The 60630-nt window shown below is 40.1% G+C and overlaps 2 protein-coding genes across 4 annotated transcripts; both read right to left on the bottom strand.

Moving 5' to 3' along the window:
- Positions 1-14088: 14088 nt before the first annotated feature.
- On the bottom strand, positions 14089-39901 carry KNG1 (kininogen 1). 3 transcript variants are annotated; one of them, XM_045539873.1, is made up of 11 exons: positions 39441-39901; positions 36743-36853; positions 34783-34867; positions 29395-29567; positions 28180-28287; positions 23572-23656; positions 22517-22689; positions 18156-18263; positions 17947-18033; positions 16484-16561; positions 14089-14332 (listed from the first exon to the last, which is right to left on the bottom strand). In XM_045539873.1, the coding sequence occupies exons 1-11, from the start codon at positions 39633-39635 to the stop codon at positions 14252-14254; spliced, it is 1284 nt and encodes a 427-aa protein (XP_045395829.1). In that variant the 5' UTR covers positions 39636-39901; the 3' UTR covers positions 14089-14251. The 3 variants fall into 3 exon arrangements, with proteins under 3 accessions (XP_045395829.1, XP_045395830.1, XP_045395832.1); XM_045539876.1 differs by lacking the exon at positions 14089-14332 and adding an exon at positions 14415-16149 and having other exon boundaries at positions 16318-16561; XM_045539874.1 differs by lacking the exon at positions 16484-16561.
- A 7292-nt stretch (positions 39902-47193) lies between these two features.
- Positions 47194-57379, bottom strand: HRG (histidine rich glycoprotein). Its single transcript, XM_045539872.1, is given in 8 exon segments — positions 47194-47666; positions 47668-47972; positions 49052-49153; positions 50926-51006; positions 52569-52735; positions 53893-53983; positions 54843-54959; positions 57154-57379. Coding segments are annotated over 8 exon segments (1407 nt in total). The 5' UTR covers positions 57337-57379; the 3' UTR covers positions 47194-47305.
- Between the last annotated feature and the right edge of the window lie 3251 nt (positions 57380-60630).

Genomic DNA, 60630 nt, shown 5'->3' with positions numbered 1-60630 from the left:
TCTCTATTTGATCTCTCGCCAGCTATATTTGTAGACAGTGCGGAGTCTTTGAGGGATAGATGCTGAACAAGTCATTCAGAAATGATGAGAGAAAAGCAGAGACACAGGAAAATAACAAAAGAAAACAAAAGTAGTTGCTCAACAGGGTACAGATTGAGGTATAATTACTAAATTTTCCTTTGGGGCACCTATTTTCCAACTTTGGCTGCCTTCTTTGCAGTGATCCTGGTTCTTAGAGGTAAAAAGCATGGAGGGGGTTGACTGTACAGAGACCAAATGATTTATCTCAAGACTTGCTGAAAGGCTCTGCCTGAGTGAACTGAGATGAGAGTTCCCTGAGCAATCCCTTAGGCTAACTAGAATGAACTGAGGTTTCAAAGCTTCCCAGGGAACTCTGCATAGTTATGGATCTAGGTGGGATTTTTCAGGCTTTTAGGGGCATCTATGGCCCTAACCTTTGCTCCACCCTGACCTTCCCCTTTAAATGGGGATTTTGTCTCTACAGATTAAAGTCTTCATTTTTAGTTAAATTTGGAACATTGCTATTTGGCTTCTCCTCTCTCCTGAAAGCTCACTAAAATACAGTAGAAAGTGCTATTAAAAAGACTTAAACACTAAAGAAAGTTGGAAAAAAGACAACAGCCCACAAAGCTTCTTAAATTGGAACGCAAATGGGCAAATGATGACAAAATTAGCAGATGGGAGAAAGCTTAGTCCTAAACTGGGAGTGAGGAAAGCTAATAAGAGACCTCATTTATTCTGTAGAACAACCCAAAAACTCAGGAGTTGCTAGCACCCTGTACCTTTGGACATGGGGATGTGAGAATAGAACATGAACACTGGTTGGAAATCTGTTAAAAAGACAGTTGCACGTCAGGAATTCCTCCGCCTACCCCAGGTAATTAGGCAACTTTCTCTCCTCCACTCTGGCTAGTTTAGAGATTTATTCTCCAAAATTGGTGAATAGAAAGATCTCTGTATTGAGGGCCCTCATGAAGGTCCACTTACAGTTTGGTGGTCATATTGAGAACTAGTTGCTCTGTCTCATACGGTTAGACTTGGGGAAAGGCCACATGTGCACTCAAAGGTCTACTATAAAGAGGTTTTTGCTATGCCATAGTGATTTACTTTTCTGTCCTTTTTTTTCAATGTTTTAATTTTTTTTTAGAAAGAGTCTCACTCTGTCACTCTGGGTAGAGTGCAGCGGTGTCATTGTAGCTCACTGCAACCTCCAACTCCTGGGCTCAAACAATCCTCCTGCCTCAGCCTCCTGAGTAGCTGGGACTACAGGTGCACACCATAATGCCCAGCTAATTTTTCTATTTTTAGTAGAGATGGGGTCTCACTCTTGCTCAGGCTGGTCTCAAACTCCTGAACTCAAACGATCTGCCCGCCTTGGCCTCCCAGAGTGCTAGGATTACAGGCATGAGCCACCTTGCCTGGCCTACTTTTCTGTTCTTTTGATACTACCATCGGCACAAAATTGAGAGTTCTGTTTGGGCCATATTGTTTGACATAAAAACAGGGATGTTGAGTGGGCAGCTGTGTATATGAATCTGGGACCCTGGGGTGGCAGGGGACTGGCAGGGGGTGGGGAAGAGAGAAATCAGGTTGGAAAATCTCAGTTTGGGAGTCATTGGCATATATTATATATGGCATTTAAAAATCACTAGATTGGATGGTATTACCTAGGGAGTGAGTCTAGAATAAAAGACTGGGTAACAGATTGAGTCCTGAAGAACTCAACATTTAAAGGTCAGAAAAGGAGTATGAGTCCACAAAAAATACTTAAGAAGTTGCCAATGAAGTAAGAAAACAAAGAGGAAAGTGTGACAAACCAAGAGAATCAAGAGTTTTAAGGAGGGAGTTCTTACTGGTTTAAATGCTAAGATTTAAACCAAAGATTGGCATGACTTCTAAGATTTGACAACTGGATTTGCAAGGTGGATGTTATTGGTAATGTTGACTGGAGCAGATTCAGTGGTAGCGATGAAAGCTTAATTAATATGGGTTAAAGGCCGGGTGCGGTGGCTCACGCCTGTAATCCTAGCACTCTGGGAGGCCGAGGCGGGCGGATGGTTTGAGCTCAGGAGTTGGAGACCAGCCTGAGCAAGAGCAAGACCCCATCTCTACTAAAAAAAAAAAAATAGAAAGAAATTATATGGACAGCTAAAAATATAAATAGAAAAATTAGCCAGGCATGGTGGCGCATGCCTGTAGTCCCAGCTACTCGGGAGGCTGAGGCAAGAGGATTGCTTGAACCCAGGAGTTTGAGGTTGCTGTGAGCTAGGCTGACGCCACAGCACTCTAGCCCGGGCAACAGAGTGACACTCTGTCTAAAAAAAAAAAAAAAAAAAAATGGGCTAAAGAGAAAAAGGGGAATTAAGGTTACATGTGTAGTGCATTGATATGACCTGAAAATCCACCTTCAATATCTTTCAGAAATGCTACATAAGTTATAACACAAATTGCCAGGAGCAGTGGCATGTGCTAGTAATTCCAGCCACTTGGGAGGTGGAGGCAGGAGAATCGCTGGAACGCAGGAGCCACCCTGAGCAACAGAGTGAGACCACATCTCAATTAAAAAAAAAGATTAAAAGAAATTATAATGCAAATGATTTTAAATTCACAGCTGAGCTTTCAAGGGAACAGGTATATCTGCAGATACCCAAAATGAAGAAGGAAGTGAAAACAGGACCAGTAAGTATATAAGCTATCTTTGGCTACCTAAGGGTTGAATTGGCTTTAGTAATCTAGGAACTTTGTGGTTTTTTTTAAATACACTTTTTATTTTAGAATAATTTTGGGTTTGCAGAAAAGTTGCAAGATAGTACAGATAGTTTCTGTAGACCCTTCGCCTGGTTTCCCCCACTATTAACATCTCAGAGTTCAGTTTCTTTGAGGGCTTTGTAGTTTGAGTTTTTTTAAACCCATGTAGTACCCCAAACTCCAATACAAGAACTGAACATAGAAATTATACAAGCCCAGTGACATCCCAAGACTCTTGGCAGAAGTCAACAGAGAACAGATACGCCAGTACTCTGTCTCATCCAGGGCACAATGGATTCTCTCAGGAAAAAGCAGGTCCTGCTACAGATGAGCTTATACTCAAAACTTACATGGAAACAATTCACTATGAACAACAAACAGTAGGATTCAATTGAATCGAATTGAATTCAAATTCATGAATTTCAGATAACAGAAAGACTATCTGAAAGAGACATAAACAAGCACATTTAAAATGACTAAGCCATAGAAGAATTGAATCCCTAAGAAAAGAGTAAGACACTACACAAAAAAGAAAGCACTGGAAGCCAGATGGGTGGAGAACAGAGCCCCTCCTTCTCCTCTTCTCTCTCCAGTCTTTGGTCTATGTCTCCTTTCTCTCCCCTTTCTCATCCCCTTTCTTCTTTTTAACCACATAAATGTGGGATTAGAGCCAAAAGTCCTCTTCTGTCTTAAGAAAATTCATAAATATTTGTATCTTTTAGAAAAAAAGACAATAATTTAAATATTATTGCCAGATCAGTAACTTATTAAGAATGAAAACCAATAAGAAATCAAACTTCAGAGGATAAAGGTAACATATACAAAACACAACAACAATCTCTGAATTAATGTATTTTCAATTTAATATATAATTTTTCAACCCCTAATTCCCTGAAAACCTACCAGTCTATTTATATAGGTCCCAGCTCTCAGGCTACTATGATTTGACAACTTATTTTTGCTTACAAGATTTTATCCTTTGTGCTTTCAATGTCATGGAATATTTCTGAGGGATTCCTTTAATGTGAAGTTTTTTGCAGGCATCACTTTCTCTGGGACATCTTCTACTTTGTGTCACAACCACATTCTGCATTTACGTTGATGAAGTCACCTTCACAAAATTCCTCTGGCTTCATGTCTAGTCTCAAGATTCCCCCGGCTGGGAATCTTTTAATCACATCCAATTTCACTTCTAACAATATCCGCTTTTCCTTTCTTTGCTGTACTTTTATTGTTATTAGATAGTTTCCTCTTTTGATTATCCATTTTTACAAACTGTCATGTAGTTTTCAAGGAGCCAACTACATACTTTGTTAGACTGTGCATGAACGGAATAGCAAATGCACAGTGACTAATTGACAGACTTTGAAAGAATTAATGTGATTGGCAGCTGATCACATGCACATTTGTTATTTTCATAACAGTGAAGTCTGTACTTTATATTAAGTGCTTACAGAAAAATACATTATGGTAACAGAAATCTGCACTTTCGTTAGGGGACTAGTCTTACTTAGCTAGACTGTGCTATCTGAAATTTGTACATATTGGAACCATGAAATATATGTAGTAGGTCTATGTTAATCATTTTGTAGTCTTTGGAAACAGTTCACTCAGGTCAAAGGTGGCCAAGGTAAGTCTGTACTGATAAGAAACAAAGCACAGTCTAATTTCTTAGAAACAAACAAGTCAAGTCTGAAACAAGACCTTCCTGTTCACAAACAGGCAGGTCGAATGTCCCATTGGGAATTTTTCTTTCTCTTTTAGTCTCTTCTTCCTCCCTTTCACTCCCCTTTAGTCATCAAAATAATTCTTTATTCAGAGATTCTTAAACTTTAGCCTTCAGAATTCCTTCCCCATTTCTGTCAAAACATAGATTGCTGGGAATTTGCATTTCTAACAAGTTCCTAGATGATGCTGGTGTTGCCGGTGTGAGGGCCACACTTTGAGAACTACTTTTGATGACAGACTCAGGAATGGAATCACCATCTTTTCAATTAAATGGATAATTAACAACTTTTTTGACTATCAAAGTCTCGTGATTGAAGGTGGTGGCGCTTGCACGTGCAATCCCAGCTACTCGGGAGGCTGAGGTGGGAGGATCACTTCAGGCCAGAGTTTGAATCCAGCTGGGGCAACATAGCCAGACTTTGTCTCTAAAAAATAAAATAAAATAAAAACCTCGTGATCAAGTGATGAAACAGATAAATGCCTTTCTCAGGTCCTAATTTAAGGAGTTCTTTAAGCCAAACCCACAATTTTATAGCATATCACTTTTCCCACCATTAATTTAGTCTGTGTTAATGCACACAAATATGAACATTTAAAGATAATTTAGAATATTATCTAGTATTGTATTTGAAAAAAATATTTGTGATACCATCATCGCTTGCACATGTGCAGACATATCTGTACGAAGTGTAGTTCATAGGTCAAGTGTGGGAAATTATAATTTGGAAGGGGATTATTTTATTTTATTGACCTTTTGAATAAGCAATAATATACATTGTACAAAATGCAAAATAACAAAAGGATAAATGGTAAAAAAAGAAGTCTTCCTTATACCCCTGTCCCTCCAGCTCCTCTCCCTAGAAGCGATCAGTGCTATTCACTTCTTTTGCTATGGGCTGTATTTCTGCCTACCTTAATCCAATTTTTTTCAAAATCCTTGGCCAGTGGGTTATTCCTTCCTTCCTTTCTTTCTAATTTTTTTCTGTTATTTCTTCCTCCACCCGCTCATCCTCCTCCTCCTTTACATTTTTACTGCTACTAATTGTTGGCTTGATGTCAATACACCTATCTCCATTCTTTACTTTGTAACCCACAGGGATACCAGGTCATCCCATGAAAGTTAAATTGTTTTTCTTAACTCATCCAAAAACATTCTTGTGAGTGTTTATATTAAAAAATAATAGGCATACTATTTAAATTTTTAATTGATAATTTCATTATCATTATATCATAATTTCTACAGTTTTAAGTTTATTTTGGTCAGATATAGTTTTAACTCTCATCTAAACTTAAACTTTTCCATTTGTAAGTCATCTTTTCCTAGTCAAAAACCTTTTTCAAGTTTCAATTTCCTGAAGACTAACTTTAACCTACGTGATGCCTTTCCATAAGTCATAGAGTATAATTTTACAGCTGGGCACCTATAGACGGCAGGAGAACATTTACCTTTTTCTCCCAGTCTGGAGAGTTTTTTTCAAGCTTTATGTCTTACTTTCCTTGGTAATCTTTAAGACCATTTCTCTTACATTCACATAGTCTTAGTGGTCTTTGAATCCAATTGTAGAAACCCCCTTGAATTTGAGATACCAAACTCAACTTTATTTTCTAATTTTCTCCGTGGGTGAGTTATCCTATCTAATTCAAAGGCGTCTCTCAAAGGAGGCTCCTGCCCTCTGTCATTTGTAACATACCCACATCAGTCCTCCAGGAACACAAAGCTTTGACTACTGAAGGTTTCAGAAAGCCTGAAGTCCCTTTTGGAGTCCTAGATCCTCGTAGGTACATATGAGCTTCTAGAAAAAATAAATCACGGCCAGATAACAAAAGAAATGAGAAAACTCTTAGGTAAACCGAAATTACACAGAAGCCCTGTAAGAACAATGGAAAAGAAAGGAGGGAAATGACTTCCTTAAGAGGAGAAAAAAAGCACATTCTCCCCAAAGCCCTGAGCGTCCCATAAAGACGGTCATTCATGCATTTATCCTCTGGGGGGCAGCAGTTCCCTGTAAAGGAGGAAAGGTAACCTTGGGAGAGTTGTTCTACCTCTCCATTCCCATTTTATTAGCAGTGAGGATAAACACTCTACGAGGGCTCCAAGAGCACAAAGAATCCTTACGCACTTGAATAAGATTAATAGTTCAAGCTGAATCACCTCTCAAATGTAGAAACAAGTACATTTCGTTGGTTCCTCTTGTGAGTCAGCTCCTAATGACTCACAGGTGAGTCTCCACCTATTTTATGGATCCACACCTCACAGTGGTGGCCACAGGGCAGTACAGTAACAGCAATGACAAATACCATACTAATTGAGTTTTCTTACCCACTGCAGTCTTCCAGCAGTGTGTCATTATTAAAAGGTATTTACATATCTATTATAATTATAAAAGAATTTATGGCAATCAAAAGACTTAAAAGATGATCGCAATATATATCAAGTGAAAAATAGAAATTATATGCTGTATTTACAGCACGATCCCTTTTTTGGAATACATATGCTTGCAGACATTTGGAGAAAAACATTTCTGGAAAGTCATAACCAAAATGTCTACAGTAGTTTCCTTCATCTGGTGAGATTACAATAGCTTTTATTTTCTTCTTTACAGTATTCTGTGTTTTCTAAATTTTATGTGCTAAACATTGAACTATACAATATAAAATAGTATATAAAAGAAGAGTACACATGAGAAACTTCAGAGAAAAATTAATCATGAATTTTAATATTTAAATGAATTTTTAAATATGAATAGCTTCAGTCCTACATTTTCCTGGCTTTTATTCATAAATGTTTATAGAGCATATATAACTAGCATAAAGTTGTTTGGAGATGGATAAGATTTCAGGACCAAGTGGTACGAAATGTTCGAAAAAGAGGGGTTAAATGCTATAAAAGAGCACGTGCTCATTATTCTTCCAGGGCCACTGTGAGCAAATGCCAGGGCTCATATCTTCCTTTTTTCCTCTTGGTCTGGTCCTGTGTTAGGTCTCTAGAATTAAAGCAGCCATTCGGTTCTAGATCGTCTCCTGATAGAATTCTAGGTTCACAGAGGAGGGTGGGCCACGGTGGTCATCTCATCCTGCCCTCTGACCTCACTCAGAAATCTTCCCTAGAATACTTCTAACTTCCCGCCTCTACTTCAGCACCTTCAGAGCTATGGAGCTCAATATGCATGCCTGAAATGATCTTTGTCCTTTGCCTGTCTGGAGAACTTCTACTCATCATTCAATATTCAAGTCAGGTGCACTGTTTCTGTGAGGCTCAGGTGGCACAGTCATCTGGCGATTATGAGCACGGTCTCTGTCCTCAGAGAGAGCTGGGTCCAGTCTTGCCTCCCCTACTTACACGTGCTTACACTTACCTTAAGTGTAAGCTTATCTCACTTCTCTGAGCCTCAGTTTTCTCACCTGTAAAATGGAGTTCATAGATGTGATACTATGTATAAGATCTTCAGGTGGTGTCTGTTACGTAGCAGGTAAGTAATTAATGATAACGACTATTATTTGTCACATCAGTGGTTTCAACACTGACCTGCACATTAAAATCACCTGTAGAGCTTTTACAACATCATTTAATAGGTCTCAGCTGATACTGCTAGCAAGATATTAATGTATTTTGTAAAGTTGCCCGAGTGATTGTAATGTATGGCCATTGCACTTGACCAGTGATTCTGAAAGTATAGTCCCCAGACCGGCAGCACCAGCATCTTCTGGGGAACTGTCAGACATGCAAATTCTAGGGCCCCACCACAGACCTGCTGCATAGGAAACTCCGGAATTGGGCCCCAGCAATTTGGGTTTTAGTAATCCTTCTAGGAGATTCTGATGCACGCTAAAATCTGTGAACAGCTGCACTGGATTATAAGCTGAGCAAGGGCATGAACTGTGTCTGTCTTGTTCAATGCTGAATTCCTAGGGATTAACATTGTGCCATGTATCAATTCGGTTTAACTCAATTTCTCAAGAAATATTCATTGAGATACCCCAGTTACACTGATTTGATTAATTCACATTGTATGCCTGTGTCAAAACATCACATATACCCTATAAATATATACAACTATTATGTACCCATGATAATTAGAAATAAAAAATTAAAAAAAATATTTATTGAGCACTAATTTCCTGTTATGCCCTGTGCCTGGGCCCTGGGAATATGATGCTTTGTGAGCTAGGTCTTTGCCCTCTCAGCTTCTTGCAGCCTCTCAAACGTGATTCTTTCTTCTCTCTGCTGTCACTGCAGATTAAACACACCTCTACCACTGGAATTTTTGTGCTGATTTATTTATATTTTTATGTGTCTGTGTCTTCCACTAAAGTGTGACCTTCTTTTTTGTTTTTTAATTTTTGAGGTTGGGACTCACTATGCTGTCCAGGCTGATCTAAAGCATGATCTTCTTGAGGGCAGGAACAGCCTTTCATCATTTTCTTAGAAGATGCTCCGATGCAGTCACATTGTTGAGCCTGGTTCTGCATTTGAAAGTGTGTTCTCCCAATGTAAAACCATAGGGTAAGAAAAGGCTGGTGTGTCAGTCAAGGTTTGACTGAAGCAGAACTGCTACGAATACTGTGGCATAGGAAACTTATCTAGATCTTATGCCATTGTGGGAGGAGCTGGGAAATAAGGTCCAGAGAGAGGTTGGAGGATCAGGAAAAAGTACTAATCAGCCTTCCAAAAACATTGGTGCCGCTGGGCAAGTTAGAGCTTTTAGGGAAATCCGGGCAAGCACATCCAGCTGCCAGAGGGACTCTGCAGGGGAGTTAGTGGAGGAATCTGCGGAAGGCTCTTGCCCCCGGGGGGTCTACTATGTCAGCATGGCTGGCAGTGAAAGAAGAACTTCACGCAAAGCAGGAGAGGGGAGAACAGGCTGGACCCTTCCGCATTTCTGCATTCATCTGTCACTGTGTCTTACCCTGACAAGGTTCAGAGAGTAGTGGCTGCTGCTTTCTTCCATCTTCCAAATCTCACACAAATTTCTCCTTTGGAAAACTCTAACCTAGAACTCTAACCTATAGGAAAGGGGCTTCTTGAAAACAAAAACTGCTTAGCCCAAACTGGTACTTATATGTATTTTTTATAAGTTACTGTATCATCTATTTTTTTTTTTTTTTTTTTTTGAGACAGAGTCTCACTGTGTTGCCCGGGCTAGAGTGAGTGCCCTGGCGTCAGCCTAGCTCACAGCAACCTCAAACTCCTGGGCTTAAGCGATCCTACTGCCTCAGCCTCCCGAGTAGCTGGGACTACAGGCATGTGCCACCATGCCCGGCTAATTTTTTCTATATATATATTTTAGTTGTCCAGATAATTTCTTCCTATTTTTAGTAGAGATGGGTCTCACTCTTGCTGAGGCTGGTCTTGAACCCCTGACCTTGAGCCATCCTCCCGCCTCGGCCTCCCAGAGTGCTAGGATTATAGGCATGAGCCACCGCACCCGGCCTCATCCATTTTTTTTTAATTTTTAATTTTTAAAAAAATTTCTTAGAGATGAGGTCTTGCTCTGTCACCCAGGCTAGAGTGCAGTGGCATGAACATGGCTCTCTGCAGCCTCAAACTCCTGGGCTCAGGCGATCCTCCTGCCTCAGCCTTCCAAGTAGCTTGGACTCCAGGCCTGTGCCACCATGCCCAGCTTTCACCCATTTTTAACGAATGTATTGAATGGTGTTATTTCCCCCATTCAGTGTGGTACCATCTCTATTTGCTATAGAGAGAAGATATAAGGACAGAAAGGCTGTTTTAACCAAGGTGTTTTGCTACAGTCCTATTTCTAATTTAGTAGTAGAAATAGAAGTTAAAATTACTTTCAGATAGCCTACAGAAGATACTCTTAAAAGTAAAAAGAAGAAAACAAAAGGTAGATAAAGATTGCTTTCAGAGAATAATTATTTTCTGTTCTTTTTGATGTGATAAGGAGTCTTGTAATTGCAATTTCCCACGTGTTTTCCAGCCTAGTTCTTGAGTATGTAAGGATACCACATACTGTTTGTATGGCAAGTGCCACAGATAGCAGAGTAAATGAAATGGCTCTGATCAATTTGAGCTGAAATGTAGTAGTGTTTTATGTTCCATTTGTATATTGATTTCATGTTTATTCAGCTATTGAAATGTTTTAAATTATGTGCATTTTAGGTCAGTCTGTTTAGAAAGCATAGACCAGCTCCCAGTTTCCTTGTTTGTGTCAATGGCATCATCGTTCCCTTAGGCACCTAGATGGAAAACGTTGTCATCTTTGATATATTCCTGTCATTCATTCTTCATACTCACTAAGTAATGTCTTTGAAATGCCTTTTATAGCCATCTTGCTATCCGTATTCTCTGTTTTTCTTTTATGTTTGAAACATAGTCTTGCTCCGTTACCCAGACTGAAGAGCAATGGTGCAATCATACCTCAATATAATCTCAAACTCCTGGGCTCAAGCAATTCTCCTGCCTCAGCCTCCTGAGTAGCTGTGACTACAGATGCAAACCACCATACCCAGCTAATTTTTTTTATTTTTTGTAGAGACAGGGGTCTCACTTTGTTGCCCAGGCTGGATTCAAACTCCTGGCCTCAAGTGATCCTCCTGCCTCCCAAAATCCTGGGATTATAGGGATGAGCCACCACTCCTGGCCACAATCTCTATTCTTATTGCAACAACTCTAGTGCATACAATACTTACAATCATTCATCCTTCCAGCCATCTCTCATGAGAAACCTATTTTCAAAAAGATTTGAAGTGTTCATCAAGTGGAACAATGTAAAACTGGATAACTAAGATTAAAAAGACAACAGAGAGGGCCTAAATCAATTGTTTTCACCTTTGGATGCCTTAGAATCAATAGAGAGTGTGTGAAAACTACTGACATGCAGGACTACTCCCAGAGATTTGGATTCAAACGATCTGGAGCTCCCTAGGTTATTCTAATGTGCAGCCAAGGTTGAGAACCTGCGGAAGTAGAAATGAGGGAGAAAATATTACCAGCCACTTGACAGGGGCTAACTACAACATTTGAATCCTGAGGGTAGCTACAAGGCAAAATGGCTGTGTGCTGTGTTACACACATCTCCTTGTCTGACAAAGCATTTTTCCCCAGAGCTCAACTCTAAAAGTAATACATTATTATATGTATGTCCTAGTAATGTAATAATAGCTACCCTTTACTGCATGCTTACCATGTGCTAAGCATTATGCTAATTGCAGGAATTTATCTCTTTTAATTCTGAAAACACGCATATAAGGTGAGTATATTATTACTCTAATATTTCTGATGAGGAAACTGGGGCTTTGAGAAATGAAATAAATTGGCAGCTTTTGGACTTACGGTGTGTAGCTACAGAACCTGGTTTTTAACGGCCTCACCATACTGGCTCTAAAATATACTGGGTAATACCTCCAATTAAAGTTTTGCAAAAGAGAGAATGGTTTCAAATGGAGATTCTTGTAAAATATGGGCTGAAGCTATAATCTTAAATAATTTAACGCAAGCATTTTTGCAAGATGTTGAGATGGTATTTTGCTTTTTGGTCATCTAACAACTTAGATTCTAACTTACTAAAAGACACATTGGAACTTCTGGAAGAGTAGCTTTTTACATATCTGCTGGATCCTCTCCAGTCTTCTCTGGGGAGGATCTGTGTTCTTCCACAAGGTGAAGGTACAGAGCACCAGCAGAGGGGGAGCACAGGAATGGGACAGCCAGACAGACTGAGACAAGACTAACAAGCCTGTGTCCTCCTGTGAGTTAAGTCTGTTAGAACCAGGCCTAGGAGCTGGAAATGGAGGGTGGAGTAAAAGGGCAACACCGGTAGGTGTGGTGTCTCACCCCTGTAATCCCAGCACTGGGGGAGGCTGAGGTGGGAGGATCACTTGAGCTCAGGAGTTTGAGGCTGCAGTGAGCTGTGATCACACCACTGTACTCCAGCCTGGACGACAGAGCGAGACCCTGTCTTGAAAAACAAAACAACAAACAAACAAAAGCCATTAGGGGCCTCCAGCTTGAGGAGCTAGGCTTGGACAATGTGAGGGGTGTGGGTTGGACTAGACAAGAGGAAATTCCTGCACTGGAGAGAAGCATAGAGGGAGGAAGCTGTGTGGTTCTAGAGTCAAGGTCAAACACCTGGGTGTCCGTCTGGCTTGGGCGTGGGATTGGGTGCAGATATTTAAAAAGTAAGAAAGGTAGGTTCTGAGTTATAGGAAACTCTTGTTTATATTGTCTAACAAGGACCTGAAGTGGAAATACTTAATATTGTTGAGTAAAATGAGCCTTGTAGGCTTTATATAACAATCCCGAGTGGTCATTCTTCTATTAAAACATGATAGTTTGAGGATACCTGGAACAGCACCCTGACCCCATTCTCTTCTCATTCTGATCCACACTGCACAGGACCTTCAGAATAATCTGTCTTAAACATTTGAGCACGTCAAGATCTGTAGAAGAGGTTCTACTGCCTACTTCAACCTAAACTCCCAAGTGGGCTTCAGTCTACCTTTCCAAGTTGGTCCCTCCACTCTTCAACATCTTACCACGTTGGTCATGTCTGCTCACTCTTCCATAAAAGATTATGCTTGGATTACCTCTTTGTTCCATATGCTTTTGACTTCCCAGTGGGATTGTAAACTCTTTGAGGGAAAGGATTTATGTCTTTTAAAATTTATTACTCTTCTTCTCAGGACCTACTGCTAAGCATACGGTAAATAGTCAATGCCTGCTGCTTGACTCAGTTATAGTTTACCTTGAATAGGACTCAGAACAGCACCAGCCACAATGAGAGATTTGTCAAGGAGTTTTTGGATTAAGATAATAATCCTCTCAAAGTCAGGATTATATGATTTTTGTAATGACAACATTAATAATAAAGCCTCAAGATGACATGGTATAATGGAGTTCAAAAGGTCTGAGTTTGAATGCCAGCTCTGTCATTTATTAACTGTGTGACCCTGGGCAGAGCACTGTGAGCTGCAGTTTCCTCACTGTAAAAGAAAGATGATCATGGGTGCCTTAGAGTGGTTGTGAGGATTAAGTTATACACCAAAAGTAAATTGTCTCGTACAGTAAATGGCTATAATAGGCATTCGATAAATGTTTATATTACAGAAAATTCAAAATATCTATTGCTTTTTATTTTATTGGCTTTCAAGTTTCTCTATTACCTGGACCAGAAAGATAATCTCAAATTTTCTTTAAATTATCTAACCTTATCTAACCTTTTTGGAGGTTAGATATTTTCTGATAATGAGAAGTTGGTAGACATCATATTAACAAAGAAGATTTTTTTTTCTTTTTTGGTAATTATTTGGATCATAAAAAAATAGTAAACAAGCCAAATTACTCTTAGTTTAGGCCTGGGGATTAGGAGAAGGGTGAAGAAGGGAAGGTAGAGGGAGAGTCCTCAGATTACTGGCAGAAGAATGACCCACTAAGCCTTCATTTAGCACTCATGTGAGATCTTAGTGGTAAGAAAGTTCCACCTAAGGGATTTCTGCCTTGGTTAGACAGAGTGTCCCAGAGTTGGGATACAAATCTCCATGGCAGAGCCATAGTACTGGCTCTCTGACCAGCTGGAATTTGCTGCAAGATGGATGTGGCTGAAAGCAGACCATTGTGAATTAACCAGGAAGGAGAACATCAAGACTGAATTTTATTTCACCCAGAAACAGAGTGATAAAATGGCATTCTTCTGTATTTAAATTCTATTCCATCTTTCTTCTTGTCTTTCCACTCAAGGTTGCTGGCAGAGGTTGTTGGCGCTATTGTGCCAGGTGTGAAGATTCTGCCCACTGGTCAAGAGACCTCACTCTCAGATGCTGGCTCTGCCTCTGCCTTTGGGGGTCGGCCCTTGTACTCGCAAGACCTTAGGTGCCTCTGTAAGTATAGCAAAACTCCATTAATACGTTGTTAGCATTTAACTTTTTTAAAAAAGGGAAGCAACCAGTTAAGAAGGTGAGACATTTTCCTGACATCATTAGTTCTTTATTTAAAAGTACAGACAATATTTAAAATGAAATAAAAATTCCAAGGCTCAAAAGCATCCAATAAATTGAAGTAGCAGTGACACATGCATCCACAGATAAGTGTAGCTGTTTAAAGCCATATCTTGTTTCTCTAGGCAAAAGTATAGCACAGGTTATAAAATATATATCTTCCTTACACTATAAGGCAATGAAAGACAATCTGTTCTTTTTTGCAAAAGTCAATGGTCTTCAATGTCATGGCAAAAAGGTGATGTGATCATAAAATGAGGCAAGAGAGAAATATCCTCATAAAATTTCTGAACAAAGTTTGCATCACATCCCATAATATTCACTTTTCAATTATAAAAAAAGTTTCTTTAGTAAGCCTGCTTCTATATTACTTCCTCTGAAAGCAGTAATCCTTATTCTGAAAACTAAGGATTATTCAATCTAGCCTTGGGAAAAAAATAAACAAAAAATTTCTATTTGAAAGCCTTGTTACAAAGAGTGGCTAATGGGTAAACAGAAATTATTGATGTAAAAGAAACACTTTCACCCAGAAAGGTAATTATCAGAATAGCTTTGTCAGGTGAGAGTACCTATTGGATATAACCAGCCCATTCTGGAAACAGAAAGTCAATTAATTTACTTTCCCCTTTCCTCCCTTTGGCCAACGTGTATTTCTTTCTTATTATCCCTTTTTGACATCTGGAACTTTTTAGGTATTATTATTTTTTTACCCAATTAATAAGTTCAGCATCCAGTCCCCTGACTTCCCTTATTTTCATATGCTTTTAGGGAACAGGTGCCACAGTTTATTTAGAATGTCAAGAATATTGGTATGAAAATTGATGGCATACATTTTAAGGTACATATTTGTTATCATAGAAGCAAATTGCAATAGGCTATAAGGCACATTAGTTTGTCCATTTTCTGTGCTAGTTTAGAAAACTCAGAAAGGATTCAGAATTCTGACACACAATTTTATGTAGTCCACAGAGATTGACAGTGTCCCCAATGGGAGTCCCACCGCTTCTCTCTAGGCTGTTCTGAAGCTTCATGGTTTTTGGTGTATTGTATCAGGAATATTTGTTTGTGGACAATGCGGAGAGGGGATGATGAAATGTTAAAGGAATATCTATGGCTGCATAAATTAATAAACAGCATCAGAGAGATTGAAATCATGGGATTCTTTCATTTCCATATTTGGATTCATTTCATTAACTGGCTTCCAGGGGCGTCCAGGACATTTGGGGGAGGTTGTTTCTGGAAAATCTGATATCTGGGTAAATGAAAGGCTATTTGGTTCTATCTGGATGTCAGGGATCCAATCATCATCATTTTCTGTAGGAGTTGGTGATATATTAGGCATCATAGTTGCAATGAGATCTGAGTCCTGGAAGTCAGAATGGGTAACAGCTACATCTGGCCAGGCTAGGGAAGGAATAGGCGTTGGCCCTTCTGTCTTCTCTTGTGTCTGTGCAGAAGGTGTAGTACTGTCTTCAGAAGAGCTTGCCAAATGCCCTGTTTTCCAACCATTGAGTTTTCCATTGTTTTTGCCTTTATTTTTATGTTTTTGATGGCCATGACCATGCTTCTGTTTATCTTCATGGTCGAGGCCATGGCCCCCTTGGGGTTCAAGATCAAGGTGAAGTTTGAGTTGATGTCCATGCCCAAGGCCATGTTGCTGTTGGTGTCCATGGCCAAGACCATGTTGTTTTTGAGGTCCTTGGCCAGGGCCATGTTGTTTTTGGGGTCCTTGGCCAGGGCCATGTTGCCATTGATGTCCATGGCCAAGGCCATGTTGTTTTTGAGGTCCTTGGCCAGGGCCATGTTGCTGTTGATGTCCATGGCCAAGGCCATGTTGTTTTTGAGGTCCATGGCCAAGGCCAAGGCCAAAGTGCCCATGGCCTTGGTCATGCTCATGTTTATGGCCATGGCCAAGGTCATGTTTTATTTGCTTTTTGTGGCCCCAGCCATGCCCATGAGTGGGTCCTTGTTCTTTTCTTGGATCCTGCTCTTCATCTTGTACAGGAACCATGGAAGTGTGGGGTGGACTTACAGTTGTTCCTTCTCTTATTTCCTCTACTTGTACTGATCGGAAAGGTGAGAAACCTGGAGGTCTTTTCATCAATGACGTCTAAACAGGAAACATTAAGACAAATGTATTATTGCAAAAACCACACTATCAATGAAGGAAGAAGAGACTGAGATCTGGCAATGCTATCTTGGTTTACAATGGGGCAGGTCTTTGCAAGATTTTAAATACTATATTAGTGTTCCAGAAAGGATGAATAATACTTTTTCCTCTTTTGATTGATCTTAAAATTTGTAAACACTGATTGTTGTTCTTAGTAATACTATAAAATAAGTTGGAGAGTTTTTTATGCATCTGGAAAAATTGAGTGATTGAATTACATAATCTCTAGGATATCTTCTAAACCTATGATTATGTAAGTCCATAGCACATTATTTAATTATTGATTCACTATTTCTATTACCACCATTACTGCTTTTATCCTAAAAGGCCCTAAGTGGCTTTATGAACTGAATATATAGGGGGCACACATCCGTGATCACTTTGTTGGGTTGAAACAGATTAGGACATATTCACAAGCTTGAAATGCAGCCATTTCATAATGTCTGTGTTAGACTATATGCATACCCACACATGACAAAAACTTAAGTCAGAAAAGAGAGAGAAGAGGCAACTTGCACTGAAGATTGCATTCGGCAGTGCAAAGAACATGGGTTTTGAAGTCAAGCCAGACCCTACTAGTAATCAGCATCATGATGAAAAGGGTGGGCTCTGGTTTGATCTAGATTTGAATCCGAGTGCCACTAGCTTCACTTTTCTCTTCTGTAAAATAGGAATCATAACAGCACCTGCCTTACAAAGTTATAAGGAAGACTCATGGAAAATGTAGCCCTCACTACAGTGCCTGGGACACAGGAAGCACTTGATAATGTCATTATTCACTCTGAGACTTTCTTATTTTTAAGTGCCTCATCCTTGACAATGGGAAAAGTATTACTACCTCCCAGCCTTCTTTTAAGACTTAAAAAAGATGATGCCATCTAAGGCTTCTTAAACTTGAACCCTGCATGTGAATCCCTGAGGGTCCTGTTAAAATGCAGATTCTGATTCAGTAGAAGTGGAGTGGAGTCTGCATCTCTCACAAGGTCCTTGGATGTAAGCAGAGCGCAGTGGAGCTGTGTCTCACCGCAGGCACACCTTGCCTCGCCAGTGTTAGCTCCCCCACCACGGGGACTGCACTTCACTAGGAACGAGCCTGTAGAAGCTTCCATGAGACACTGGCAATGTGTGAGATGTGATCAGGAGGATTGTTGCTCTCCTTTTTAGCCATTAAAAAAGAGAGATCAGCACAGCAATGTGAGATTTTCCCCCATTTTTAAAAGATAGTTCCCCAATTCATTTCAGTAATAGTTCATTTTCAACCCCCAAAATATGGCTTGTCAGAATGAACAGAACGGACCCCAAGCTGACTGTAATTAGAACCATACCATTCCTCGTGGTTTACAGTTGACAGTAGGGTAAATTTTTTTCTCCCAAGGTACCACATAAACTTCAGCAGTGCAGTCTAGACTTTGCTATCCATGAAAACAGAAGCGAAATGAGAGACCAATGTTATTCATCAGATACTTGAACAGTTGATTCTTAAAACATCATATAGGTTTCTGGTGAAAAAGTAGACAGGTACATTACTACTTACGCCAGGGGTTTTGATCTCACAGCTTTCAGTCAACTTCTCATTACTTTCCTTGGAACATGTGGTTTCCCTGGCAGTGAACTCAATAGAATATTTCTTTCCAGCCACCACCTGAAAAATTAATTTGCACAAAGTAAGTGTTTAACAAATATTTATATAATAAATCATACCTCTTTAAGGAATTTTAAGGGAGAATCTTGAAATTTTAATTATATGCTGACCAACTTAGAGACTTATACATGAAAAAAGGACAAATATTTGACAACAAAATTTTGTATGCATGTTTAAAATATTTGGCTGTTGATTGGTCCCATTTCCTTTTCTAAATGGGGAAAGAAAAGTAGGCTGTAATTTTTATTTTTACTTTTTTCTGAGAGTCTTATTGTTCAAAAGCTACAAAATTCACTAGTAATTCAAGGGCTCCAGTTGTAATGGAATCTAAGAGGAGTAGGAAGAAAAACTCAAAATTTTTTTTCCTTGTCCTGCCAAACCTTGAATCAGTGAAATATTGAGTTAGTGCCACTATAGAAATCATGTGGATTGAATTATGCAGTTAGCAAAATTATTTGGATTTTTCTATCGCTTCTCTTACTTTTCTTAATATTAAGAAATGATTTTAATCTCTAGCAACAGTTTTAATCACTATACAACACTGTCTTTCATTAAGCATTTTGTGGCCCAATTATTTAGTATTTAATTACAGAGTTTAAGTGAGTGTGTGTGTATTTGTAATATGATGTAGCTATTAAAAAGAATGCATGAAATCTGTATCTACTGACCTAAAGGGGCAGGCATCATTAAAAAAAAGGAAGTTCCAGGGTGATAATGTAATCCCATTTTTGTGAAAGCAAATTACAACAGCCTTCCCTATCGCTTTCTGATTTTTAAAAGCACGGATGGGAGATGGATGGGGAGAGAAAATTCATAGGAAGAACTAAACTCCTCCTCTACCTTTTCTGTCACTGTTTTGCTGGCTAAGTATGGTTAAATTTTTGAAGAATCTAGGTGTGTATGGAAGTTGAGGGAGGTTCTCAGAGGGATTTAGAGTCTATCCTTTGTGCTCGTGAGTTCTCTTGTTCATTTCAGAATGTACCTCAAGTCAACTTTTTTTTTTGATATTAAAGTTGATCAATGTAGTGTTGTCTAAGAAAGCTGACAACCTGTGATGCGAACCGCAGCTGATGGCTCAACTCTATGCAGGGTCGAGAGGTGAGAAATTAAATAGACCTCCTAACACCTTCCATTCAAGGGCCTCAAGATTGCATCCACATTGTCACCATCATAAGGGTCATTCTTGTCTAAAGTCTTCCGTGCTTAAACTCAACCTGCTCAAGTTTTGTTTTTAAAGTAGAGAATACCATATAACAATATAAGTTTCAGATGCACTTTACATTTTAAATTAAAGACATAAAAACTAGAAAAGTATAGATAAATATTCATCACAACTCAGGATGAGGATGGGCTTTCTTAGGTGAAAAGCAGAGGAAGGAAATCTAAAAGAAGGGGAAGATGTTTAAGTTTAACTAGATAAAAATGAAAACTGATTCTCAAAAATCACAATCAGCAAAGTAAAAAGACAAACTAGGAAAACTATGATGTAGGATCAATATTCTCATACGTATAAATCCCAACACTAAAAAATGGACAAAGTACATGAGCAGATATTCCAGAGAAGAATTTAAAATGGTTATTCTGCCTGAAAAAAAAGTTGAATTTCATTAATAACCAAAGATATGCACATTAAAAAGCAATGCAGCATCATTTTTAATTTTCCATGATGGCAAAGATAAAAAACATTAAATAATACCTAGTATTGGCCAGGCATAGGAAACATGCAGCCTCTATTGTTGCTGGTAGGAATAGAACTCATATTGAGATCCTTAACCAGTATCTTATACTGGGTTGGCGAGAACATTTTAAGTTAGCATAATTGCAAATAGTTTGGCAATTTGCATCAAAAGTCTTAGATATATATACATATTCCTTAACATTTCTAGGACTTTGTCAAGGGGAGAATTCCTGAATGTGCACACACAGATCTTCCAAGTATATTCATGTGAGCAGAGGCAGGCAGAAACATCACCAGCCGTGGGGACAGCAGCAGTGGGGACAGGGCAAAATCAACCGCATATGACAGAAATCACAATCACTAACACATGAAAATGGAAGATTCAAGAAGCATTTGGTATTTGAAATATGAATCCAACTTGGAATTGACATGCATCCAAACAGGACTAAACATGCAAAGCCAAGGCAAGAAGAAAACAATAAAATAAACCTTTAGCAATTTGGCAAATCAGTCATTTGGAGGTTGGCTTTTAGCAACACCATATGTTTAACTGATTTCTAGTAAATTGGCTGCTGCCGCCAAGGCTGCCTCAAGTGACTGTCTAAGCAGCCGAGTTGCTATCTTTAAATGCAACCATAGATAAAGATTCATCTCTCTAAAGTAAGTTTGAAATTCTCACAATATTCAGATTGATTTGACAACTAACTGAAGGGTTACTTCTTGGTCTTCCCCTGGCATCCTTAACATAAACACACACACATATGGGGCTAGTTGACTAGTTAATTCACACAGAGAACTGTAACTACTAAGAGGAGTAGATATTCATGGTGAAGAATGAATGGTTCTCTCCTTGACAGAAAACCTCTGACATGCACTATCTGGTGGACTATCCTACATCATTAAGAATAAGGGAGCCGGGTGCCGTGGCATGTCCCTGTAGTCCCAGCTACTTGGGAGGCTGAGGCAGGAGGATTGCTTGAGCTCAAGAGTTCTAGTCTAGCCTGGGCAACATAGTGAGACCCCCATCTCTTGAAAAAAAGTATAGGAGAATTTCACAAGAAAGCAAAATTACAAAGTGGAAAGTGAAGCAAGAGTAGCACAGATCAGTAACCCCTTCAAGTAAGCCTAATGTGGGTCACATGGCAATGAAATCAGGGAAAAGGATAGTGGCTCCAGGACAGGAATGAGTGAGTGCCCCAGTAGCAGAGAGACCAAAGTATCAGTTTTGATCTATTTTCATATGCCTTGTTTACTTTTTTTTTCAGTTACAAAACTAATGTAGGAAATTAGAAAGATGAAAATGGATATCCCATTGTGCCATCACCTCAAAACCACCATGGTGAGTAGTCTGAGGCATTTGTTTCTTTTCAGTTTTGCTGAAAAGTACAGACTTTTTTATAACATACTTGAGAACATAATGCATATTCAATTTTATGTCCCCTTTTTACATTGAATATTTTAACAAAGGACATTTTCCACATCGAGAACTCCTCACAAAGATACTTTAAAATTGCTGCTTAACATGCCATTGTAAGGATATGCCAGGCATTATCTAATCATATTAGATCATTATTGATCCCATATTATTGATCATTTTGACAATTCACCATCTTTTGCTCTTAAAAATAAAACTGCAGTGGTATCATTTTATATAAAGACTCCTGTTTTAGATTCCTAGAAATTCAATTACTGAGCCCAAAATATGAACTTTTTAGTGAGAATTTTCTCACCAGATTTTGAAGATTATGTTGACTTGCTGTAACAATTTGATTCTATTTTGATTATTTTTCTCTAGCTTGTATTTAGGGAAGCCAGTTTTGAGTCTCTAGGATAGGAATCTGTCCATGAATAAGCCAGTCATAGATTGTTAGAGTTGGTAGGAATTTGGGCTCTTCTAATCCAGCTATTACAGGAGCGGGCACAGAGGCTTAGAAAGTTTGAATGACCACCCAGAGTCACCTACTCTGAGTGGTGGATGCTGTGGTTGAACTGAGTCTCCTGACTCCCAGACGGGGGCACTCCTTATCGTCTATTGACAGGGCATGAAAGGAGAGATGAATCCCCAGAGGGTACACTTGTGAGAGAAAAGGGTGTCCCAAGGCAGAGGGAACAGTGGGAGAAGCGGCATGGAGATGGAGATGAGAGAGTATGGAGTCTGGACAGTGGATTGACTGATGGGGCTGGGCCCAAGGCATTAAGTGATAATACAGTGAGAAATGAGTCTAGAAAGGCACAGAATAAGTTTTGCTGTTCCTAGCCCTGAATTTTATTAATTATATACTAGTTGCTAGTATTTATATAGCATTTTAGAGTTTGGAAAGTGATTTGACACACATTCACTTATTTGATCCTCACCTCAGTCCTTTACAGACAGAAAACAGACAGAATGTCCTGAGAGACTTGTCCAAGATCACACATCAAGCATGCAGCAAGGTTGGGACTTGGAATTCAAATCTGCCAAATCCTGTTACCAAGTATACTGTTTCTCAATCCAGATCCAAGATCAGTGGCAAAATTAATGAGCAATTTGCACATGGACTATAGAATCACTATTTTTGTAGCATCATTTACAGACCTGTACTTTTGCTCTTTTCACTGTGTCAATCTTGAAATAGAAAGTTTCGTTATTCTCTGCATTAAGCTTTGTGACAGAATGAGTCAGTGCCTCCTCCAGCTCTGGGCTGTTGACAGGTATATCTGCGGGGCAGCCAAGACACATCTTGGTAGGTGGTTGTACAAAATCTTCCCCTAAAAGAACCAGATTTTAAGTTAGCATGTACACTGAAGGAACAGCCTTACCTAGCACCTCTCCTGCACAAGACCCAGCATCCACATTTATAGAGGAGCACGCTGTAGCCCAGGCCTACTAGTGAGTGAATGAAGGTTGTCTGTCTGACCTTCACTTCCTGCCTCTCTTCTTTATTCCTCCTCAAAGCCCAGTGTATGTAGGGAAATGTATTGAATCAGAACATGTTAGCGACTCAATATGCTACACCTTGCCTGCATTTTTGCATTTTTGATGGAAACTTTAAAAAGCAATGCTTAATTTAAAGGAATGATTCTCACATGGGAAAATTTTAAGTCATGTGGCTCTGGTGAACAGGTAGCTTCAGTAATGCTTCTCATTGTGGAATGTATACAACTATTTTCCAAGTATGAGAAAAGCCAACTCTTGTTATAAGAAATAGCATAATAACTTGACCATAAACTCACACTATCTTCATTTCCCCCCATTAAACCATGCAGAAAAAAACTTTACTTGAAAGAGTTTTATTCTGCATGGTTAAAAATGAAGTACAGGTCTCTCCAACTTAAAACGTTCAACTTAAGGACAACTTGTACAGAAGGAAGACCAGCTGGCATTGTACCCAAAGGCCAACTTTGCCCAGGGAACATACATTTTCCCTTCTGCCATCATAACTCCTTCTGGCCACTTGCAGAGCAGCAGCAGCTGCACCAGCTGCAGCACAGCTGGGCAGGGAAGGGGTACAATGTTTTCATCAAGGTCCATAGGTTACACACACTTTCTGGTATTTCATGGGAACAAAAGAATAATTTATATGAAAAGACCCAGCCAATTGTCTGGAACCACTATTTCACTGTTGGGTGCCAATGTGTGTTACCCCTCACCTGGATAAATGTCACACTCCTGTGAGTAGTCAGCAATTCTTTGCTGAATATCCATGTATGCATCATCTGTACATTCACCGATATCCTGGTTTTTAAAAAGCACATAAATGCATACATTAAAAACATTTTTTAGAATCTTTGAGCAACTAGTAAAATTGAAAAATAGGATTTCTACTTTCCAAAACATGGCATGCAATAAAAATAAAACAAAACATAGTCTTACTGCAAAAGAGAGAATAAGATACAGTTGGGCAACAGTATACATAACAACAACAAACACATAAACATACATGAACACAGAAAACATGAAATAAGATGACAAGACTATCTAGTATAGAAATAAGAACCATATAGGTGTAAATAGGTAAAATTTTCTTTTCAAAAGGCAAAGACTTTCAGATTAAGTTAAAACAAAATCAGTTTACTATAATTTCAAGAATCATAATAAAAATAAAGCTTAAAACTAAGGGATAAGCAAAGCTACATGAGATAAATATAAACAAAAAAGGAACTATGTATTAGTAATATTGGACAAATTAAAATTCAAAGTAACAAAAAGACTTACAAAAATAGTAAAAAAGATAATTTTATTTTTTAAAGGTATAGACTAAATAAAAGGCATGGAATAAAAATATTTAAAGCAGAAAACATTACATATATGAATAGAAATGGATGGAAATATCCATATGGGAAAATTACTATATGAACCAGCAGTTGCATTCCTAGGTAATGCTCAAAAGAATTGAAAATAGATATTGAAACAGATACTTATATTAATATAATACATGAATGCTCATAGCAGCACTATTCATAATAGCCAAAAGGTGGAAACAACCAAAGTAGGTGAATGGATGAACAAAATGTGGTATGTATATGCAATGAAATATTATTCAGCCTTAAAAAGAAATGAAATTCTGTTCTTATAGGCGCCCCATGTAAAATGAAAGAAAATAAAAAGAAATGAAATTCTGAAACAGTCTGCAATATGGATAAACCTTGAAAACATTACACTAAATGAAATAAGCCAGACGTAAAAGTACAAATATTATATTATTTCACTTATATGAAATATCTAAAATAGGCAAATTCATAGAGACAGAAAATAGATTAGCATTTATGAGGGGCTGAAAGGAAGAAGAATGGGGGTTTATTGCATAGTGGGTACAAAATTTCTGTTTGAGTGATGAAAACTTTTAGAAATAGTTTTATACACATGGCACAAAATTGTACAAAAGCCAAGACTCTTGATATATAGGCTGTTTGTTAAAAGGCATCTATTCACACCAGCAATATATACCCTTGATAGAATTTAGTATTTTTAAAAAACTTAATTAATTTAATAGATAAAAATATTTTTAGTTTTCATTTTCTCAATCAACAATGCAGTAAGCATGCATTTATTTAACCATCACATTTTCATACATTTGTTAGAAATTTATGGGTTGAATTTATAAATTATCTTCTACAACCTTTGACCCTTTCTCTTTGGCATAAATTTTAATGAATTGAAAAATAACATTTATATATTAAAGAAATCAGTGCTTTGTCATGTTTTCTCAGTTTTTACCTTTCAGTTTTCATTATGGTATTTTTGACTTACAAATACCTCTTGTTTATAGGTGACCAAATCTACCAATATTTTCCTTTTGAATTCTTTAGTATTTGCTCAGAACTCACTTTAATTTTTTTTCCTAATTTGTCTATGGTCGATATTTTAAAATATAGCTTTTAAACCTATCTGGAATTAATTTTGATATATCTTCTGATATATCTAAATTGATTTTTTTCAAGAGAATAGCCAGATATCTTAACATTCTTCCCTTCTACATAAATTTGTGACAAACTTTATCCCTTAAGTTTCTCACAAAAGATCTGTTCTTTGTTTTTGTACGAACTCTACCATATTTTAACAGCAGTAGCTACATATTAAGTTTAAATACATGATTGATTATTCTAACATTTATATCTTCAAAACTAACCTTAGAATAAATTTGTATGAAAAACTTATATTACCAAATTGATTGGAATTACATTATACTTTTAAATTAATATGAGGAGAATCGGTATACGTACTATATTTAGTCTTTTTAGTCAAAAATTTGGTATGCCTCTCTAGAGTGTATAATATGTATATATATTATGTATACTATTTGCTGTGGGTTTCACATAGACATTCTTTATCATGTTAAGGAAGCATCCTTACATGCCAAATGCTCTTGAAAGAGTTTTTGTCTCTTTTAAATAAGGAATGGGTGTTGAACTTAGCAAATGCTTTAGAATACATCAGGGCTGTCCAGAAAGTATCCAGCCATTGTATATATATTTTTTTTTTTTTTTGAGACAGAGTCTCACTCTGTTGCCCGGGCTAGAGTGCTGTGGTATCAGCCTAGCTCACAGCAACCTCAAACTCCTGGGCTCAAGTGATCCTCCTGCCTCAGCCTCCCGAGTAGCTGGGACTACAGCATGCGCCACCATGCCTGGCTAATTTTTTCTATATATTTTTAGTTGTCCAGTTAATTTCTTTCTATTTTTTAGTAGGGATGGGATCTCGCTCTTGCTCAGGCTGGTCTTGAATTCCTGACCTCAAGTGATCTTCCTGTGTTGGCCTCTCAGAGTGCTAGGATTACAGGTGTGAGCCACCACACCCGGCCCAGCCATTGTTAATATTAACGAGAGCAGTTACATGGCTAGATACTTTCTAGACAGCCCTCATATATTAAAATATCATATTATGTTTTCCCAATCTAATCTGTTTGTTGTTTTGACTTTTCTAATAGTAATCTCTGGATTCCTAGACTCAACTCTATTTGTGTGTTATTCTTTAAGTATGCATTTGTATTCTATTCCTAGTTTATTTAAGAATTCTACATCTATACTTGTAAGTGAAATTAGCATACATTCATTCATAATATTCTCTTATATTTTTATACTTCTCTGTATGCTTTACTATGTTGCTTTTTTATGCATTTGATTTTTTTTTCTTACTCCAGTAAGGATCATTTGGATGTTTTTATTAATACTACTGCTTTCTCTTTTCTATTTTATCAGTTTTGTTTTATCTTTATTGTTTTCTCTTCTCTCCTCCTTGCTTTCCTTCTTTATTATTCTTTTTGCCCCCCAAATTTCTTGAGACCTAGATATGGGGTTTTGTTGTTTTTTTGTTTGCCCCTGTTTTTAAATTATGAAATCATGTAAAGCCATGGATTAACTCTGAATGCTCTGGCAGCGTTATATGGAACTCTCCTTTTTGTTGTTTTGTTTTTTATCTTTTTCTTATCCAAGAAAAACCCTAACTTTTTCAGGAATTGCCGAATTGTTTTCTATGATGGCTGCACCATTTTACATTCCCCCAGCAATGTATTAAAGTTCCAATTCCCCCACATACTCTCCAATACTTGTTATTTAGCAGACAAAAGGGGGTCTTTATATATTCTACGTATTAAACCCTTATCAGATATATGATTTACAAATATTTTCTGTCATTCTGTGAGTTGTCTTTTCACTTTCTTGATAGTGCCCTTTTTAACCTTTTCTCCAGTTATGAAATAAATACATGCTCAATTAGAAAATTTGGAAAGTATTAAAAAGTTCCAAAAAGTATAAAGAATCAGAAAAAGCATCCATAATTCCAACTGAAAGTTAAATATAGTCTATATTTTAGCATATTTGTTTTCCATCACTTTTTATATTTATATTATATATTTGAATGAATCGTTATGTATAGTTTTGTATCCTGCTTTTTTTGTTTTTTACTTAGCATATTGTAACTATTTTATTATGTCACAAAAGCTCTATAAACATTTCTGATAGCTGCATCACATTCTGCTGTATGGCTGTACTAGAATTTATTTAACCATTTCCTAATGTTGCATAAATAATTTATTTACAGTGTTTTCCTATTAAAAAAAACACTGAAATTAACATTGTGAGATCTGGACTTACCATATAATCAAATTAGAAGCAGAATTACTGGGTTAAAGGACTTGCAGCAATTCCTTGGTTAAAGCAACATCTTCTGCTCCAATGCAAATATGCCTAAGAAGGTGTCCTGTCTTAGGCATTTTACATTCAGTAGCCACTGCCACCTTGATATACACCCTTTTAGCATAATTTTGGTTCAGATAACAAGATAGCATCCGATGAAGTGCCACTAAGGGATAGAGACTCAGGTTGTGTTTATTAAAGATAAAGGTAGGGGAGGGAAGGTGGGAAAACAAGTGGAGTAAAGTCTGAAGTGAGGAAGTGTCCAGGGTAGAGCAAGGGAACGCTGCATGGCATTGAGCACATGAGGAAGAAAAGGAGATAGGAAAGTGTGAAGATATAATAAAGATAAACTTGACAATTTCACCATTTTGTCCCAGGCTGTTCCTAGTCCCTGGTTATTCTCTGTAAATGCTTATTGCGAGGTAAGCAGATTCTTTGACTAGCTAGGTAAGGCAGCTTGACCAGTGACGTGAGCATTAGGTTTCTCAAGTGAATGTGAATGTGATTGCTGAATGTCATCTAAAATTTAAGTGACAGTCTAAAAAACAGCTTGATAGTTCCTATGCTTGCAAAAACTATAAACAAAATGCTAAGAACTTTATAATTAATTTTTTGCCTACTTACACCATCTGAAAGGGGCTTGCATTCTGGAGTTAAGAACAGAAAATTCTCCTTGGAACAATTAGTTTGCACAATTGAGTAGGTAACTTGAAAGTTCCATCCAGCCACCACCTGCAATGATTTTGGATTGACTATTTAAAGGACAGTTTAAACATTCTTCACAGTGATATATAAATATTATGAGGAGTTTAGAACACTGCAAAGCATGTAAGTGCCCAAGAAATATAAACTATTATTATTACTAGGCAAAAATATTATTGAATAAATACTGTGTACCTTGAGACTCTCACACCTCTCACACAACACACACACCCTCATCCATCTGAAAATAAAAAGCAATATATAGATGACGTTACTGTATTTTCTGAAGACCTAATAATATTTTCTCTGCCAGTCTGCAGAAAGAAAATGTTTTGCTGAATTTCATGAAGTAATAATGCTCTTCTAGATGGATAAAGAAAACTTTGGAGAGGAGTGGCCTTTGCTGGTGGGTCCTCAGGCTCCCAGATAACCAGGGGGTACGATTTCTCTCGCTTTATTCTGGGTTGGTCCTACCCCAATTGTATATATGGGTATAATTGACTAAAACATGCATCTTGCATGAAAGCAAGTTGTAAAGTCTATTAAATGCAGGGAATGTTACTGACCAAAGTGAATCATTCCTAATATGAGGCTGAATTACAAGAGACCCAGTCAACTGTCAGAAAAGGCTGGGTGAAATGAATCAATAAAAAGACCAGATTTACAGGTATTTAGTTTTTTTGTCATGATATGGAAACTACGACTTAGGGGTACCCACAAAGCCATGCCAACCATTTTAGACTCAATTTAATATCTTGGAGCCAAGTTTAACTCATGATAGCTAGGTGATGATATAGTTTTCTCAAAACCTTAAGGCCAGTGTGACTTTTCCATTTCACCATCTCTGGGAGGAACATGTAATGATGACTACTCATTTGTTAAAACAAACTTTAAAGGAAAGGGATCTGATAACCACCTTTTTCCACTTTCCATATTGCACTATTCTACTCACTGTGACTAAAGAGAAAGCCCTCTGCATCCTGTGCTGGTCACCTGAGCACACAGAAGGCCTCACCACCAGCCACACGATCATACATTTTCCTGTGGCCAGTGGCTTCCTTTAGGTAATGAAACCCTAAACATAAAGATCTAATACTTTTAACAATGCTGCGTGACACGAAAATTTAAAGAACAAACCTGTCTTTGGGCCCGTTTTACTTCATTAAGAGTAAAGAGGTAGGAACGATCAGTGTTGTTATTAAAATGTTGAACGCCGTGTCTCAGGACGGGCTCCAGGTCAGGGCTGTCTGTTGATATGGGATGTACACAGCCACGGCAGTCATACTTGGCCGTCACCACAGAGCCCTCGACTTAACAAAGAGTAGACAAAAAGGCAACATTAATGATCAAAATCAGCATTCGGATACATTGCCCCAAACAAAGAAGATAATTGAGAAGGCCCTGATAAACTTTCTAGTAAATCCTAGTAAGCATAGAAAAAAAGAGGACAGAAAACTGCTTTTTAGTCAGAGGAAAAAAAAAAAAACTTATCATTCACTCAGGAATATCTTATAATCACAATATTCTGCATAATTATTTTAAGTTCATTTTAAAGTAATCTTAATTATAGAAGTAATATATGAATTCATCCTTTTATAAAAAATTAAGACATTATAAATGTGTTATTATTTATTTTTCAATGTTAATGAGAGCTCCTAGGCCAGGTATGGTGGCTCAAGCCTATAATCCCAGCACTTTGGGAGGCCGAGGTGGGCAGATTGCTTGAGGCCAGGAGTTGGAGACCAGCCTGGGCAACATAGTGAGATGCCATCTCTACAAAAAATAAAAAAAGATTTAAAAAATTTGCCAGGCACGGTGGCATGCTAGTAGCAACATGAGAGGCTGAGGCAGGAGGATCACTTAAGCCCAGGAATTTGAGGCTGCAGTAGATTATGATCAGGCCATTGCACTCCAGCCTGGGTGACCGAGTGAGATCCTGTCCCCATCTCTAAAACAAACAAACAAACAAACAAACAAAGTCCTTGAAGCCCAACTCAGGGTTTGATATATTTGTATTGGTTCAATCTGACAAATATATTTATTTTGCATCTGCTGTAATATGCTGGGTGCTGAACAAGACTACACGGATGCGTTAAAGTGTTAGTGACAGTCACTGCCATGAAGGAGATGACTGTCCAGTGGGAGAGACAGAACTGTAGATGGATCATTCTAACATGATTCAGCAAGAGCTTAGAAAGGCAGGAGCCCAGAGTTAAGGTCTAGGCAGACTTTTCTAAGGAAAAGATGAGATGTCTGAGTGAAGAAGGATGAAGAGCTGTCATCCCAGCAACAGGAGGTGTGAGGGCATGGGGAGAAGGGTGGAGGGCTCCTGAGAAAGCAGGATGACTTGCGGCCCAGTGGTGTGGGATGTGGCGGGTACACAGGGAGGGGGAAATTGAGGTGTGAACAGTCGGTAGACAGAATCCTGTGCTGTTGGGCCTCTCTAGGCCCAGGGTTACTAACTATATTCAAAGGGTCATGGGCTCTTTGGTGAATCTGATGAAAGCTATGGCCCCCTCCTCAGGGAATTGTACATACTCATAACATTCTTCACATAATTTCAGGGTATTCATAGACCCTGTGAAGTGAATTAAGAATGGTCTGGTAGAAGAATGGGAAACCACTGAAGAGTTTCTAATAAAGCAATGTAAAATATTTAAAAAGGAGTTTGTATTAATATTAAATTTCCAGGTAATGTTCATAACAGCTAGCCCTAACCTACGGGTCAATAGAGCAAATGCCATAAAAAGGGAGAGGCAGCAGCAGAGTGAGTGGTGCACTTGGCGGGGCCCACCCCGGAGGCCTTGGCTGCGTCTCCCAGTGGGCTCTCACTGCCTGCCTCTGTGAGAGCCAAGCATAATCAGGAGGCCACCACTGTTGGACAGGGCTGTTGCTCATTCTTAGCAGGTCAACAAAACTGGCAACCACTTCTTGGATTTCTCTTCATAAATATGCATGTCAGAAAAACATATATTGGGTGAATATGCCTAGTTTTTCCCTTTCCTCTCTTTGCAGAAGTTATGTTGAATCAGCATAATGAGCAGAGTTAAAAAACTGGAGGGGAATTCCACGTGGAAGGTGAGAGAATTGCTGATGATTACTGAACAGGAAAGATGGACACAGAAGGTAAAAGGGAGGTGGGGAAAGGACCAGAGGCTGGTTTGCCTAGTCTCAAGGGCTAGCTTTTATTCAGAAGATTGACTAGGGGTAGGAAAGAAAAGGACAGCTTTTTGAAGGTGAAAGGAGTAGGGAAAGATGTACACTCAGTTCTTCTGAGTGACGATGATTTTTCAGCCTACCCTGACATTTCTACAGAGATGCCTTTAAAATTAAAAGAAAGATTTTTAATTACTTGTGATTTCTTTTCTATTTGGAACTGTTTTTCTTTGAACACAACTTCTTACAAGAACCAGAACCCCAGGGATATAATTTTTGTGGGTTCCATGTAGATGACTAATGCCAGTATACAGAACAATTCCCATCAACAGTAATGTACAAAAGTGAAGCTGAAGATGCTGGCTCAGAGCCCTCATATGCTAAAGCTCTACTTTGCAGAAGGCAATTCCAGGAAGGCTTTTGTCATTTACAACACCTAGTTGTGTCCATTCCTCTGTACTTGGCACCTCTGCCACATTAGGGAAGAAGCTAATAGTGGTTTTAAGTGTTGATAAGTTGCTCCATAATTATATTCTTGAGGAATTTAATTTATTTAGGGTCTGTTCTACCAACTCTACCAGCTGTGGGATTTTGAGCAAATTACTTAACTGCTGTGGGCTTCAGTTTCCTCATCTGTAAAATGGGGGTATTAATACCTACCTTATAGAGTTGTGAAAGCTACAAATACTGATGAAACAAATAGAAGAGGACACAAATGGAAAGACATCCCATGCTCATGGATTGGAAGAATTAATATCATTAAAATGACCATACTTCCCAAAGCAATATACAGATTCAATGTAATCCCTATCAAAATATGTCATTTTCCACAGAAATAGAAACAAAATCCTAAAGTTTATATGGAACCCCCCCCAAAAAAGAGCCAGAATAGCCAAATAAATGCTGAACAAAAAGAGCAAAGCTGGAGGCATCACACTACCTGACTTAAAATATAGTACAGGGCTATAGTAACCAGAACACGATATTGGCATAAGAACAGACACACAGACTAATGGAACAGAATAGGGTGCCCAGAAATAAATTCACATATTTACAGCCAACTGATTTTCAGCAAAAGGGGCCAAGAACATATACTGGGGAAAAGACATCCTCTCAATAAATGATGCTGTGAAAATTGGATACCCACATGCAAAGGAATGAAATCAAACTCCTATCTCTTATCATATACAAAAATCAACTCAAGATGGATTAAAGACTTAAACTTAAGATCCAAAACTATAAAAAAACTGGAAGAAAACTTAGGGGAAACACTTCAGGACATTGGTTGTAGGCAAAGATTTTATGGCTAGGACCTTAAAAGTACAGACAACTATAACAAAAATAGATAAATAGAACTATATAAAACTAAAAAGCTTCTACATAGCAAAGGAAATAACACAGTGAAGAGATGACCAATTTAATGGGAGTAAATATTTGCAAAGTATTCATCTGACGAGGGACTAATATCCAGAATATACAAGGAACTCAAACAACTCAACAATAAAAAAAATAAATAATCCCATTAAAAAGTGGACAAAGGATCTAAGTAGACATTTCTCAAAAGAAAACATACAAATGAGCAACAGGTGTATGAAACAATGTTCCACATACTAAGCATTAGGGAAATTCAAACAAAAATCACAATGAGATATCATCTTACCCCAGTTAGAATGGCTATTATTAAAAAGAAAAAAATGACAGATGCTGGTGAGGACGTGGAGAAAAGGAAACACTTATGCACTGTTGGTGAGAATATAAATTAGTAAAACCACTATGGAAAATAGTATAGAGAGTTCTCAAAAAACTAAGGCTAGAACTACCATATGACCCAGTAATCCCACTACTGGATAAGAAATCTGTCTATCAAAGGGATACATGCACTCATATGTTTATCACAGCATTATTCACAATAGCAAAAATATGGAATCAACATAAATTCCCATAGATGGAAGAACGGATAAAGAAAATGTGGTATACATATACAATGGTAGCCGGGCGCGGTGGCTCACGCCTGTAATCCTAGCACTCTGGGAGGCCGAGGCGGGTGGATTGCTCGAGGTCAGGAGTTCGAGACCAGCCTGAGCAAGAGTGAGACCCCGTCTCTACTAAAAATAGAAAGAAATTATCTGGCCAACTAAAATATATATAGAAAAAAAATTAGCCGGGCATGGTGGCTTATGCCTGTAGTCCCAGCTACTCGGGAGGCTGAGGCAGTAGGATCGCTTAAGCCCAGGAGTTTGAGGTTGCTGTGAGCTAGGCTGACGCCATGGCACTCACTCTAGCCAGGGCAACAAAGCGACACTCTGTCTCAAAAAAAAAAAAAAAAACATATACAATGGGATACTGTACATTCATAAAAAATGAAATTATGTCATTTGTAGCAACATAGATGGAACTGGAGGTCATATTATATTAAGTGAAATAACTGAGGCAAAGAAAAGAAAACATTCGCATGTTCTCATTCATATGCACAGAGCTAAAAAACTTAATCACATGGAGATAAAGAATAGAATGATAGATCCCAGAGGGTGGGAGGGGAAAATGAAGAGAGGTTGGTGAATGAGTACAAACTTACAGTTAAATAGAAGAAGTAAGTTTTAATGTTCAATAGCAGGCTAGAGTGACTATAGTTAGTAACAATATAATTTACATTTCAAAGTATCTAGAAGAGGGAACTTCAAATGTTATCAACACATAGAAATGATGATGGATACCTCAAATACCCTGACTTGATCATTACACATTCTATGCATGTACCCCATCAATATTTAAAATATTGTGTATCAATAAAAGAAAAAAAGTTAGTATATGTAAAGTACTTAGAACCATGGCTGGGACATAAGCAATCAATAAATGTTAGCTATTATTAATATTTTTATCCTGATTGCCATTAATGCATTGTTATGACTGCTAGGCATTATTCCTTCAGATGTATCATTTAATTTCAGTCTCACAACAATCCTGTGAAGTGGGTAGTACTGTTATCTCCCTTTTCGAGACAAGGAAAAGGACAGCCAAGAAGGCGAGGAGTTCTGAAAGACTCCAGGCTGGGTCTGACCTCAAAGCCTGTGCCTTTCTCATTCTAGGATGCTGCCTACAATTGAAGGCAGGTCTGTGTCTTCGCATCCTTTTGCAGAGCCCTGGAGGCACATGAGGAAGAGTTGGATAGTCCTGAGGGGAAGATTGTCATGAGCCTGGCCAGACGTCAGGCCCCTGCTACTCCACCCGACCCATGCCCCTGTGCTTCCTAATGCTACAAATGGCATTAGGAGCCTCTGGGAGAGGGCAGCAGCCTGGTCTAGGTTGTGTTCTTGGCACACAGAAGTTGTTAATTCCTCCCAGGGCAGTGCCACCAGATATATCAACCACCTGGAGTAATCTGGCAGGTCTGGGTAGCCACGGTAAATTTTTCTTTCTCCCTCTTCCCTACGGTCGCTGTGCATTCTCCTGTGGCCTGAAAAGAAAAGAAAGAGACCATTTATCCTAATCTTTCAGATGGAAGAGTTCACCTAGTGCTGTTGCTAAACATGACTTTCCTTTAAAAAGTAACAAAATGTGTGAAGATTTCATCCATAAGAGATTTCAGACATGAGAATGAATATTTTTGTAGCCTTATGATTATTTTTTATAAGCCACTGATATTTGTGAGACATTAGAGGAATGGTAGTATAAATGGTGGTTTATAAGCTTGAGTCTTTGATTCAAGCCCTGGAGATACTTCTTTTTCACCAAGATGTATGCAGTGCCTTAGAATCAGCCTGCTCTACTCTCCTCTTGATTTACTCTCAATTTCACTGGATCAATACTATTCACATGAACTTCAGTTTAACTTATTAGAAAAAGCAAGAACCTTGGTGTCAAAGTGTCATCCAGTTCCAGCTCTGCCACTTGCTAGCTGCTACCTCTATCAAGTCCCTTTGCATCTCAGTTTACCTATCTTACAGCAGGCATGCCACATCTGTCTCATAGGGCTGTCGTGAAGAGTAAATGTGCAAGCACACAGAAAGCACTTAATAGAGGCCCACCGCATGGTAGGCACTTAATAGGCGGTCATGTAATTGTTATCGTTGAACGGTGTTTTTTTTTTTTATTACACTTCCTGAATGTAGGATTTCTAATTTCAAAATATGGGCTTTATGAAGAGAGAGGGAAATGTCCTTGGTGATTAAAAATGGAGAGAAGGAAGGAACGGAGGGAAGGAGAGAGGAAAGAAGGAAGGGAGGGAGAAAGAAAAAAGAAAAGAATAGAGAAAAGAAAAGAAAAGTTGGGCCTCATCACAATGATTTCAAAGGTTCCTTCCAGTTCCAGCATTCTGTGGTGACAGCATTCTGGAGAGTAGGAAGCCCAAGATCAGAATGCAAACAGATTCAGTTCTTGGTGAGGCCCTCTGCGTGGCTTGCAGACCACTACCTTCTTACCATATCTTCACATGATGGAGAGAGGTGTTTTTTGTTTCGTTTACTCTTGTCATTCTTCACCCCTATCTACTGCACTTCTTCTAAGTGACAGACACTATTCTATCAGGATACAGCACACTTCTCTTCATCCCCATGGCTTGCAGAGGCAGGCAGTATGGGGCACAGCAGCTAATCGTCCCCACCTTACAGTCGAGATCATTGAGGAGCAGAACTAGCACTTACAATCCTGGTCTCCTGACTCGGAGTCCAGTGCTCTTTAGTAAGTGCGGATGACTCGGGCTCATCTTTTATAAGAGAGGCTTGCTCCTGAGGCAGATACCATTTGCAATCTTCCTAAATTAAGGCAAAACAGCCAGCTGTGGTGTGCCAGGCACATATGTTGAGTTTGGTTAAAATAGCCATTGTTCACAGGTCATTTACATAATTTTCCTGGCTTCATTCTCCAACAACCTGATAAGGTCAATATAATCTCCCTTTTATAGGGGAGAGCACGAGTTCAGAAAGGTCGAGCAGCATGCCCACCATCACACAGCTAATTGGAGGCAGGGTCAAGATTTGCACTCAGGCCTGTGCAATTGAAACACCCACTCTCTCCCCTCACCAGCCCTTCAGCTTGGCCCAAGTGTTGATCTGTTGTCTCTATGACACCTGACCCGCACGTCCCAGTTGATCACTGGAGCCCTCTTCTCATGGGAGGGCTTTCTCCACATTTAACTGCTGGCTTCTCCATAATTTTTCTGTCTATACAAGAACATGGCTATCAAGCATCTGACTTTTCTACACATTTCAGGGTTTATGTGCATCCCACATAAACAGGCTAACTAATATTAGTCATTCCTGCACAAGCAAAAAAAAAATCTGGCAGGCTTGATGGACAAAACTGGGGGCTTGAAAACTGTTAACACACTTACAGCTTCTGCAGCTTCCTTGTAGTCACAATCCTGCCAGGTTTTGCCGCTTTGAACAGGACAATCACCCTCCCTGATCTGGTACTTAACGGAATAAAAGATGTTAGGGTTAACCTGAAAAAAAAATAACCAGAGATATTAGGGTTCATCCAGCTGATCCAACAGCAAATAATTTGAGTGGGTTCTGGTATAGTTATGAGTACTGATCTTGATTTGATTTAATCAGAACAAAGCAGTCATTAAAAATATAAATATTTATATTTTTATAAGTATTATAAATGTTTACTTTGAAGAATGTTCATAATATACTTACAATGTATTTATTTTAAAGTTACAAAGCAGTATCCACAGTATTAGCTTATTTGTATAAAAATTGACTTATATGTACATGTCTTTGAAAAGTCTGAAAAGATATGCAGCAAGCTGTTAAAATGGCTTTCAGTGGTGGGATTATAATTATCTTGTACTTTCTTCTTTAAATAAACATTTCTAAATGGTCTGACTTTTTTTTCCCTATTCCTTTTATAACTAGAAAAAGCAAACAAGAGAATTTTATTTTAAAAAACCCAAAAAACAAAAAATGCTTACAGTTATCTCTGTATGGTGAAATTAATTATGGGTGATTTTAGCATTTTATTTTATTTCTTTTCTCTTTTTTTTTTTTTTTTTTTGAGACAGAGTCTCGCTGTGTTGCCTGGGCTAGAGTGAGTGCCGTGGCATCAGCCTAGCTCACAGCAACCTCAAACTCCTGGGCTTAAGCGATCCTACTGCCTCAGCCTCCCCAGTAGCTGGGATTACAGGCATGCGCCACCATGCCCGGCTAATTTTTTCTATATATATTTTAGTTGGCCAGATAATTTCTTTCTATTTTTAGTAGAGACGGGGTCTCCCTCTTGCTCAGGCTGGTCTCGAACCCCTGACCTCGAGCGATCCACCCGCCTCGGCCTCCCAGAGTGCTAGGATTACAGGCGTGAGCCACTAGTGGCGCCCGGCCTCTTTTCTCTTTTTTAAACAGTTTTTTTGAGACATAATTCACATGCCATACAATTCACCCATTTTAAGTGTACAATTCAGTGTTTCTTAGTATATTCACAACCACACCCACAATATATTTTAGACTATTTTATTACCCCTAAGAGAAACCCTGTGCCCACTAGCAGTTTTTACCCATTCCTCCTTGCATTCAGCCCTGGCAACCAGTAATCTGCTTTCTATCTCTTTGTATTTGCCTAGACATTTCATATCACTGGGATCATACTTGTGGTCTCTGTGTCTAGCTTCTTTCACTTTGCACGAAGTTTTCAAGGTTTAGCCATGTTGTAAGATGTATCAATGCTTTATTCCTTTTTATGGCTGATCGAATTTTTCTAAGATGTCATACAATCATAAACCTTAAAGTGCAAAGGCCCTGAGTTAGATGAGCTGAACGCTCACCTCAACAATTCACAATCCTGGCATGTGAGAGCAGTGAGGGACCTGGGAGGTGATGTTGTCCAGCCCCTTCCTTTGCAGCTGAGAGAAGGGGCCCTGAGAGGTCAGGATATGGCTTAGGCAGCCTCACCATCTCAGGGAGGCAGAGCCAGCCCCAGAGCCCTGGTCTCCTGATGCCCAGGGCAGTGCTCTCTCAGAGCCTGCTTGGATCACAGTATTTGTATCTGGGAGATGATGAAGTCAAACAAGATAGACTCCAGGGTTCCTTCTGTTTTGATAATGTGGGCCTATGAAGCAGGAGATGGTAGAAGCTGTGCCTACATGGTAAAGATAAAAAAGATAACTGTGGACATTTTAGAACAAAAGTCACATTTTCCATGGGTCAGCCAGTGAAGACACCAGAAAACCATTACTTCAGAGCACCAGGGAGCAGAATTTCTCACATGACTATGCTAGATTGTGAAACAAAATGGCTCAATTTTACTTTCAGGAAAAAAAAATGTCCACTGTGGTTTTGTTTCTCTAGCCTCATACCACGTGGTTAGGGTTTTTTTGTTTTTTTGTTTTGTTTTTTTCCCCGGTGAAGTAACCAATTGCTCAACTATTCCAGAGATATAGTCTCGTACAGTGAAATTAATTTAAACATACTCTGGAAAGATTAGTATTTCTCGGAATCAGGCATCCTGCCAGGATTTGTCTCCTACCTGAGTGTATCAATGCAGTAATAAAAAACATTAAAAACCAGCTGAAACATTGCTGTTAAATTTGATGCATTCAGCCATAAAGACTTCGTGGTAGATACTTTGTCTAGTGCAGTAGAATCATACTAATCTCATTCCTGACTCCTCTTAGACACACCCCACGAATCACCCCCTCCCACTTAATGTAGGGAGGTCTTTATATTTCAGTCTAGTGCCAGGGACCCAGTGAATCCTCTGCTGCATTCTGACTGCGTTCCTAGATTCTCCCACTGTGCTTAGTCTCTTTCAATTTCTCCATCTACCTTTGTTTCATTTCACATAGGATATTGCTCCTCTGGTCACCCAGGAAGCCAAGCAGGGTGGCCCGAGATCTAGTCATACCCTGTCCTCCACACACCCAGGCCAGAGAGGGGTGTTCGTCTTTTCCAAGAGTTGTAAGCCTCTACACTTGATTATCTGTTCTTTGGTGGCGTGTGTGTGTGTGTGTGTGTGTGTGTGTGTGTGTGGCCTGGGTTCCAAGTAATAGCACAGATCCCAAGTAACTTCAAGGTTAAACGCAGCTTACTCACCGTCTTAGTGACTTCAGTTATGCGGTACAATACAAACTGGTTGACAGTGTGGTTTTTACTGTTATACTTCTTCAGAGCAGCATCCACAGCCTTAAATACTTCCTCATCATTGCAGTCAATTTCCTCAGAGAACGGTTCTTGGGTTAAACTTGGTAGCAGCCTGGAGCAGAGGAAAAGGATGGCAATTAGTTTCATGATTTAACAGACTCCCTCTCAAAGCTGAGGGATGGTTTCATCAGGAATCAGGAGCCAACTTGGATGCTGGTTTTAGCAATCTCTAGCTTGTTGATTCTTCTGTCCTCTTCTCTCTCTGCCTCACAGCTCAGGGCCCTGGCTGGATTCCTGCTGTCATACACTATTTGCCCTATTCCAAAAGGACAAATGTCGCCGCAGGGTTATCCAAGCAGATTTAAGGTCAGAACATTGCAACACTGAGGTTGTTAACCTGCTCATTTACATTTGAAAAGCACATGGGAGCACAGAGCGCATTTCCATGTGATTGCACCACTTTGTACAGCAAATCAGGGCAGAATCTAATAAAGGAGAAGAAAAAAATCACCAACTAATTTGGTTATTCCCTCGTGACTTTCGCAAAGCCATTTACAAAGGTCACCACACTTGTAAACAATGCAACAAGGAGTACAATGTGCAGATACTTTTCACATAAAATTTCTTTGTGGGATATCTATTTGCATAGAAGCAGGATGCTATCAATTAAAATGCATGCCTGGGAAGCTCCTGCACAGGGTCATCAAGTAGTTTTGGAAATCCCACCTAGGACATTGCACAGCTAAAAATAAAATGTGGGTGCCCTATCAGGTCTCTGGCCAACCAGCCTCTCCCTGCTCAATTGCAGTAGTTCTACAAAAGAGAATGCTCACTAGCGTGGGGGAGACAGAGGACAAGCAAAAAGAAGAGATGGGCTGAGTGAAGCCCTGCATTCCCTATCCTTGCTTCTCATTTCTGATTTGGTAGCATTGGGGTTCAGAAAAGGACAGTCAAAAGTATGGCATAAAAGTCTGGAAACAGCTGGCTCACAGTCATTCCAGTGTTTCCCGGATAGTATCAAACAGTCAAATTCTTTCACATCTAAGACTAAATAGACAGTCGCAGGTCCCTGAGGAATGCCAGGAAAGCAGCAGGTGATTAGCATGTGGGAGCCCAGGGGTTCCTTTCTTAATAAAAGCCATATCCTTATTTCTTAAACAGAGTTCCTGCTCCTCCCCACATCTTTGCCGTTGTCCTACCTTTATGACATTTGATCTGTTCCTTTGAATAAATAGCTTCAGCTATTTCCAAATATTTTTAAGTGGCCATGCTGTTTCTTCTATCCACAAGCTTTGAAAAGCTATCAGTAAATGGCAGTGTGATTTGGGTGGAGGTGTTGAAGGTCAACGGCTAGAATTACAAGTGATTATGGCCACATCGCGGCCTCCAATCTGTACTTGCAGTTTCATCCTAGCACCCAGTTTGATTCCTGAACTTGCATTTCTGCCTCCATTTTGATTTGCTGAAACTGATAATCCACTCTCTTCTCACACACCAGCTACCTCTCTCAACTTCCCTTGTCTTTATCAGTGGCACCATTAATTACTTATTGCTTTAGACTCTGGCTTAAAAAATGTAAACAACTTTGTTTCTTCCTTTTCCTTGCTTTTGCTATCCAGTGAGCAGGCCCTGAATGGGCTTCCTTTGAAATCTCTCTCATGCCTCTTCCTCATTCTCCTTGCACTAATTCCCACAGCCTGGGTCTGGCCCTCATTTCCTCATCCTGAATACATAAAGGGGCCTCCTAGTTCATGTTCCTGTCACCTGCCTCCATTTCCCCAGACATACTGTGCAGTGTGCCACCAACCCACTCTATACTACCACTCAGAGGAGGCACTGTGCTGACACGTCCTGTGTCCTGATCATGTGGCAAGAGCCTGGGATGGGACTGATGGTCACTGAATTACTGGTTGCATCCCAAATGCCTGTGCTCCTGTTCTCTGCAACCTGCAACGCCTCCCTCTCTTATACCTGAACGAGGGTCAGTTGCTCTGCTTGTTCTCTGTGGTCTGGCCTCCCTGATTTCAGGTGTCCCACCCATGGGAAGGGGCACAGGTCTTTTGGGGGAGGGGAGGGAGACTTTAACTCTGACCTCAAGTCCAGTCCAGATAAGCTTATAATCTAAGTGAAGACAGTAGGCTTGCTTGGCTTCAAGCTAAGCTCACAGTGTCTCTTCCAACCTGATGGCTGCCCCAGAGCCCACATAGAACTGCTTATGTTCCATTACTCCTAACGCCCTTCTTCCTGACGCCTCCCCACCTAGACCAGAGGTAGTGTGCCTGGAATGCCTCTTCCCAGGCCCTCTTGCTATTCAAATCCTACCCATTATTAAGGATCAAACCTAAGCTTTCTCCCATCTGATCTTAACAAATCTTCTTTGATTCCATTGCTTTGGTGTCTTTACAACTCACTTGGTCTCTTGAATATTGTTGGGGCTCAGAACACGATCCCCCAGAGTATGGGGCCTGGGCATGCTGAGTGCTGTGAAGTGAAAGAAACTGAAAGGGCCTAGGGAGCAAGATCTATCTGCCCTTCTCTCACCCTCCTTTCTCCTGCTCCCCTTTCTCCCCAAGACAAGCCATAGAAACTACAATTCCACTTCCTCGAGGTGGGTCATAGAAACTAGAATCCCTCTCCCCCAAAGCAGCCATAAAACCTAGAAAACTGAGTATACCCTTCCCCCCAGGTGTTTCTGTGAAAGAGCTGCCAAAAAGAAATTCTCTGACCTGTCTGTCTGACAGTAGTTAATAAGACCTGCTTTCTAGAAGGGTCCTGTCCCCATACTTGGGAAAGAGGAATTCCACACAGAGAGGCCACGAATAATCTGAGGACAGGTCTTGCTGGGTTTCCCCACTTAGTCTATTACTATTAGACATCTCTTTTGTCTAATCGCATGTCTACATTGCTGTCCACTCTTCATTGAATGTATGCAGAAAGACAGACAGTTGTCCCCTGGGTCTTTGGATCTTCCTTCTGAAGGTTTCCAGGTCATTGAAACTGTGGTTAGATAAATATGCTATATTTTTTGTTTGTTTGTTTGCTTGCTCTTGTTAGACTGTTGTTTGTTACAGGAGTGTTGGCTATGACCCTTATGATGCGTGGGGAAAGGCATCACACCTTTTTGCCACCTTTTCACCACCTTTTCACCATGGTGTCTTTCGTTCACCAAGCCTAAACAACCTGTTTGGCAAAGTTAGACAATTCACAGAGAAGATGCAAGGTGGGTTAAAGGGTTAGCCCCTAGTAGATGTTTGTCCTCAAGTCTTACCTCACCTCCTCCTCCAAAAAAAACCAGGTTGATTTTTTTGTTGTTGTTGGTGGGATCTCTAACTTGTCATTTAAATCTCCTTAAGAGGCCCTGGAAAGGAGGGGCCAGTGGGGACCCTGCGGTGGCCTTGCAGCAGTGTGGCAGGAACAGGAGCATGGCAGTAATCCAGCCTGGATGCCAGTCCAGCTCTGCTGCTTAGCTGCTATGTGACCCCAAGCAAGTCAGGGCCATGTAACGTTTCTGAGCCTCAGTTTCTTTGCCTGTAAAATATGGGAAATCACAATACCTTACCATGACTTTTTTTAGGAGTGAATGAGCTAATAATATGTGCAGAGCTTGGCAATTAGTTCTTATAAATTATATCTAATATTAGAGAAGGATGGCTAAGAATCTGTGACTTACTGAAGTAATTTCGGTAAGTGGTGTTGGCAGGAGGCAGATTCTCATGGGGGATGTAAGAAAAAAAACGAAGGGTGAAAGAGACCTGGGTAAGTTCTTAGGCTGAGAGGAAGGAGGAGGCAGCAGGGATGGAGAAGCCGAAAGCTGGGAGGATGAGGAAATGAGTTGGAAAGGAATATTCAAGGCTGATCATCGTGGGTGTTTCCAACGAAGACTCAGAAATGGGACTTGGCGGTATATAGAGGCAGTGAATACAGTGAAAAGAACGTAGCTTGGGAGGAGGCCAATCAGAGTTCTAATCCCAGTCCTATAATTTACTGACAGTGAGGTCCTAAGCATTAATTAAACCTCTTTGGGCTTCATCTTCCTTCTCTAAAAAATGGTGATTGTGAAGCCCATTTTCCAAAGCCATTTCCCTTTCCTTCTTGGAGTACAGCTAGACTTCATTTCCCAATCTTCTTTGCATTAGATGTGGCTGGATGACTGAATTCTAGCCAATGAAATGTGAGCATAAATTATACATGCCACTTGCTGGCCTGGCCCACAAAAACCACTTTCATGATCCTCCATCCTCTCCCCAATGTGAACTGGATGCAGAGGAGCCAGGAGAAAATACTAAGACTCAAGAGGAGGGCAGAGCCACAAGATAAAAGGAACCTGAGACGCTGAATCACCATGTGGATAGGCACCTGCTGATAACTGGTCTTGAACTGTTACATGAGAGACAAATCGAATTCTCTATCATTAAGGCACCTGGCCTATTCTAGTACAATGACATTACCTGTATAAGACAGTTGTTGGTAAAAGTTAAATTATAAAACATATAAAAATCTTCCAACTCATAATAAATGCTTAATATATCAACTCATTAAACAAACATTTCTTGAACACCTAGTATGTGCTAGGCATTTTAATGAAAACAGACAAAGTCTGCACTGTCATAGAGTTTACTGGGGATGAAGAAGAAGGAAGAATAAACATTTCTAGCATATAGGACTTAAAGCATGGTAGTGCCACAGACAGAAAGGGTGTTAGGAAGTGCAAGAAATTTTCTGCAGAAGAGTGAGGAGTTCGGGCTTTAGACATTTGAGAAAGCAGTCATATTATATTGCCTCTGTTAACATAACCTTTGAAAATTTATGGAATATTTGCAAACAAAGATTGATATACTTTTTAGCCATCATGACATACAAAATCTAGAACAGGAATGATCAATGGTATCTAAAACCTCTAGTAGCATGTAAGCTCCTCAGGGTAGAAATGGTTTCTTACCCCATTATTCACCTGCAGCCACCTGTGTTTGCATATGATGAATGTGTGTAATTGAAATGAATTGAGAGTTTCAACTCCTATGTTTTCCAGGTAGGATTTTCATTAACTCAGACAATGTTTGTAAAAGTACTTGATAAATGATAAAACACTACCCAAATGCTTCTGTTGAAGGATAACATTTGAAGTTGTTAACCTGTGTATTTTTTTGGCCTCCCTGGGTTTCACCTTTCTCTACTCCCCATTCAAGCAGCTGACTTTGTGTTCATGCCTCCGTGGAAGAGCGTGGTTCTGCCGGGTGACATTTAGCTGGTGCCCGCCAGTATGGCCACACTGCTTGTTTATGGATGGCAACTGTTCTGATTGGTTGTTGTATCTGGTCTGATTGGTCAATGCTTGTGTCATATTAGTTATTAAATTCTTTGAGTATCACCACTGTAGTTGGAAGGTGGAGAGAATCTGAAGTCTTTTTTTTTTTTTTTTTTGAGATGGAGTTTTGCTCTGTCACCCAGGCTAGAGTGCAGTGGTGTCATCATAGCTCACTGCAACCTCAAACTCCTGGGCTCAAGCGATCCTCTTGCCTCAGGCTTCCCGAGTAGCTGGAACTATAGGCACTGTGCCACCACTCCTGGCTAATTTTCCTATTTTTTGTAGAGATGGGGTCTTGCTCTTGGTTAGGCTGGTTTAGAACTCCTGGCCTCAAGCGATCCTCCCACCTCTGCCTCCCCGAGTGCTAGGATTACAGAGGTGAGCTGCCACATACTGGCAGAATCTGAAGTCTTATTAGCCTGTTTCTAAATGCTTTAACCCTGATTTGAGAGGAGGAAAAAGAAAGAGAATTACAATGTGGAAAAAGAGTCTTCTGGCACTAAAAATAAATAAAGTGAACTTGTCTGAGACTAGAAAGAGAGTCCCTGGCCTGGGGAGAAGACATGGGAAGAACAGCAGGGTCTCGGGTTTCTAAAGCTGCAGAAACCTCCATGCTGTTTTCTGGGCATGCAGCCAGGAAGGCAGCAGCATCCCCGGGAGAGAAGAGATCTGCTTGGTGTATCTTAGCAGCTGTGTCCATTGGTATTCTCACAGAGACTCCTACTAACTCATCTTGATACAGAAGTAGCAGATAAACTAGACTCAAATAGTGAGGCGAACAGGGTAGTAAGGATCCCTCAGCAGGGGGTCTGGGGGACCAGTAAGAGTCAGACCTCCTCCTCATGCCCACCACCCAGACACCTTAGCACTATGTGAGATTCTAGAACTGTGGCACGACTTCATGGGGAGTAGCAGGGCATGGGGAGAGGTAGGACTCCAAGAAGGCAGGGGATTAAGTTTCCTATTAGCCCAGTAGGATGGCAACCTGAAATAGAAATTAGTTTGTTCTGAAAATAAAGTGGTATTTCTTGTGCACCTGAATTTATGGTTATGATTCATAATCATAACTTTCTTTGCACTATAGCCACAGCTTTGTTTGCTTCATAATTGAATTTAGAATTTCCTTTCTTTCCCCCTTTCAAATCTCAATTTTATTCTCTCAAGGGACAAGGACACCAAGGATTGGACTGTCCTCTCCAAGTGACCAATAGCCTTTGTGGAGGGACCAAATGCCCACCTCCAACCCCTATCCATTGTAAAGACAGGTCTTGTGAGTTTCATTAATCTACTCACTCATCCATTCATAAATGTTTGCTGAGCACCCGTTCAGTATTGGGACAGAACAAGGATAGAGGTTCCTGCCTTTCATGTTTTGAAGGAAAACACATCAGCAATGGCACTCAGGGTGGCCAGGGCTCTAGTTAAGGCTGAGACAGATGACTGTGGGAGGTGACACCCTTCAGGGATTTAGTTTGCAAAGTTGAGGGCAAACCTTGGCCTAAAGTATTGCCCCACACCCCTGGTGTTCAATTTTTCTCACTTCAGGAGCCCCGGGTACCCACTTCACAAGCTCCCTGTGGGGTTTTTGAAGCCCATTGAGACCCACAATAGTCTGTTTTCTTCCCTTAAACAGACGTATAGCATTACTTTCAGAATTCACTTTTAAATTGATGGCAACAATTACACTAGAACTTATCACAAAACTATATTAAATTTTTCCCACCTAAATTTCTTGGCTAAATATCTTCCTTGTCCAAATGACTTCTGGTTCTTATTTTCCTGATGCACACAATGTCTTTACCTTCCTTTGAATTTTCTGCACGTCTCTTGACACCCCAGGTTACTCTCTGCTCAGATTCATTCTCCGAAGTGTTTACTCTAGGCTGCATTTTAACCTTTCTTGATCCCAAACGCACAAAGTCTGAATTTCCCCTTACTCCTCTCTCTTTCTGGTTCTTCATATGGGTCCCCACACCTTCCTCTGCCCCTTCCTCCTCTGCTGTGTGAGGCTGGAGGCTCTTATTCTGACAGATCTCGGGCACACTCTGCTTTCACCAACTTTACTACAAAAGGAAATTTAGATGACTAGAAATAATCACTAGGAGAGAATTAGGGTCACTTTTACGATAATAATCTTTTAAGGAATCATATATACCTTCTTGGTATGTCCAGCTGTATCATAAGCAGTAAGAGAGACTCTAGAATTAGAGGATTTAAGTCCAAGAAAGAAAGAAATTCAGAGGATCATAGATTTGCCTTAAGTGATGTGGTGGCCAGTGACAGAATTAACTACAAATTTGTAGCACTCAGGCCTTTCATCTCCTTTGCATTTGTCTGTCTCTTCTTATGCCATTTCCTCCCCCATCCACATTTTGCCCTATCCTGTGTATGAAAGCAAGGTGAAAAGAACTGTAATTTTCATTTATTTCTGATCACATTTTATTTATGGTTCTAATTCAAACTACTATTCATTTTTTCCCATCAAGGGAGTCACATTTTATTTTGGAAATGTTTATGCAAAAAACTTGGAAACTTGTAGACCCTCATTTTTGAACGTCCCTGGACAGGATTCAGAGGCTGATTCAGGGAAGGGCTTTAGTGGATTGCCGTGGTTTGGCAATGAGAAGATGGGAAAATTGGCTTCAGGAAGAGGAAGAACTTCACCTCTATTTAGTGGAGGCAGTCGGTAAACAAATCCAATTGGTCTCCGGTGAAAGGGGAAGTGTCCTTTACCTGGACCTCTTTCTTCTGAGTGCCTATGTGGTGGGCCATGGCCATGGCGCTGGTGACCTTGGGGACCTTGGTTATGGACTGGTGGGTCACAGGGTCCATCGTGATGGAAATCATGGCCATGAGGTCGATGTCCATGGGGGGGGGTGGTGTCCATGGGGGCCAGGCCCATGGGGGCGGTGTCTATGGGGATGGTGCTCACTGGAATTATGATCATGGGGGTGCCTTTGGGTCTCATTGATGCCAAAAGGGTGGTGATGACATCTTGACCCTGGAGGGGGTGGTCCTACTCCAGGTGGAGGTCTGTCTGGGTGATCTTTTCCTTCTGGGGGGGGTGGGCATCCCCATTCATGTGGCTTGGGGGGATGATGATCTCTGACTCCATCAGGCTTGAATGGAGGTTTGCCATGCCCATGCCTACCGAAGTGGGGGGGGTGCCCCGGGTGTTCCTGGTAATGGACACAGAAAGGGAATATCATCAGGTAACACAAAAGAAGTTAGATCTTTAACTTGATGTAGATCAATGGCTCCTAGGCTTTTGGATTCCACAAATCAATAGAAAAACTAGGATAACAAAAAAGGAGCTCTCAAATTTTTATCTACCAAAGTTGACATTTAAAATACAAACAACTATCATCTACCACCATCATTTCACAAAAAAATAACATTCTGATAACAAAAGAGTCAGAAAGATAATCTGAGTGTTGATTAGTTCTTAGGATGGAATAAATGTTGTATATGAAAAACTTTATTATCCTTACTTTTCTCATTTCGACAGAAAGTGATGAAACTATATTTTGAAATGGTGCCCACCTGCAGGCCAACATTTAGAAAATGAATGACTTTTAATTGATATTCTCAAAAGAGCTCTGAGGGTTCATGATATCCACATGCCTTACTCCTAAAAGGTGATCACTTGGCCTCTTCCTTCTCCTCCTGTTCACACTAATTTTTTAAAGAAATCTATGGAGCCATTTCTTTTTCTTTCTTTCTTTTTTTGACTTGGGAAATGGGTGGTTGGATTATTTTCGATTTTTTTCCTGATATAAAAAATTCTGTGAAGCAAATCTTTGTGCTCACCCACAAAATAGAAAAAAGATTTGTGGAACAGATATAAAATATTGTTTTGCATCTTATTTTATATACCTTTGTATAATAAATTTGAGGCTAATTTGTTCCCCTTAGGATCTATGCCTGATAGTAAAAGCTAGGAATTAGTAAATCACAGCACCGGAATCCTAACTGGAAGGACCATATTCAAATTCATTCAAGGCTGATTGAATTGGTCACGATTTTACTTTTCTGCCAAATCTTAGCCCTCCCTAATTCTTGGAAAAGTTTTCACACTTTTTGTTTCATGCCAGCAATTGTACTTCTTTCCCCAAGGGTGAGATCTCTCTGTCTCTGTCTGTCTCTCTCTCACACACAGCCCACCACACACACAGCCATAAGAACCAAATACACTATGTGTGTAAAAATATCACTTAATCTGACATTGCTCACAAGACAGTCTACTTAGGCAACCCACCTCAAGGTTGAAAACTTCACAGTTCACATCAAGGTCTTTTGGGGTTTCCAAGTCAGAGTCTTCTACATCATAGACTAAAACTGCCCTGCAGAATGCAAAGACCTACAAGAGAAAGAGAAGCTTGTTAGTATGTGAGTGTGTGTGTGTGTGTGTGTGCACACGCGTGCATGTACAAGTGATAGGAAGGTGCCCACCCAGAGTTGTAAACTTTCAGATATTCAGGAAAGGAAGAAGCTTTAGAAAAATCAAGGTAATATTATCAGATATTCCCACCAGTTATTCAATAATCTCTCACAGTCAACACTTTGGGGAAAGTGCGGTGTAGATTCCAAATGATTTCATTTCAAATTGCTGTGGTTCTCTTCCCTGAGCAGTCCCCAGTGCTGGGCTTCCCCATGGTTGCTGATAAGGAGCACCACATCATTGCTACCTTGCCTTTAGGCCATCCCTTCTGCAGAAGACCTGACTTGCCTGTGCCTAGAGAGAATGAGGAACGGTGCTAAAGAGGGATTTTACAACTTTAACTGGTTCCTTGGAAGGAAGTGTTGGAAAGGAGGAGCCTATATACGATGGATTTGCAGGGACTCTGCTGGCTCCACCTTATGTACAAGGGCTGCAGCAGCTGGCTTGCCTTCCTCCAGAGGTGCCTAGACCCAGCTGTCAAAGTTAGACTAGGACAAGAGGATGACTCTTCCCTAGAAGAAATTGTTAAGCATTGAGGTTCTGAGTGCAATTTGGGAATCAGATAGACCTAGTCAATTCTGGCTTCCCCACATGCTAGTTGTGTGAATTTAGTTAAATTACACAAAATTTGTGAAGCTCACTCTTTATAAAATGGGGATAATATGGTAAACCTACGGGTTGTGGGAGGGCTTAATTTAATGAGATGATGCTGTAAAACACTTAGCGCTGAGCCTGCTCCTCTCCCTCTCTCTTGGTTCTGCACTGGTTTGTGTTCTCACACCAAGATAGTTAACAGTTCATTGGGGATGGGGGAGGGGAGGGAAGTGTCTTTCCTGGTGGCCACTAGGCAGGATTCTAAAACTGGATAGGGTTGAAAATTTGAACAGCTAGAAAAAGAACTAACAAATACTTCTTCCCTTCTGGCCAGGGAGAATATGTTGTTAAATCAGAAAAATCCTAGACTTGAAATTAGAATTAAAATTCCATATCCTAACACTTTCTAGCTAAGTTCTCTTAAGTAAGTGGTGAAAATTCTAGGCCCCCTTGTCACAGAGAAATGGAGGCAGACACCTGCTTTCCTTCTCAGCGGGATGGTCAGAGGTTCCAACTAGACAATGACATATGTGGAGGTGTTTTATAAACTGTATGTCACCATGCAAATGTCAGGTGTTATTAACATCTTCCTGAAAGTACACGGGAATCAATTTGTAAGTAATTAGGGGACAAATCCCACTGGACTATACCTGGGAAGAACTGGATTTTAATTTCAGCTTGGACTTGAACATGGGTAAGACCCTTCCTTTGCTGAGCTTCAGTTACCTGCTCATTTGTCAAATGGGATCTGTGGGTGTCAATTAGATGGAATGAATGGACCACTTGGTGTGTGGGTCTTACTGCCAGCTCATTGTTAGTTTTAGCTAAGCCTTTAATTCTAACGGATTAAAAAAAACCTCAGTTTTAAGTTTAGGTATCTATATCATGCACATTATAAAATCATATTCTAACAATTCAGTTAATTTCTCAGTGCCTTGGTTTCCCCATCTGCAAACTTGGGATAAAAATAGTCTCTCATATGGTGGTGTGAGGGCTAATAAGTTAACATATGTGTAAAGAACTTAGAAGAGTGCCTGGTGGGTGGTAAGCACTCTCTAGACGATACTTGCCATTCCACAGACATGTATTATACTCACCTTATTGGGTCTGGGGAAATGCTGCCTGGAGCAGTTTCTCGCAGAGAATTCCACATAGTAATTGGTTCTTTCCCCTCCTCTCTAGAACAGATGGGATCAAAACAGTTTCAGGAACAAAGCAAAAGGGGGGAAAATCAATACATACCTACTATCCAGTAAATTATATTAATAAAGCAATATAAGGATTCAAAATCACTGATATGTGCCATTTATCTTATGGTTTCTGCCTTTTAAAAATTGATCACCTAAGGGAAAAGGTGACTACCTACCATTTCATTGAAAAGATTCAAATAATATAGACACAACCAACTATAGTGTGAAAACTCACCCTTCCTGCACCCCAACTTCTGCTTAGAGGTACCACTATCATTCATGTGTTTCTCTTTTTAGCCTTTTCCCAGATACAATGCACATATACACATACATGTAAGTATTTCATATAAATGGGCTCATATTCTTAAATATTTTTCTGTAACCTGCTTTTTCCCTTAGTGATATGTCTTGAAATTCTTTCCAATAAACCTGGGTCCAAAATACTCCTTTTAGTAACTGCACTGTATTCATTTCAGTGCTTGTATGGACCATAATCTATTTAACTTTGCATTTTAAAAATGCTTGACAGACATCAACCAGCTGCTCTACAAGACAGCTCCGGGTGGGAGGCTCCTGACCCTTAGGACACGGAGGCAGAGAATTGTCCAGCTTCAGCCACACCACTGGGTGTGGGGAAGTAGTTTCTCTGAGCCTCAGTTTTCCATCCTAAAGGAAGGACGTTAATACTGGATAATTTTTTTTTTTTTTTTTTTTTTTTGAGACTGGGTCTTGCTCTGTCACCTGGGCTAGAGTGCAGTGGTGTCTTCATAGCTCACTGCAACCTCAAACTCCTGGGCTCAAGCAATCCTTCTGCCTCACCTCAGCCTCCCAAGTACCTGGACTACAAGAGTGCACCACCACGCCTGGCTAAATTTTCTTTTCTTTTCTTTTTTTTTTTTTTTGACACAGAGTCTTTCTTTGTTGCCCAGGCTACAGGTTACAGTGAGTGCTGTGGTGTCAGCCTAGCTCACTGCAACCTCAAACTCCTGGGCTCAAGCGATCCTCCTGCCCCAGCCTCCAGAGTAGCTGGGACTACAGGTTCAAGCCACCACACCTGGCTAATTTTTTGTTTCTATTTTTAGTTGACCGGCTAATTTTTTCTATTTTTAGTATAGATGGGGTCTTGCTCTTGCTCAGGCTGGTCTCAAACTCCTGGTCTCAAGCCATCCTCTCGCCTCTGCCTCCCAGAGTGCTAGGATTACAGGCATGAGCCACTGCACCTGGCCAATACTGGATAATTTTTAATGACTCACATAACCCTAATATGCTGTTTTATTTTCCTGTTTCCTTTTTGGGTGTTCCCTCCTCTTTGTCACATATCTACTCCCAGCCCCATGCATATACCCTCTGAAAATAAAAAAACTTGCAGACAGCAGTTCTTTCGTACCTGCTGCCTGTCTATTACAGCCCCAAAGGCTGCAACGGGTCCTCAATTTAGAAGCAGCTGGTCAATTGAGGCAGGTAGAGAGGGTGTGCTGTTCAGTTCGGTTTGTGCCTGCCAAGTGGGAGCCTGGGCCCTCAGACCGTAGCTGGACATGGTGGGGACTCACCGCTCTTGCAACTCTCTCTACTTTGTCCACTCTGAAAGACTCAAAGTCACCATTCTTCTCTTTGTACTTCTCAAGGGCTTGGTTGGCTTGATTTCTGTAGACCTCGGTATCCTCAAAGAAATCGAAGACTACGGGACTGTCTTTGTTATTGACCAATGCTGAAGAGACTAGATGAAGAAGATGGGAGTGTCATGGTTACCGGGTGGGAAATGGCAATGGTGACAATAACAACAATAACTTCATTTTACAGATGGGCAAATGGAGTGTTGGGGAAGCTAAGTAACTTGTTCACAGTCGATCAACCCCTCAGCAGCAGAGCCGAACTGCTAACCCTTTCTGGTCCTTCTGATGCCCAAGTCTCTGCCATGACCCCTCTTCACAATGTCCTCACCACTACCCCTCACAAAGTGCCAGCATTTTCATGAATCTTCTCACTTTGCCAAGGAGGAAGAGTCATCACGAAGATAAAGTTTTGCCCAGAGAGAAGAGAAGATACACAGTTCAACCCTTCTTTAAGGCAACCTCCTACAGAAGTTGCTTGGCTGTTGATTTTTGTTTTTTTTTTTGCATTTAATCTTATTCAGATTTGCTATTTATTGAAGAAATTCTGTGATAATTCATTTTGAAAATTTACATAAAAAGAGCATGGAGTTTAGAGCCAACACTGCTGGAACTGAGTCATGTCTTCACCACATCCTGGCTGTGCTCCCAAGGCCAAGTCATTAAACATCTCAATTATTTTACCTCTAATACAGAAGGCATCCTAATCTTTACTTTGTAGACTTTCCGTGAGATTAAATGAGATGATACGTATTTTGAAAACTGTTAAGTAATACACAGCTTTTACATGTTGAGGTCAATACTTACTGAATGCTAAGAATGCTCTGCCAAGTGTACTACCTAGACCATCTTATTTAATTCTACAACTCTAAAAGTTAATGTTCTTATTATCCTCATTTTTCCAAATGAGAAAAGTTTAAAAAGGTTAAGTAACCTGCTCCCAAAACTATACAACTAGTAAATAATGAGGTTGGCATTCAAACTAAAACAAATCTGGTTCCAGAGCCTATGTCTCTACAATGATGCTATACTACCTTTTTTAAATCTCTATTTTTATGCATTGAATTTCTTTAAAGAAAGGTGTACCAGTAATTGGGGAAAACAGTCTCACTTCTGTTTCCAGGAAAGTGAGTGATCTAATGGAGTCCCATGTGGGTAGAGAACCTTCTGTCACATACATCGTAGTATTACATGAGGAATGCCACAGTGGGAATGAAGTCTGTATTATCCCAGAATTAAAGAGCAATTTAACAGATTACCATACCAGAACTTGTGGTGCAGTTAAAGTCATCCAGCCGAAGATCCTGAGATTCACTTGAATGCCTTGTAGCTATTACCTTGCATCGTCCAATCACCTGTAAGAAAGAGGGTCTTGAGTCTTTGCTGGGTCATTGCATACTGCCTTCCTCTGGTTGCACATGAGAGAACAAAATGGTGATGCGGCATACTTCTACTATCCATTTAAAGTGTATTTGGTCTTTCCTTCATCAAACCCTGTCTCAAACCTGCATTCTCTTAGTCTGTTTCTGTGTGCTGTGTAATATTGGCACTCCAAATCCTTGGGATAACCAGGGAGAAGCTGCTTGAGGGATCATGACCACATCCCAAACATTTTCAAGAGAAAAGAAGGGAAAGCTCTTAGCTGTGTAAACCTCTTGTTTTCTGGAAATGAAATCTTGTATCCATGCTTACTTGTCTTTGTGTTCTCCTCCTGTACCGGAGAGTGTAGCGTTGCAGTCCAACATACAGAACAAGACCCTATTCCTCACTGCATTTGCAATGTGCAGAACAAGACCCATTCCTCACTGCCTCTAATGCCTTTGGCCGTTCCTGCTCACAGTACCAATCTTGATAGGACACAATTACAAGTTCACAGATTCTTAGACACATAGACTGTCAGAGCTGGAAAGGATCTTAGGGTCCATGGACCCTAAGACCCTCCTATCATTTTGCAGTTGAAAAGACTGAAGTCTAGTGATGCCAGCTGATCCTGCTCTCCCATGGGGCCACAAACCCTGCTGACATATCTTGAACTGGATTCCCAGGAATGGCTCTCAAGATCATGACTCAAGGTCAACATAACCTTCCTAAGTCTTGAGGCAAAAGCTGCTCACTCTTCTGCTGTGTTAGCCCAGGCATGTGGCTACCCTGAGTAAGCAGAGTATATGGAAAGGAGGAATGGTAAGAGGAGAGGATGGTCCCCTGCATACTTACTGTATTAGATGGAAATTCAGAAACATCCGGCTCACAGTCATTCCAGTGCTTCCTGGAGAGGACCGAGCAGTCAGATTCTTTCACATCTAAGACTAGATAATAGACAGTGGCAGATCCCTGAGGAATGCCAGGAAAGCAGCAGGTGAGTAACACATGGGAGCCCAGAGGTTTTTTCTTAATGAAAGCTGTATCTTTGTTTCCTAAACACAGTTCCTGTCCATCTCCCATCTTTGCTGATGTCCTACCTTTATAACATTTGATATGTTCGTTTGAATAAATAGCTTCAAACAGTTATTTCCAAATACTGTTTGTAAGTGGCCATGCTTTTCTTCTATCCACAAGGTTTGAAAAGCTATTGGTAAATAGCAGTGTGATTTGGGTGGAGGTGTTGAAGGTCCGCAGCTAGAATTACAAGTGATGACGGCCACATCGCTGCCTCCAATCTGTACTTGTAGTTTCATCCTAGCACCAAGTTTGATTCCTGAACTTGGATTTCTGCCACTATTTCAATTTGCTGGAACCGATAATCCACTCTCTTCTTTTACAAACCAGCTACCTCTCTCAACTTCCCTTGTCTTTATCAGTGACACCATCAATTACTCATTGCTTTAGATTGTGGCTTAAAAAATGTAAATCGTGGAGCATGCCACCAACCCACTCTCTATACTACCACTCAGAGGAGGCACTGTGCCAACACATCCCGTGTCCTGCTCATGTGGCAAGAGCCTGGGATGGGACTGATGGTCACTGAATTACTGGTTGCATCCCAAATGCCTGTGCTCCTGTTCTCTGCAACCTGCAACGCCTCCCTCTCTTATACCTGAACGAGGGTCAGTTGCTCTGCTTGTTCTCCACAGTACTCCATGGTCTGGCCTCCCTGATATTAGTTGTCCCACCCATGGGGGCTAGTAAATTCTTCTGGGGAAAGAAATGGAGGCTTTAACTCTGATCTCAAATCCAGTCCAGATAAGTTTATAATCTAAGTGAAGACAGTAGGCTTGCTTGGCTTCAAGATAAGCTCACAGTGTCTCTTCCAACAACCTGATGGCTGCCCCAGAGCCCACATACAACTGCTTATGGCCCATTACTCCTAACACCCCTTCTTCCTGACTCCTCCCCACCTAGACCAGAGGTAGTGTGCCTGGAATGCCTCTCCCCAGGCCCTATTGCTATTCAAATCCTACCCATTATTAAGGATCAAACCTAAGCTTTCTCCCATCTGATCTTAACAAATCTTCTTTGATTCCATTGCTTTGGTGTCTTTACAACTCACTTGGTCTCTTGAATATTGTTGGGGCTCAGAACACGATCCCCCAGAGTATGGGGCCTGGGCATGCTGAGTGCTGTGAAGTGAAAGAAACTGAAAGGGCCTAGGGAGCAAGATCTATCTGCCCTTCTCTCACCCTCCTTTCTCCTGCTCCCCTTTCTCCCCAAGACAAGCCATAGAAACTACAATTCCACTTCCTCGAGGTGGGTCATAGAAACTAGAATCCCTCTCCCCCAAAGCAGCCATAAAACCTAGAAAAATGAGTATACCCTTCCCCCCCAGGTGTTTCTGTGAAGGAGCTGCCAAAAAGATTCTCTGACTTGTCTGTCCAACAGTAGTTAATAAGACCTGCTTTCCAGAAGAGTTCTGCCCCATACTTGGGAAAAAGGAATTCCACACATTCTTGAGGCCAAAAATAATCTGAAGACAGGTCTTGCTGGGTTTCCTCCATTCTGTTACCATTGTATCATATCCTATTGTCCAGTCTCATTTTTACATAGCTGTTGTTTTGGCATTGAATTTAAGCATACAAACGACTGCTTTCCCCGGGTCTCTGCATCTTCATTTCTGAAGATGCTCATGTCAAGTAAAACTTTGATTAAATAAGTTTTTATGTTTTCTCCTGTTAATATGTCTTTGTTAGTTTTATTTCAGACTCAGGAACCCTAAGAATGTTGAGAAAACTCTTCCTCCCCCATCAGTTCATCCCATTGTACACAGTTTGCCTTTATGTGTCAGCAGAATATTATTTCCTTGAAGGCAAGGCCCACAGTTTATTCTAATTTTTCTCTAGCGATACTTAATATTTAACTGGGCTCAGCTAAGTGCTTGTAAGTACTTACAGATTGATTCTTAGTTAAGGTCATACTAATAATAAACATTAGTTTGAAGTAACAAAGAACAATCTAGAGCAGCCACAGAAACTAAACAGAAAACCCCGAGCAAAGCCATTCACCGTGCAAAGCAGTAGACCTAGAGAGTAGAGTGACTTCTGCCCCTGGTGCACGGCCACCCAGCTCAGCTCTGCCATCAGTGATTCCTCACCACTGTGTCCAAGTGGGCATCAGCGACGCGCAGCAACTGGAAAAGGTAGCCATCCCGGCGCCATTTATTGATCAGGTCTAGAGCCTTCCCAGCCTCTGGCTCAGCAGCATTGCAGTCTGCGGGACTCACAGCACGTGAATACTGCAGTGTCACCAAAAGCAGCACTGCAGTGAGTGCCTTCATTTTGTTAAACTGTCCCTTGCTATGGTCTACTCCATAGAATTTTATATAGACTTTCTGAAACACACACACACACACACACATGCACAATTGATTAAACAAAGTCTTTGAACATTTTTGTTGTGTAACTGGGGATGTTCACCTTGACTCCTGGTTCAAATATCCATCAACAGGCTGTAAATGATTAGTGGATCCTGGAGACGGAAAGTTGAGAAATGCGGCTGGTGAGTGGGTGAAACAGTGATCTGCACATATCAGGATATGTTTAGCAGGTAGCAGATCCAAAGTGTGTCTCTGACCATGAGAACTGCATGTGTTAGTGTGGGGGATGGGGTGGGGGTAATTTTCCTCCATCTGCCCATTTGCCTCGGCTGTAAATCTCCACCATCAGTCCCCTCTTTGGATTTTGGCACTAAAACTCCTCAGTGGAATACAAATGTGTTATCTAAGGGAGGTAACATGTTAAACAATTAGCATTATAAAAGAAACCAACTTCAGGTAAAATAGAGTAATTAAGAGGCTGTTGCTTTGGAGTCAGACCCTAATTTCCAACCCTGGCTCTGGTACTTCTTACTGCATGATGCTGGGTAAGCCACAAAACTTCTCTGATTCTTAGTTTCCTCATTTATAAAATAGAGATTAGTATCTCTTGGCAGGCTTGTGTGATTAATTAAATAAGACAATAACCAATATAAAGCAACCAATACAATTCTTGGCACATAATAGGTGCTGAATGAATAGTGTTATTTATTATTATTATTATTATTATTAGTGTGCTTGGGAATAAGTTGGGGACCATGCCATCCCAGTTCTCTGTGGCCCTTAAAGCATGCCAAAAAGAATTGGCTCATGTGGAAGAGAATGGTGGTGAGAGCAGGAGCCAAACAATTGGATGCCCATCCCTCTGGGAGAGGGGTTCAGCACGGGGGGACAGGGCTAGAACACAGCTGACGTCCTACCCTCAGCCCTCTGAAGAAACCAATATACCTACATGGAACCTTCATACCAGCAGCATCAGAATGGACCAAAGGAAATCAGCCTAGGTTCCCTCCCCACTGCCAGCAAATAGCCAATCTCTTAGGCAGCATCTCCCTTCCTGCCCGTTCTTTCTCTAAAGTGGTATCCGTGAGGGTCTACAGCAATGGTTCTCAGCCTCAGCTTCATATTAGAATCACTTGAGAAGCTTTAAAAAATCCTGATGTCTAGGACTCCCTCCAGCACAATTCGATCAGAATCTTTGAGGGTGGACCCAGGTATCGGTAGTTTTAAAACTTCAGGTAATTCCAATGTGTACAGTAAAGGTTGAGAAACTACTGGGTCTCTAGACAGAACTGAAGGGAGGGAAAGAATTTGAAGACACAGAGAAAAGGGGCGAGGTATATGAAAAGTAGACCTCCCTTCTGAGAGTCACAGATTGGGTTCATAAGTGCTAAAAATGGAAGAAACAAGTTTTGAATAATGTTTGAAACTGAACTTTTAATATCAACACCACTGGCTTTTAAACACCCAAGTGGGACCACTCTATGTAACTTAGAATGACAGGAATAGTATGGACTCTGGTCAAGGTGTTGTTAAGAGGCTCCAACCCAGTGGGGCAGAGGGAAAGTTATTGATTAAAACAAAAACTGTTTTATGTTTCAAAGAGTTGAGCTCCTTAATCAAGCTCTTCTATTATTGCTATATTGGCTGCACCATTATGGGGTGCCCTGGGTGAACCAAATGCTGGTGTAGAGAAAGGGATGGGAATGTTGAGGGGCTGGGAAGAAGCACCAAGAACAAGAGTATACTTTTCCGACAGTGCTGTTTTGCCGAGACCATGGGCTACCTGGGGAAGCCATGTATCCTCTTCTTTTTGCTTTCCTGAATCTTAAGATAGCTACAGTGCTAATGATGCCATTCTAGTAACCTGGGAGCTTCAGGTGAAATGTCTGAGGGAACACATTAAGGATGCTGGGATGCTGATGGTTGGGAGGAGGCAGACAATGGTGGGTAGGAGAGATATTGTGTCCTGAGGAGCTGTCTGATGATCTAGGAAGTGACATTCTGCTTTGAGGAAGGTCCCTGGACAGTCTGGAACCAGTGAATGGCCTCAGATGTGAAATCAAGATGGGAGCCACGACTGTTCATGGATGGTATCTGGGGCAGACTGGGGTGGGTAGACTTCAAGTTCTCATTCCAGCATTCAGGTTCTTTGTGGGTGTCTTGGCCATACTATCAGAAAAAGGCAGCCAACAGAATTTTTATTCTTTAAAGTTTTTGACTCATAATAGAACATATACTCTTTGCAAAAAATATAGAAAATATAAAATGTGTAAAGAAAATTCACCCCTAATTCCACCATCATGAGAAAACTCAAATATTATAATATATTAATATAATTTCTTCATAGACTTTTTTCTATTTGACTATATGTAATATATATGTTTTGCATCATTGGAATTATTCTGTACAGACAGTTGTTTTTTCCCCTCCACTGTGGTTGAGTATTTACGTACTTACAACCTTCATTTTCTCAAGTCTTAATAAAACCATGTAAGCTTTATAAGTGTTGTTTTGTTTTTTTTTTATAAGATTTTAAAAATTTGGCTTATCTTAATTATGTGATTTTTACTCATAAACATAACCTCTGCACAAAGTGAAAAAACAAGCAAACATGATATTGTAAAATAAAATTATTCTTTTTCCCTCTCTCACATCCCAAACCCTTTCCCAAGGGAAGAACTTTTAACAATTCCTTGTTATATGTGGTTTAAATATTATATTTTCCCTTAAGGTTATACTGTGAAGACTATCTCAGATTATTAAATATTCTTCAGAAAGATTATTTTGAAATCATGTGATATTGTATGTGAAATGTGTGTTAATGTATTTAACGTTCTCCTATTTTTGGCCATGTGTGTCCCATTATTTGTTCTTATACATAATGCTGCAGCGGACAGCCTTGTAAATCTCTGATTATTTCTTTGAGAATCACTAGATTAGTTGAAAGAATTTTTTATAACATTCAGTTTTTTTCTTTTGTTTTTATTTTTATTCTTTTTTTTTTTTTTGAGGCAGAGCCTCGCTTTTGTTGCCCGGGCTAGAGTGAGTGCCATGGCATCAGCCTAGCTCACAGCAACCTCAAACTCCTAGGCTTAAGTGATCCTTCTGCCTCAGCCTCCCAGGTAGCTGGGACTACAGGCATGCACCACCATGCCTGGCTAATTTTTTTTTTTCTATATGTATTTTAGTTGGCCAGATCATTTCTTTCTATTTTTTTAGTAGAGACAGGGTCTCACTCTTGCTCAGGCTAGTCTC

This window comes from Lemur catta, chromosome 1 (assembly GCF_020740605.2).
Source record: "Lemur catta isolate mLemCat1 chromosome 1, mLemCat1.pri, whole genome shotgun sequence".
NCBI classification, from domain to species: Eukaryota; Metazoa; Chordata; class Mammalia; order Primates; family Lemuridae; genus Lemur; species Lemur catta.
This window is presented reverse-complemented; position numbering and strand designations above follow the sequence as displayed.

Excerpts from the sequence above, each read along its gene's own strand:
- KNG1 (XM_045539876.1), bottom strand. The coding sequence starts at position 39,635 with ATGAAACTAATTGCCATCCTTTTCCTCTGCTCCAGGCTGCTACCAAGT. Across the intron at positions 18,264-22,516 it reads TGAAAAGAGCAAAAGTACAG|GTGGTGGCTGGAAAGAAATA; the intron begins GTCTGTAAATGA and ends TTAATTTTTCAG. Across the intron at positions 18,034-18,155 it reads GTGAGATCAAAACCCCTGGC|CAAAGTCTAGACTGCACTGC; the intron begins GTAAGTAGTAAT and ends TTTCATGGATAG.